The sequence below is a fragment of the Thrips palmi genome, unplaced genomic scaffold, assembly GCF_012932325.1.
Source record: "Thrips palmi isolate BJ-2018 unplaced genomic scaffold, TpBJ-2018v1 HiC_scaffold_18, whole genome shotgun sequence".
Lineage (NCBI taxonomy): Eukaryota > Metazoa > Arthropoda > Insecta > Thysanoptera > Thripidae > Thrips > Thrips palmi.
The window spans coordinates 9,709,796-9,778,105 of record NW_023144627.1 but is presented as its reverse complement, the minus strand read 5'-3'; the positions used below and the strand labels follow the sequence as shown (position 1 = coordinate 9,778,105).

Here is a 68,310-nt window from a genome sequence, read left to right as displayed (position 1 = left end):
CCGCTTCGCCGCTCGCTCTGCCGCTGCGTCGCCGCGTTGTTTCCAGCTCCTCGCGCTCTCCGTCCTCCGCGCCGGAGTTGACAAGTGCTTTCCAGAACGGTGTAGACGCTCTCCGCTCTCGCGGCGCGGTCATGTCGTCGCGCTGCCTCTCTCGCACGGCTACGCGGCCACGCCGCGACCCGCGAGCGGGAGAGAGACATCGTTCGGGGCACGCGGAGAGCGCGTCGAGGGTCACCCAGTCTGTAATTAAGAGATCTGCAGAGATTATTGGACCGGCAATGCCTGGCCTGGCTGTGGTCGGCTATGCCGGGAATGTGTTCGCGGGACCAGCCGCCTGGCTGTCTCTCTCGCACTCACGGTGCGCTCTGCGGCGTTCTGTGAGTGCAAGAGAGGCAGAGCGACGAAGCTATCCTGCGCTGTCAGACGGCTGACCCGCACGGCCGCGGCCCCGGAGGTGCCCAGCTTGGTCCAAACTCTGCTTTCGTCGCTCCGTCTCTCTCGCACTTCAGCCGGCTGTCCCGTCATGGCGGAGTGACAGCTACAAAGCACAGATGGAAGGCAGGCAGGCAGGCCCGGTTTTGACGCGAGTGAGTAAACCGCCGCCTAACCGCCGCCCAGTCTGAGCGCCTGTGAGGTAGGCCACCTTCGCGTCCCGCAACACTTTCGGTGTGGAGACGGCGGCCTACCTTGCCCCGTGCAGACGGCAGGGGCAGGGAGGGCAGGGTAGGTCTCTCTCTCTCTCTCTCTCTCTCTCTCTCTCTCTCTCTCTCTCTCTCTCTCTCTCTCTCTCGATCTCGGCAGGGGCAGGGTAGGCCGCCGTCTCCACACTCACAGGCGCTGAGGACTCCTCGGGGATGGCGACGTCTGCCTCAGAGGCTCCACGCGGCGAGGGCGGCCGCGGCCTCGACGGCCTCGACGGCGTGCAGCGAGAGCGACTGGCCTAGATTTGGTATGAACGCGGCAAAAAGTGGAAAGGCGATTCGCGCGGTTGTTTCGTTTTCGATGTTTTTTCTAGTGTAACGCGATCCGTTCGCGGGCGGGGCGCGGGCAACGCGTGGGGGCCCTGCATTGCCCTGCATGCGGCGGCCTCACACGTGAGAGAGGATAGACGGGCCTTGGCTGCCTCGGCTCTCGATAGACGCGGATAGAACTGCACTGCGGGGGATAGAAGGTCGGGCGCGAGCCACGAGGCTGGGCGGGCAGGGCAGGCTGGTCGCGGTGCCATAAGGCCCATAAGGCTTCTCCCGACGCAACAGCGGCGGCGCCCTTGACCAGCCATAAGTCCGGCCGCACAGTGGGCCAGAAGACCGGTGGAGGCGGAGACGTGTTTTGAGCTGCAGAGTCACTAAATGGGACTTGAACCGCACTTGTGACCCCACCAATGGATTGCTCTCCGAACGAGGAATCCATTGGTGGGGTCACACGTTCGGTTCGAGGCCTGTTTAGCGACTCTGGAGCACGAAACGCGTCTAGAGTTTTGTCCGCCTCCACCGGTCTTCTGGCCCACTGTGGGCCGCCCGGCGTGGGGCTCGAGGAGGCTGCGGGCCCACACTCGTCGCTCTGTCTCGCTCGCACTCATGACGCGGGCCGTCAGGTTGGAGGGCGACGGACATAGAGCAGCAAAGAAAACTGGAGCGGCTGCCCGGGCCATTCCCGAGCGCCTCGGTGGAGTATGTGCCCCGCGAGATGCGCACCTGCTGCAAGGATTCCCCCCTCCCTTTCCACTTTTAGATCCGCTGGGACACTATTTCTCACCGCGATGGCCGCGTTGGCTTGCAGCGCTTGCAGTGTCGTGACGCCCGATTTTCCGCAGACGAAGACTAAAACGCCGCAATATATAATCCGCCAGTGCGCGGCACTGGCACTGGCAAAAAAGGGAGGGGGGAGGGGGCACTTACACTGCAAGGGCACAGGCAGATGTCGCGACGCGTCTGCCTCTTCCCTCGGCCAGTCGGTGCCTCCGTCCCAGGCCGGCAGGCCTAGAGCGAATTGCTGTGGAGAATCGCTGGGAAAGATTTCCCGGCCGATGGGGAAACAAAAAAAAAAGTTGAGTAACAGCCGGTATTTGAACCCTGTACCCTGTCCGTTCACAGAGGTCGCTGAGCTGTGCGACGGCGGCGTGCACCCGCCCTGGCTGCTGTGGCTGTGCATCGCGCTGGCCGTGCTGTTCCTCATCATGCTCATCATCAACTGCTTCCTGTGCTCCGCCATGACCTGCTCGTGCGCGCGGACGGAGGTGATCGAGAAGGAGCCCTCCATCATCGAGGACTACGACCCCTACCGCTCGTGGCACGGCTCGCAGTACGGCTCCAGGTCAGCTAAAACTTTAAAACAATTTTTAAAAAACCATTTAAAAATAAAATAAGTTGAAATTGTGTTTTTAAAATTGTATCTGAGACCTGGTGGTGTTCCGGTACAGATCGCACAGCTCCCACAAAAAAAAGGGCGTTCTCCAACCGACCTGTCCCGTTCCTGTTTCAGGTACTCGCTGAACGGCAAGCCGGGCTACACGTCGGGCGGCTCCACCATGAACTCGACGCGCTCCGTGTCCACCAACAGCGACCACTACGCCATCGTGCACTCGCGGCCGGGCAGCCGCTATTCGCACAAGAACCACCGCGAGCGGGAGGGCCGGGACCACCGGGACCGGGGGCCGCCCAGCCACATCGGCAGCCACTACTCGGGCAAGATGTAGAGCCTGCAGTGTACTAGCCCTGGGCCGCCCAGCCACATCGGCAGCCACTACTCGGGCAAGATGTAGAGGCTCAACGCGGCGGCGGCACAGCGCGGCCATGGTGCAGCCACTCGACTGAATATATGTTTGTTTCCAGTGTACGTAGTTTGTGTCTGAACGGCGGCCGTCCGGCGCCCTTCTGGCCAATTGGCCACCGTCCGTGGGCCTTCCCTGAGCGGTTCGATCGGTCTCTCGAAAAGAGGACCGGCGTGTTAGCCACAGTCAGCGGTTGGAGTTCTCGAGCTTGCATTCACTGCTTGCGAGAGAGCAACGCAGACTTTTGCCATATGTGACCTCCTTTTTAGTTCTGTTTGTGGCGAGCCAAACTTACGAGTTTGTTTATTTCTCAGGGTCACTGTAATTTTCGCAAAAGATTAACTCAAACTGAGATCAGAGAGTGGCATTCTCTTCGTTTGGAGAAAAATCAAGTTACCAGAAAACACAGTTTTAAAAAATGAAACAAAACATAAATACTGTGTTTGTAAATCAAATATGGAAATCTTTTTTTCCCAAATTATCTTTTCCTTTTTGCACCTCCTGGTGCTGTAGTGAAGAGAAATGAAGAGAAACAGGTTGCAAAGTCATGAGTCCAAATTTCTGCTGGCATCACACATAGCAAAAATATGTAATTTTTTAAAAAAAATGAATGTTAAATGGTTTATACCCTTGTACGCTTAGGCCCCGACCAGTGGATCCAACAAAATATATTATTTTGTTTATTTTTTTCTGTTTCACCATGTGATCTTGAATAAACCACTGTTCAATGTACATATAGTTCATAAAGAATGCTCAAACGGTAGAATCTCTACCAGGAGCATCAACTTCTATTTACTGATTGTCAATAACAATATTTTTAGAAACGAGCAGGACTCGATAAAGTAAATTTTGCAGCTACTAGCTGCAGTGCATCAAATTTCAAATGATTGGGTGCTGCCTAAAAAGTGATGTTTAATAATTAATATAGTGTAAATGTTAATATATTTTTTAAAAAAGTTTCCAATGCTAAAAATATTTTTATGTTCAGTGTTTATTATGTTGAAAAAGCTGAGCTCACAATGAAACAAAATGAAATCTCAAAGGTACTGTGCATTCTGTCCTTTCCACTGTTGTGTTCCAAGATTGCATATCTCAATGTGATATATTCATGATAATTAGTTGGTTTCCCTTTTGATTTGTTTGTAACAATATCATCATAGGCATTAAAATATTCAATAAACATGCACCCTTGAAACAAAGAATATTTTTTAGGGATTGGGAACTCTTAAGTAATCGATATTTACTGTCGACTTTGCCATGTGTCATAATTTAAGAATCTATTTGTATACTTAAGATGGATGCTCCAGCTCCCAACAAGCTTTGTTGTAACTTATATTTTTATTAAAAAATCAATTTTTCTTATAGGTTGTTAATATTGTTTTTTGTTCAAAAGACATCAGCTAATCTGAATAGCATTGTTAACTATGATGACTCATTACATTGTATAGTCAGAACATTTATTAGGCCTGTTGGGAGCAGCAACCATGAAAGTCAGGTGTTTGTAATGAATGTTTTTAACTTCTGAGTGCTTGAGCTGTGATTGAATAAATTGTGTGTAAATACAAATGCCAATAAATGTACTTGGCCACTGAATACTCTCTTCAAGTTAATTTCAGAATGGAAAGGAAACTTTACACAAAATACATACAATATTTAGGACTGATATACATTTAATACCCAACTGATACAGTAGGCAGGGTCTCATAGTTTTATCAAAGTTTCAACAATCACAGAATACAAAAATAAAAACATCACTGGTTCTAAGCCTGAGCGGCCTTTGCCTTGGCCTTAGCCTTTTTCAGTTTGATTGCTGCAACTTTATGGTTCTTTATTTTCTTTCCTTGTTTACCTGTTACCTTGGGGGATTTCCCTTTAGGGGATTTTCCATTAGGAGACTTCCCATTAGATACTGCAGACACTGATATTTCTTTGTCTATCTTGGGTTTCTTAACTTTTTTTGCCTTTTTCTTTGGAGGTTGTCTACTTTCTTTGTCCAACGCCTCATTCTCTTCCTTTGACTGTTTTTCAACAATTTCCTGAGCTGTCTCAAATGCGTCACCAGCAAATATATCATCTAGTTCATTCAGGGCATATGTTTTTTCAGGCCTGTCAACTTCATTGTGTGTCTTCTGAGTTACCCGGCTCATATACTTGGACGCAGCAGCACTGTTTAGAAGTTTTCGGTGCTGCAACAATGTACAAAGGACAGTTAGAAAAAATTCACTCAAAAAGTTGGGAATCAGGACAGTTAGCAGCAGTGTTAGGGTCTTACCGCGCCAGGAGATACATAGTTAGGGTTTTCCCACAAAGTTGCACCACCAAAGCTCCCAGCAAATATTTTGATTGGATTGAGAACAAATCTAGGTCCTGTAAACAAACCAAACAAATTGAATCTTCTGCAAAACCAAACCATTTTGGCAATGAAAGGCACACTTAACAACATACCAATTTCAGCCAAAGCACCATCTTCTGACAAAATTTGGTAATTACGGAACCATATACGATCGTCAAATATGGAAAATGTCAACACATGGTCTATGAATGGTTGGCTTTTGGGATGACCATTTGGTACACCAAAAATCTGAAAATAGATAAGGAATATCATAGTGACATTATTTTTAAATTCAGCCCACAATATCTCACACTTCTAAACAATTTCATACCTGGATAAGAATTTCTTTCAGTATTTTGTAGTGCGGTTCTGTGTCAAAGGTGGGGTTAAACGACAAAAGTGGTCTACTATGCCTGAGGCAGTTACCAGTCAATTTCATTTCAGCCGTTGTGTAAACTGAAAACAGAAATAAAGAATGTAAATATGTTTAAAAATTACTTTCTTGAATCAGCGAAAGAATGGTTTGGGCAACATACTGTTTTCAACCAAAAATTTAGCAGATGGACCAGATGGAACGTTAGCCAACCACATGTATAGGTCTCTTTTAAGTCTCCCCTCCAATAGAACAGCTTTGTTACAATTTTTCATCTCACAGACCTAGAAACAAAAACAAAGTAAGAACCCTCAGAAGAAGCAAAGCAACAAGACCTTTCAATATACGCTTGAATCTCACAAGACGCAGAATAGACCTTTACCTCATTCACAGCAAACAATTTTTCTTTCTTATCAAACTTGTTCTCATCTCGACTATGTGGCATGAAATTCCGCAGGTCTTTCATGAGATGTCGGTCCCTGAATGAAATACCTCTTGCAGCAAATACGAGCACTCTCTGTTTGTTGATCCATTTTGACTGAAAACAACAATACTAATCGGTAAACAGAAAAGGGAAAGCTGAACAAATTATGCAGCGCAGAAGGCAAACTGACAGCATGTTGTAAAAGAAATGGTGCGCAACGTAAATCTACAAAATTTTGAAGGAAAATTTGACAACGAATCCTTTAGATACATAACCTAGCAGCTTGGCCCGGTCTTATAACGTAAATACCTTTCTTGGGATTGGGTCGTCAGAGGATCTAGTGGGAGGAGGTAATTCAACCGATTCGTCAGAGTCTGAAGATTCTTCTTGCTCAGCCAGCTTACGCTTCCTTGCTGCTTTCACTCCCATTTTCAGAAGCGAGTATTTTCTCACGTGTTTGTGTTGGAGCAAAGCACTGCCTGACTGACGGATGAAGCATGCATTAAGAGAGGTTAGGAGACCAATCCTCGACAACCGAAACCATATTCACGTACGTATTTGTTTAGCCAACCTTAGTCATCGATCCATCCGATCACAGGGATGAACTTATCACAACCTTTCCGATCAAACACGACAATCTTATTAAGTAATAAATAAGATTTACTTCTTAGACATCTCGTGACATTATGATGGCTTCTAGCTTCTAATTAATAAGACCTTCACAACATTAGCATTGGTACTTCTGAAAATTGGCGGACCAGTTCTTTCATGAAAAATCTTTGCGCCCTTATTCATGTGTTTTGCTTGTGTCTTCTGCGGACAGCCGGACAGCCGCAGTAAACGTGCAGTGAAATTTGTCATACAATAACATAGGTGACAATACCAATATGAAAGTAGAGCATTAGCAGAACGAAAACAAGAGAAAGTCGAACCAGTCTGCTGTGTTTGTGTGTGCGTGCGTAGTGGACCTACAAAACTGCATCATGACTAAGTGAAACTAATCAAGTGCGTTTTTTTTACACCTGTACCGTGCCTCAATGATTTTCTATACCTATTTTATTTTTGTATCATCACTGACAACCATCTAATTTTGAGGTGTCAATTTCTTACAAACGGCTTTAATGTTTACCCAGAACTACTGCTAAGGAGACATACCAGACTACTTTCTTAGCACACTCAATCTTCGAATTTCGCAACAGCTTAGAAGACAGCAACAATATGGATAGCTTACGGTTCGTACATACATCGAAACCATTGTATTTTTCTTCTGCATAGCGCTTGTTGTTCAATGGTCTGTTGAAACGAAGTTTCCAAAAATGTTTGATCACTCTTTCTTTGCACGGAATGCCTACATGTACACATGGGGCATCTGTTTTCGGAAATACGTTTGGAATGCCTAGACTTTTTTTAATAGCAATGACAGTGGTTTGCTACAAGTCAATTCAATGAAGTTTTAACTGTATAATGAGAAGGTGTTTTTGTCTGATCCCTACTGATCACCGTTTCAGTCTGTATTTGGTCACTTGGAATGTAGCGACCCAAGCACCAGAGGAGGATGTCACTGCACTTCTTGGTTTGAGCAATCGCTCACCTAAGGACAAGCTCCCCGATTTGTATTTTATCGGGTATGTCCTCAGCAGGCATTAAAATATGCATAAAGCTGGTGTCTTACTCCCGGTCTACAGCACACTATTGTTTTTATTTTTCACAGCCTCCAAGAGGTAAAATCTCAGCCTCAGAACATGCTTCTGGATGCCCTGTTTGATGATCCATGGTCAAACACCTTCAGGTTGGGTTTATTTTGTACCTCACTTAATATAATAAGGCCTGTATTTGTAACTGATTTTGTTATTACTTGTATTAGGACTGTTATGGCAAAACATAAATATATCAAGATAAAGACCATTCGACTACAGGGCTTAGTTCTCAGTGTCTTCAGTCTCAGCCACCATCTAACCCACTTGAGAGACATCCAGACACAGTTTACAAAAACTGGCCTCGGAGGAATGTGGGTAAGTTGCAGATTTTCTCTTTCATCCATCGCTGATTTAGAATCTCATTATATTTGTTACTTTGACTCACTCTGCCTTCCTTTTTTTCATTTTCAGGGAAATAAAGGAGCTGTAACTATTCGCTTTAATCTATACGGATGTTCAATTTGTGTTGTGAATTCTCACTTAACGCCCCATGACCATCTGTTAAAAGAACGTGTTGCTGATTACAACACTATTGTTGGCTCTCAATCATTCTCTGTTGGAGAGACGTCTCGAATATTCCTTCATGAGTATGTATGGCATTAATGCCAGGTATGCAAGTGTTCCTGCCTTTCAAAATGTAGTTTAACTTTAAAATTTTATGAAACAGCTATGTATTTTGGATTGGAGACTTGAATTTCCGTTTGGCTGATCCAAATGTTCTAACTGGTCCAGAAATAAAACGTCTGGTTGAATGTGGCGAGTTGAAATCACTGCTGGACAGGGATCAACTTCGACAAGCTATGGCTCTTGGCTCAGCTTTCAGTGAAATGACAGAGCAGCTTCCAAGCTTCCCTCCTACTTACAAACATCACTTGCATAGTTCTGCCTATGATTTGAAGTAAGTACCAAATATAAGAATTAACTCTATTTTTAGCCCTTATTCAAAATCAATTAATCTATTTTATTCAAATTTCTCAGACGTCGACCATCTTGGACAGACAGGGTACTGCATTTTGTGCATAAAAACGTCTATGAAAACATTACTTTGCATGCTGAACAACTGTCATACACCAGTGTCCCTCAATATGAGCAAAGTGACCATAAACCAGTTATATCTGAGTTTGCAATTAAGGTAAAACATAACAACTTCACAATTCTAATTGCTGTTACTTCAATTTGATCAGGCTTTCTAATTGTTATATTGTTTTCTAGGTTTTCAGTGACTATCATGATAGATTGGTTGAATTCATGCCTGTTGAAGACTGGTATTTGGATGAGATGAACAGTGTATTTTGTCACATTGGAGATGATGTGAAACATTCCCCATGGGACTGGGTTGGTCTCTACAAGGTAGTGAAATAATGCCTTTTGTAGGATTTCTTTGGGATGCTTGTTATAACGTTTAGATTATGCCTTAATGATATTCTTAATATTTTATTTAGGAGGACTTTTCAAGTTTGGATGACTATCTTTGCTATGTCTATGTAAGCACTACTCCATTTTGGGCTGAGCAAAGTATAAATCAATCCAGCCAGAATCGTAATACCTTAAAATTGACTTTCCCTGATACTGCTGCTCGGCTGCCTGGTAAATACCAGGTTGTCTATGTCACGAATAGCCCTGTTTCTGTTTTGGGAATCAGTGCCCCTTTCCAAGTAAGTTTCTGTCTGGCCGCTACATTCTGTGGTGACTCCTTATTTCTGATTTGTGACCTAACTGTTTGATGGTTTGTACAGGTCTATTCTCCACGGCAGCCAACTTTTGATTGGGGGCAATCATGACCGCCCTGCCGCCAGTGGCTGCTAATGCATCAAAGTCTTGCCTGTTCCTGAAAATATCTTCCTCATTTCTCTTTCTTTTCTGTGTGCAGATTCAAGGTATACCAGAGATTAATTTTTACCTCTAGTGTATGAAGTAAATGTTTTAAGAATTGGGTAAAATGACTTTTTACCCTGGAAAAACATATGTTGGTGTATGGTGTGGTTTGTGTTAATTGCCAGACTGAACATAGTACAATGTGTGGTGGTATCTGTGTAAAACCACGCAATTGCATACTGATTAGTGCTTAAGCAGCTAGCTGTGACAACTCAGTTTTATTTTTTTGACCCTCTGAATCATTCAGGTCCTGAGTTGTCAGTGCTTGATCTTTTACCTTTTATGATTTTATAGATGGTTTAAAGTTTGAGTCATTAATCAACATTTTTAGCACTCTGTGAAGGATTTTTTAAAAATCTTTACAATACTAAATACGGATTCTGTACAAAACCTTGTTTGAATTTAGCTTCCCAGTTACCTTTACCTTGCATTTACTGTATATGTTAAGTCACCATAGCTTATTTTAGTGAGAGTTCTATTTTCCTATGAGATTGTTTTCATATATCATTCCTCATTCTATTGTCTGTTGTACCCCTAGAAGTGAACAACATATGGCAAACAAGGGTGTTGTTTGAAAAACCACTTGTTTTCTTGTTGTTGTAGTTGTTGTTTTTGTGTTCTGGCAGCTCAGTGCAGCTTCATAGATGTGTGACATGACCTTGTACCTGTCAATCCATGAGTATACTGGTAATTTCAGTAAAAACTGCTATGTTAATATTATAAGATTTGTCATATTACATGCAATCATGTTTATTTTTTCCATTTTATTAAAATGGTGGCTGCATTATTTTTACTAAATTGTAAATTTTGAAGAGAAAACGTTGGTTTTTTTCTCTTATAGTTTGTAACCCAGAGAGCACAAATGACTGCTTTTGCTGTGAGGTTACACTGCTTACAAATGGAGTCTCTTCTATATCCGTCCTTAAAGTAAATTCATATGTTACTTTGTGTTGATTTGTGTTTTACATACTATGCATATAATCCGTTAAAGTCTGTTCAGAGACTAGATGAACTAGTCTTTGGTAATGAGTAATGAGTAACGAGTGACCTTTGCCTAAGGTATGTGGAATGTTTCATTGGCTGTTACTTTAAATGTGTTATGACTTACGGGTCATTATCCTGATAATGGTGATACTTAATATTGGGTCTTACATTGCATGATTATGCTGTACTTGCGATCAGTGAGCTCCACAATCTGTGATATGAGAAGTTTCTTAGAATGCATTAGAATGAAAAATCAATTGAAGTTTATGGCTTTTCCTTATTTTCATCTGTAGACTCTTATTTGAAGTGCAGCGTATTCTCTGTACTGAATTTATGCTTGTTTGTTTCATCCCGGCCCCCCTTTTTTTGGCCAGTATGAGTCGGTACTATTATCAATCTACTTAATCTCTTTGTGGTAAAGGGTAGAATTATTGAATCAGTCGTGCATCAGGCAAAAAAGGTCTCAAATTATTATTTTTTTTCATTTGAAAAAATTGGGTGTTTAGAAAACAACAATCGTTTCTCAGTATTCTTAGGACAAAATGCTACCATGTTCCTAATTTGCATATATAATTGGCTATTAAGTTTCTAATTATCATTTTTGCAAAGGGTCACCTGGCTTGAATTATTGACAATTTTACAGTATAATCCTAGAAATTGTTTATGGGGCCCTTTCTACTTATAGGTGCTTGCAATCAGAAGATAAGAACAATGCTACATTCAAAGTACCATAATTATGACATTGCTCAAATCAATCAGTCTTATGTTAAATTAAGACTAACCTGCTTACTCTAGTCCACTGTCAGTATCTTTTAAACTACACACTCCTTTGATAATTAATGGATTTTAAAAATTTGGCATCTTAGTTTTTGCATCAGTTAGCACGAATGCCTATCTACTTAATGCCCTATTGTTTATCTTGGTCATGTATCGCATGAACCTATCTTAATACCTCATTCAACCAAATGAACTAATACATCAGTCAGAATTGGAGGGAGCCAATACTATGCTGAAATGACCCAATGACATGTACTGCACAAAACTTTGCCTAAGGGATGTTCTCTTTAGAAATTTGTTACTGAACTGAAGAGAAGTTTATTGAGTTGTTATTTGACAATAGTCGTTGATTTAGATTGTTGTACTGTCTTCATTACACTTGTTTAGTGACACTGTCTGCCTGAATTTGTTTTGCATCAATATTATAAAGTGTATTGTTGAACTGTTGATAGTGTGTTTTAATGTGACCCTCACTACATTATCATATTGTCCAATGGACAGCAAAATTAAAATGCACACAGCTCTGAGATTCCAAACGCTATGAGTATAGCACGTACGGTGCAATGCACCTGAGATATCGCACCATACATGTAACACCACAGCCATATTGCACCTTACGTGCCATGCATCCCAAAAAGCCCTATGCTAATGCGTGGGAATGGGAAGGCATTGCAGCTTTTGCATTGCACCAACTGACGTCGGGATGAGCCACCTGACCTTGGCTGCCACAGGCGGGACCGCCAAACGCTGGAAGAAAGGCGTCGGCTGGCTGAGCGCCACTGCACCCAACCGTCCGCTCTGTCTCTCTCGCACCTACACGGGACGCCCCATGGGTGCGAGAGAGACAGAGCGACGAAGAAAACGGCTCTCTGCGATTGAGTCTGCTGGGCAAAGCCAGCAGAGCGACAGCGCAATGCATTGCAGCTACGCCGCTTTGGGGGAGGGGGAGCGTGGGTGGAGGCAGTGGCGCTCCCGGGTCCCGGCACCCGATCCGCCCGCGGCCGCGGGGGCTGGTCTGGTCACTTCGGTGCCGATGGGCGCATCGCCGTGCTTCGCCGAGCTTCGGGGGTTTTCGGGAAACGTGCCGGTGCCGGTGGCGACGGGGTATCATACTTCGGGCCGCGCTTTGCCAGGCTGTGCCTTGCCGCGTCCGCGTCCGCGGCTCCACGGTGTAGAGTGGCCCCGGGCCCGGGCACGCTATGTTTAGGTCCCGGTGTCCCACTGCAGGGCGAAGGGAGGAGGGGGTGTCCATGCTCCCGTTTGTTATTCGAGCGTTTCACGCCGGGCGACCGTCCTGCAGCACGCTGATTCCGAGGCTCGCCTGTCTCTCTCGCACCGATGCGTGACGCCCGAGGGATGCGAGTGAGACAGAGCGACGAAGACGGCTCTCGGGACGAGTCTGCTGCCGACTGTCCGGGAAGCACAACAAGACAGCAAACATTCCTCGTCGCGCTCCCCCTGCCGGCCCTTCTGCCCCCTGCCAATATAAACCGGGAGGGCGCAGCCCGGCGCAGCCGCCCAGCACACTGATGCCGAGGGTCGTTTTCGTCGCTCCGTCTCTCTCGCACCTGCACGGGACGCCCCACGAGTGCGAGAGAGACAGAGCGACGAAAACGACTCTCGGAATCAGTCTGCTGCCCCAGCACCCACCGTCCACCACCGATTGCCATCTCTTTCCGATCCACCCTCGAGCCGATTCGCACCGCCCCGCTTTCATTTCCACTCTTATTGTTTCTTTTAAAAGAGTAACGGGCGATGCATTGCTGGTCGCACCGCGGGTTTTTCTTTTTCTTTCCCAGCCACTCGATATAGGTCACCACGGCGGCCGGCGGCTCGGCGGCTCGGCGGCTCGGGGTGGGGGTGTGGGACCCAGAATGGCACCACATATCTGTGCTAAGCTGAGCTGTCGTTTGGTTTGGTGACAACTGGTAGCCACCGTGACCGGGGGCGGGGGCGGGGCGGGGGGAGGTGTCCGTACGCCCCCGGGGCGCCGAGGTGCCGCGGCCCGTGCGGGGGCGGCGTGCCCAGGCATGCCGGGGGCGGCGGACCGTCGGGTGCTGCCATCTGGCGGCGCGGCGGCGCGGCGGTCAACCCCGAAACTGTTTCAAACGAATCACGGTGCGGTGCGAGGCAGCAGCCTCATTCCGAGAGTCGTTTTCGTCGCTCTGTCTCTCTCGCACTCATGATCGTCCTCGATAGGTGCGAGAGAGACAGAGCGACGAAAACGACTCTCGGGATCAGTCTGCAGCCAGAGGCGTAGCGGCCGTTCGCCTCCTCGAAGACCACTGTCTCTGTCCGTCGCTCTGTGTCACTCTCTCCTTCTCTGTCCGTTTATTTTTCACAACTCGGCCGCTGCAGCTTGGCCAGTGCGGTGCGAATGACGTTCTGGGCGGGCGGCGGGCGCGGGCAGCCCCGAATAGTGTCAATGACTGGTCTTGCGACTTTTAGACTCTGTCCGCTCCGCCCGGCCAGGTGAGAAAACACCGCGACCGCTGGTATGCGAGGCAGCAGCGGTAGCAGCCCGCCGGTGGCGCGGTTGTCAATGGCCGCAGCCAGAGGTCTGCAATGGACAGTTCTGGCTCGAACCGATAGCTGCCGCGACCAAAGCCACTTGGAACCGATCCGAACCGTTGGCTTCATAGCCATTGGATCTACAAGAACTGTTGACCACTTTCGAGTCCCGGCACCGCCATCATATTTTTGAGGGAATTTTTTTTTTGCTGTGGCAGCCGCTAGATGTTCGGCCGTCTGTATGGAACAAGCGCTTGCTTTTGCGCGGTTACAAACAGTCATTTACACCGAAAAAAATGATTGCCTCTGCTGGGATTCTAAGCCGCCTTGCCAAGTCGACTCGTGAAGCTCAGCGACGGAACCGAGTCATGCCATCTCTCTCGCACCATAGGGAGCGCTGGAACTGGGTGGACTGTCCATTGCAGACCTCTGGCCGCAGCAGCCTGATTCCGCGAGAGTCGTTTTCGTCGCTCTGTCTCTCTCGCACTCACGGGGCGTCTGCCCTACGTGCGAGTGAGACAGAGCGACGAAAACGACTCTCAGCCTGCTGGGTAAAGCACGCACAGACAAAAAGTCACGACGTCGCGCCTGGGTATGCGGGTTTGCCTATCTCGCAAGCCTTCCAGGAGGAAAGCCAAACCTCCACAGCAGGCTGATTCCGAGAGTCGCTCTGTCTCTCTCACGCCTAGAGAAACAGAGCGACAACAACGACTTTCGGAACGAGTGCGCGCAGAGGGCGCGGCGCCCTGGCCAAGGTGCGATGGTGCGGTCCCGGACCAGTTGGCAGTTGGGTCCTTGTAGAGGCGGCCGGGCACGTTCCACTCCGGGCCACTGCGTCCCACTCCGCGCGATGTATGGGTCGTCATTATGGCACCTGCCAATGAGCTTGTTAGCGACCGGCAGCGACCGCCGGCACCGTCGCGCAGTGGGCCAGAAGTCCGGTGGAGGCGGCCAAAACTCTGGACGCGTTGTGAGCTCCAGAGTCGCTCAATGGGACTCGAACCGAACGTGTGACCCCACCAATTGATTGCTCTCCGAACGAGGAACCCATTGGTGTGGGGTCACACGCTCGGTTCGAGTCCAGCTCAGTGACTCTGGAGCACAAAACGCGTCTAGAGTTTTGTCCGCCTCCACCGGTCTTCTGGCCCACTGTGCGTCGTCCTTTCCCGGGGCGCGTTCGGAAACGCCGCCCTGGACGGCACGAGTGCGAGGGAGCGCGAGGCGTGACCGCTTCCGAAACGCGCGCCGCGCCGCGGCAGACCGATTCCGAGAGTCGTTTTCGTCGCTCCGTCTCCCTCGCCCCTAAGCTACCCTAAGCGGGACGCGACGTGAGTGCGACGGAGACAGAGCGACGAAAGCGGCTCTCGGAATCGGTCCGCAGGGCACGGCGTCACCGCGTCGCCGCGTCACTGGGCGACCTCCTAGGCCGCCAGGCGCACGGACGTGACTCTGGAACACGCCCAAGGAGCGTCGCGTTGCGTCGTACAGTCGTACAGTCACTCACCGGCCGAGGCGACCACAGCGGTCATATACGGCGTTAGGGCAGAGCCACGCTCTGCAGACTGATTCCGAGAGTCGCTTTCGTCGCTCTGCCTCTCTCGCACCTATGCGGGACGCCCCATGAGTGCGAGAGAGAAAGAGCGACGAAAGCGACTCTCGGAATCAGTCTACTGGGTCACTGGGAGGGGACGTGGCAGACAGTCGAACAGTGTGGCGCCAAACGCGTCCAGCGGCCCAATTGGTGAGGGCAGCAGATGCATGCCATGTCATTGGGGCCGTGCCGAACACACACACAAACACACACACAAACACACACACACGCGCGCGCGCGCGCGCGCGCACACGCGCACATGCATGCACACACACACACACACGCACGCACGTACGTACCAGGAGGTCCTCAGGGGAAGATGGACGCCGCCTCCGAGGTAGGCCGCCGCTCCGCTGCAGCACTCCGAAGTCTGACGGGACGGCCTAGGCGCTCCGCCCGATCCGTTTCCTTTTCGCGATGCATTTCTTCTCCACCGACTTTCGAGGTGAGGGAAGGGGTGGGGGGGATTCGCTGGCGGGACGGCTGTCGCGCCCAGAATCCACGTGACACTTGATTGACATGTTGGACAGCCGCCTACGATCATGTGTGGTCTAGCCCTTAATGGTAATGGTAACGGGAGGTAGGCTGCCCTGGTGCACCGCTGTCTGACGGGACGGCCCACCCCACAGGCGCTCCAACCCGCTCCCCCCGATCCGCTTCTTTCGCGGTCCAGTCACTGTCAAAGTGGAATCAGTCGGACTGCAAGTGTCGTAAACTGGAGTCAAGTGTAAAGTTACGTCGGAATATTGTCACTACGTTATGATTGAAACGAAGCATAGACATGGAATTTCCCATGTGGGGTGAAACCACGCGAATGAGCCTCAGAGGCTTGATTTCAAGCGAGACACTGACTTCGCTTGAAATCAGAGGGCAATGCTGCGCTCAGTTTTACCAGTGATCTTGGCGCTTCTTTGATGCTTTTTCTCGACGGCTCAGGGTTGGGGTTGGGCAGCAATTTGATGGTGCATTGGCCCTGCATTCCTTTGCCATAGACTCCCTCCGCAGCGTGTTTGGCGGCGTGGCGGCGCGAGGCGGTGCCGATGTCTGAATCACGCTCCCCCCCCCTCCCCCCTCTCTCCACCCGCTGGGCCAGGCAGGCCACCTTGGACGAGGGTTGTAAGGAGACGCCTTGGACCGAGCCGACGCCACCCTGACCGTGGTGGTTGCGGCCGCTGCGGCCGTTGCGGCGCACAGTGGTGGAGGGGGAGGGTTGGCCGCGGTGGAGGGGATGCAACCCGCCCTGGTGGGGGTGGCGCCCGCTCCGCCGTCGGCGCCGCACCCCGTGGAGGGGATGCCGCCCCCCGTGGTGGGGGGTTCGTCGGCGCGGTGCTGCGAGGTGCTGCGTCCCGGGGCGGCCGAGGGAAGCCGCCCCGTGACAGCCTCCCCCGCCCTGGCTTGGATTGGCCCGCTATGGCGCGGCGTAAGGTGATCCTACCCCCCACCCGGGGGCCGGAGCCCCCCCGCGGGCTGCCGCCCCTCGCCCCGCCCCCCACCCCACCCCCCGCCGGGCCGAAGACACGCCGAGCGCGGGCCGAGGCGGCGCGACGAGCTACCCGAGGTTGGCGGGCCCCGAGCGAGACTAGCGCAGCGAGCAGCGAAGAGCGCGACCGGTGTCTGGCGCCAGATCCGAACATCTCAAGGAACCCCACGGTTCTCTGGTAAGTACGCTGTGCGCTGTGCGTTGCGCGTTGCGTGTTGTGCGTTTCCCCGCCTCGCCCGACCGCGGGGCAGCCCCGCCGCGTTCTCCAGCGCCTCCAGGAAGTGCGTCCAGTGAGTGCAAAGTGCCTAGTGAGTGCCAGCGGTGCTGGCGAGTGCCCCGACAGTGCAGTGCCGCCAGGACGGCGACGACGCCGAGGACGCCGAGGAGTGTCAGTTTTTGCAAGAGGAGACGACAGTGACCTCGCTGTCCCGGCCGCCAGCGCCCCTGGAAGACCGCTGGAGGGCCAGGCCGGCTTGTCAGCAAGGCCTGACGTCGCGTCTGCCGCGGTGTCAGCACCGGGTGTCAGCCTCGGTGTCAGCTCCGGTGTCAGCTCCCGTGTCAGCTCCGGTGTCAGCCCTGGTGTCAGCGGTGCACACGCGACAAGCCCTCGGATACGACCCTGTTGCCTTTGGATTGAACAGTGTGCACTTTGACAGCTGGTGCGGTTGTGTGCGTGTGCGTTGAGTGAGTGAGTGTGAGTGAGGTTAATGATGGACTGTAAGTTAGCAACGGAGCGGCATCCTGTCTCAAAGGGGTGGCCGCGCCGGGACCGCGGAATGTCAAAGATAAAAATAGTTTCAGTTCAGACTCTCTCTCTCTTTGTTTCTGCGAGCAAGAAGAGGGTACTTAAACGCTTCTTTCTAGAACCCTCGAGTGCTGCCAATTTTTCGGGAAAATAGTTCAAGAAAAGGGGAAGTCCTGTTTGAAAGTATTTTGACGCTTCGCGGGCCCTGTCTTCGGGACTGTGTCACCTGAACCCCGATTGTGGGGCCAAGCTCAGACGCTCTTAAACAATGAGCGCGCGTTAGAGGCCTCCGACTCTCTAAAAATGAATCCGTTCTGCGTCGGGACGTCGGGCTGGCAGTGGCCGGCCTGGGCTGGGCTGGCCTGGGCTGGGCTGCCGCTCGCAAGACGCCGCCCTGTGGGCTTCCCTTCGCCACGTTAGGGGAGCGGGATAAAAATAGCAGGGGGCCCAGGGGCCGCGGGGAAGGGGCTCTGTTTTTTCTGCATGTGTGAGTGAGTGAGAAAGAGAGAGAGAGAGAGAGAGAGAGAGAGAGAGAGAGGGAGACGGCGAGTGGGTGCGTGTCTGAACGTCCTGCAGGCGAGGGGGTGGGGGGCGTTTCTGACATATGACGTCACTGTCGTTACCGGCTGCTGCGAAAACAAAGTTTGCTTTCATGCTGCGGTTGTTGTGGCTGCGAGAGCAGCGCAACCACTAAACTTAACAATAGCTTGCTGACTGAGGGGAATCCGAGTGGCATTCTTCGACTTTGCGATTTGGTCGTCATTTTTGCGTTCTAAACTACTTGGTCGCCGCCGCCGCTGCGCGGCTCCGCGGACCCCTCGGACGCTCGTCGGCAACGCCGCGTTGTCCGGCCGCAGTGCTGGAAGCGCTGCAGGCAGTTCTGGAGGCAGTTCTGGAGGCAAGCTCGCCACCGCGCACTTCGACAACTATTTCGTAATTCCCGTTCTTGACTGCGACCGGCGATGCAACGCGGTGGGGCTGGGCAGCGGGCGGAATCCGAACAGATGCTTTCGTCGCTCTGTCTCTCTCGCACCCCCACGGGCCGCCCCGCGAGTGCGAGAGAGACAGAGGCTGCAGGGCGGCCGGCCGCTTGTCATCAGGGGCGTACGTGCCGCGCCGTCGCGGCGCACCGATTCCGAACAGCGGTCTGTCTCTCTCGCACTCGTGGGGCGTCCCGCAGTACAGGGCCGCAGGGCCGCGAGAGAGACAGAGCGATGAAACACTGCCGACAGGTGGCGGCCGCGACGCGCCGCGGCGCCAGCACCACAGCTGTGGCGCTGCAGTGCGCGGACGCCGGTCGCCGGCCGGTCGCCTCCGGGCGTCCTCTAGGCTCCAGGCTGCTCCAGGCTGCTCCAGGCCTCTAGCTGGTCTCGTTCCCACAGCACCACCAACCCCCACTCGGCGGGCCGGTCCAGACACTCCCCCTTCCAGAGCACAGCGGGCCAGAAGGCCGGCGGAGGCGGCCAAAATTCTAGACGCGTTTTGAGCTCCAGAGTCGCTCAATGGGACTAGAACTGAACGTGTGACCCCACCAATGGATTGCTCTTCGAATGAGGAATCTATTGGTGGGGTCACACGTTCGGTTCGAGTCGCATTCAGCGACGCTGTAGCTCGAAACGCGTCCAGTGCTTTGGCCGCCTCCACCGGCCTTCTGGCCCGCTGTGCAGAGGCCACGTGTTCGCTCAAGGTTCAAAAGCCGTTTTTGCAGTGCGCTTCCCTTCAGAAAGTGTCCTTCCAACGTCAGTTCTTGCTTTTCGTGCGACGTGTTGTCGACCACGTGTCGCTCCACCCATCGGCGTGTAATCATGGTAATCCCTGCAATGGCGTCCACCACACTGCATTAAGTTGGTGACATTATTCCGGTGATTATTCGCGAGCGCTCGGGTTGCCGGCGTTGCCGGGGAAGTCGGGACGAGTCGGGAAGGGCAGTGGCGCGGAAGTGAGCATGCCGCCGCGGCGCCGGCCGGCCGTACTCCAGCCTTACTTGGAGGCGGCGAGGGCACGGAGGCATGCATGGCGCGGCGCCGCAGCACGCGCTGCACAGTGGGCCAGAAGACCCGTGGAGGCGGCCGAAACTCCAGACGCGTTTTGAGCTCCAGAGTCGCTAAATGGGACTCGAACCGAACGTGTGACCCCACCAATAGATTCCTCATTCGAAGAGCAATCCATTGGTGGGGTCACGCGTTCGGTTCGAGTCGCATTCAGCGACTCTGGAGCTCAAAACGCGTCCAGAATTTTGGACGCCTCCACCAGTCTTCTGGCCCACTGTGCGCTGGACGGCCAAACCAGAGCAGCCCTTAGGCTTTTGGCGCGGGGGGCGACGGCGGGTGGCGCAAGCCAGCGACGTCAAACTTCGTTTCGGGTGGCGAAGCGTCGCGAAGTGGGAAGCGAGCGTCGAAACCGAAAGGGGTAAGGCAAGGGCGAAATGTGTGCCAAATTTTCGCGGGGCGTAGCCTTTGGCGAAGCCACTGTACAGTAGGTTCGCGGTTGCGAGTCAGGTCATGTCGGCGACGCTATTTTACGGTGCGCTGGTTCGGTCCACGGCCCCGTCCGCCAGCTGGTCGAGACGGGCCGGGACTTCCCTGTACGGACAACGAGCAAATCGACACCCGGCGACCCTCGCTAATCCGCGCCGGCCTTCCTAAACGACCCGCCGCGCTGCAGACTCATTCCGAGAGTCGCTCTGTCTCTCTCGCACTCGTGGGGCGTGCCGTGCAGGTGCGAGAGAGACAGAGCGACGAGAACGACTCTCGGAATCAGTCTGCCGCGCGCACGTCGCGTCCGTGCAGGTCTCCTCGTTGACGTCTTGAGTCATCGGTGGCAACCCCCCCCCCCCTCCCCCCCCCCCCGCGACGTAACGCGCGAGGCCGTGCGGTCCGCGCGGTGGCGGTCAGATCCGCAGCCATATTCGGTCAAACACTCCGCTGCCCCCACCGCCTCCCCCTTCCCCCAAGTAGCGGCACCGCCAGGCAGCAGTCTGATTCCACACGCGGCGTTTCGCGACTGTCTCTCTCGCACCCCTTCGGGGGCCGCCGTGAGTGCGAGAGAGACAGAGCGACGAAAGCACTGTTCGGAATCATGCCGCGGGGTGGCGTCGCCTGCGTGTACTCGGGCACGGCTGCCGTCCGTCTGTCTGTCTGCCCGTCTGGAGGACGTCCCGGCGACTCGGCCTTGACATAGGTCCGGGGCGGGGCGGGGCGGGGCGGGGCGGGGCGGGGCAGGGCGGGGCAGGGCGTCGGATTTGCATGCAGTCTGCTTCCGGCGAGCGGCGTGCATTTCTCTCCGCTGCTGCAGGCGGGGATAGGCGGGCCTGGAGAACCGGCCATCGCAGTGGTCACGTGACGTGTGTGTCACGATCGCCACTCGTAACGTTACTCAAGGGAAAGAGACCGGCTGAGCGGGGATGCGTGCATACCTTTGCATATTTTAGCACACAAAACTGACTGAAAACTTCACGTGCACAAAATTGTGTGAGATTACCGGTACGTGGAAAATTGTTAAAATGCATTTACTGTACAGGCAAGGCAAGTCATTCGGGAAAACGTAGGTCCATCAAATAGAGAAACTTGCGACAGGGACGCCGGGTTGTGTGACTCAGGTGCTGTGCTGTCTGGATGGATTGGAAGGATTCCAGCGGATTCCAGGTTTCTGGTCCGGGGGTGTCGTGTCGGCGTTCGTTACACAAACAGGATGGGAGAAGACAGGAAAATGAAACTGAAATCATTCAACAACAACGGCGCTCGAGATCGGAGTGACAGAATCCCTTGACTGCTCCGCTGGACCCAGCAGCCCAGCATCTCGATCCCGCACAGTGCCGTATCGTCGCTCTGTCTCTCTCAGTCTCTCTCACTCTCTCTCACTCTCACGGGATGATGACCCTCGAGTGCGAGAAAGACAGAGCGATCAAAGCACTTACCGGAATGAGCCTGCTCGCGCTGCAGGGGCGGGCCTGTGGGGTCGGGAGTCATGCCGGTTGCAGTCGGAGAAAGCCCTCAGCTCGGCCACCGCCACCCACGCCCTCCGTGCGTCTCTGTCTTTCTCACGACGACCTCGTGGAGCCTCGTGCAGCATGGGGCGACGAGGCGTCATCGGCGTCATCTGTCCCCCATCTCGCTGCTGCTCTCCGCGGGGAGAAAACGGAACCATCTCGACAAAGACGATTAGATAAATAGTTTCTCGTTTCTTTTTTCTCGCCGACGCTAACCGATGAGAAAATCCGTTTTCCGTTTTTTTGCCCGGCTGTTCATGTTGCCTTCCCGAGGGTTCCGCGCCGCCGCCCCGCCTCTCCCGTCGCGAAACACTAATCAGACACTCGCTGCTGCAGTCCGCCGCGATTCCGAGAGGTCGTCGCTCTGTCTCTCTCGCACTCATGGGGCGTTCCGTACAGGTGCGAGAGAGACAGGGCGACGAAAACGACTCTCGGAATCAGTCTGCTGCATGAGTGGAGAGGTCCATCAGCTCGGAACGGCTTCCGTGAGGAATGAGTAATCTCCGCCCCCCCCCCCCTTTTCCCCGTGGGGGTCCCTCCAGCCTCCCTGGGCCGTTGCCCGGGTGATGCGGCGGTGTGCTCCGTGTCCGTGTCCCGGTGCAGCGTCGCCGTACGTCTAACGGGCCGGGGCTCCTCCTCTATCAGTCACCGGGGGACTGGAGGACACGCCAAGGACCACCAGGGCCCGGAGCAGGGACCTCCCCGGCGGGCCATCTCGGTGACCCCAAAACGCCCTGAAACTAAAGTCCCCCGAACTTGGGGCGCCGGTACGACGTGGTGGTCCACCAGGATTCGGCGGTTTGTCGCTCTGTCTCTCTCGCACCCTTACGGAGAGCCCCATGCGTGCGACAGAGACAGAGCGACGACTCTTCTGGTGCTCTCGAACCGGGCCGGGCCGGGCCGTGCCACACCTCACCTCGGTGGCTTGACGGCCCCACGGCGCTTTCGGGCGTAAGCGACGGTCCTTTTAGTCGTTTGAAGGGGGAGGGGGTCTCGCCCTGACCAAGGCCCTGACCCAGGCCAACAGCAGGCGACCGCAGCGGCACGACGCGCTGAGGCAACGCGCGGCAAGGCGCAGCCAGGGGCGGGGCCGGGCCGGCGGACTGGGCCAGGTGGCACCGCACTGCACCGCGTCGCCCTCGGACGCCTTTACGCCACGGCCGCCGCCCTTTCCCAGCCATTTTGGGGCATCGCTGTGCCGCCGTGTGTGTGTGTGTGTGTGTGTGTGTGAGAGAGAGAGAGAGAGAGAGAGAGAGAGAGAGAGAGAGAGAGAGAGAGAGAGAGAGCCTGTGTGCCTGGCTGTCGATGTGTACGCGTGTGTTGTTGGTGCGAGAGAGACAGAGAAGGCCGTTTCGCGGTCGTCGCACAATGCCAACGTAATTTCGGCCATTCTTTTCCGCCCGAGTGCTAATGGACGCCGTCTCTGTTTCTGTTGCAGTATTTCCTCCCCCGTGCTAGTCCCCCCACAACACAGTCACCATGGACGCGATCAAGAAGAAGATGCAAGCGATGAAGCTGGAGAAGGACAACGCCATGGACCGCTCCTTGGTGTGCGAGCAGCAGGCCCGCGACGCCAACGTCCGCGCCGAGAAGGTGAGGTCCTGGAGGAAGTCCTGGAAGGAGTAATCCTGGATGGAGTCCTGGAGGGAATCATCCTGGATGGAGTCCTGGAGGGAGTCATCCTGGATGTAGTCCTGGGAGGGAGTCATCCTGGATGTAGTCCTGGAGGGAGTCATCCTGTAGGGAGTCCTGGAAAGAGTTCTGGAGGGGTCATCCTGTAGGGAGTCCTGGAAAGAGTTCTGGAGGGAGTCAGCCTGGAGGGATAGTCATCCTGGACGGAGTCCTAGAGCGAGTCATCCGTGGGGAAGTCCTCTGGCGCTAGTCCTGGAGGGAGTCATCCTGGAGGGAGTCTTAGAGGGAGTCCTGGGGGAAGCGCGTCTTGCACGAGGTTTCCCCGGGCGTCCTGGAGACTGGGGTCCAGAACCACCCCCTCCATTCGCACCCCTAAAATGACACGTATTTCGCGAACGGCTGACAGAGCAACCCCTCAGTGGGGATTTGAACGCAGGGTGTGACATGACATAGTGTAGCCACCCTTGGGTAAAGCAACTTTAAAATTTTACAGTGCGCCGTTACTTTACATTATTTCATTTCGTTGCAAATGTTGTTGTTGTTGTTGTTGGCGTAGCAAAAAGCAAAATGCGGATTCTGAATCATGTTTGCGTCCACAGGCTGAGGAGGAGGCCCGCTCTCTCCAGAAGAAGATCCAGGCCATTGAGAACGACCTGGACCAGACCCAGGAGCAGCTCACGCTGGTCTCCGCCAAGCTCGACGAGAAGGACAAGGCCCTGCAGATCGTGAGTACCATCCCACTATCGACTTTCTACAGTGTAGCTGATAGGGTGGTTAGCGCGCCTGTTCTGACAGCGAAGGGGCCACGGGGTTCGAGTCCCGCCCCGGTGGACGTGCGAGAGAGACAGACTGCTGGGGGGGTTTGTCGGCGGCGCGGGAAACGGCCGAACCAATTCGCGAACCGATTCGAACCGCAAGGCCACCCCTTGCGCGTCAAACCGCCAGGCCAGCACGGCGCCGACCGGGCCAGCGAAGCCAGCGAAGCCAGCGAATGGCCGGCAGTGTTTACAAACAAGTCGCTCCGGCCAGCCCGCTCGCTGGGCAGCTAGGCCCGGCCTGGCCCCGTCCGGCCCCGCCCGGCCCTGGGGTGGCCGCGCCCAAAAACGCACCACGCGAGGCGCCGGCGTGGCGGGGCGGGGCGGGGCGGGGCGTGCGCAAAGGGCGGGGCGGCAATACTCGCTCGTCGAGCGTAATCGCGCGTCTGGCGTTCCGACGGCCGCATTCCTCCCCCTCCCCCTCTACTTCCGTCCGGAATGAGGCGGCCAGCGCGGCCAGGGGGAAGGCCCACACCGCCTTGGAGAGAGACTGACGATGCGCGACTGTACGGAAGGGTCTCTACCTTGGGGCGTCGCGCTTTTTGCCTACCTACCCTTCGCGGCGGCAGTGTGTACAACTCACCCTTCTCCTCTTTCTCCCTCTCCCTCCCCACCCCCTCTCTCTCTCTCTCTCTCTCTCTCTCTCTCTCTCTCTCTCTCTCTCTCTCTCTCCCTCTCCTTCCCTGCGCACCACATGAGTCACCCACCTCGTGGTTTCACCCGTGTCCCCCTCGGGTCCACGACGTCCCCGTCGCCACCGTCCCCGCCGCCCCGTTTGCCGTTTTCCGCGAACCAGTCCCCAGATAGCGCCAGCGGCGCTTTCGTGGTTCTGCCTCTCTCTCGCACCCATGCGGCACGCCGGGCACGCCCCGCGAGTGCGAGAGAGACGGACGGAATCGGCCGCCGCAGCGACTGCAATCTGCACATCGCCGCGGCAGGCGTTGACCTCAGAGACTCAGCCCGTCGCTTATCTATCTCTGGATAGTTTTCGGCAAACGCCGGAGAGCGCCCCAGGCACGTGCGTGTTGTGGCGGGGCGGGGCGGGGCGGGGTGGAGCGGGGCGGGCCCTTGGCGACGGGGCCGCGCGTGCATTGTGCATTGTTTGGCGCGACACGTCATCATCGCTGGTTTGATGTCTTTGTGCTGATCTGTCCGGCGTGGTGACGGTCTTCAGGGCACGCGTCATCGGCCTATTGAGCTGCGTCGTGTCCTAATCCGCTAAGCGTGTGTTGCACAGTGGGCAAGCAGAGCAGACTGGTGGAGGCGGTCAAAATCCCGGACGCGCTTTGAGGTCCAGAGTCGCTAGAACCGAACGAGTGAACCCACCAATGGATTGCTCTCCGAACGAGGAATCCATTGGTGGGGTCACACGGTCGGTTCGAGTCCAATTGAGCTGCTCTGGAGCTCCAAACGCGTCCAGAGTTTTGGGCAACGGCGCCGGTCTTCTGGCCCACTGTGCGTTGTCTAGTTAACGAGTCCTCAGGGGCCAATCCGTGTCACGACGTCTCAGGGTGCTTCACGCACAGGGTTGCTTGCTTCGTCGTGGTTCATGGCATCGCAAGGTTGAAGGTCAGTCACTCCATGGAATTGTCTCGTTTCCAGTGTCTTCTCCTTGTGTGTTCTTCGTGTCCTGTCATCGCTCTCGTTTCCAACGGTCTTGATGACGGCAGGGTGATTAGGACGAAGGTGTTGCGTCGCTCGGCGCGGGACTTCCCCGGCGGCCTAGACAACCTCCTGAAGCAGGTCGCCGTTTTTCAGGTGGACTCAATATGGATGCAACTCGTCGTACGGAAGTATGTGGGCGACGTTGGTGGGAGGGGGCCGAGGGGGGGGGGCGGTGCCGACGGAGGGCACGCGCGGTAACACAAGCCGGCTAAACTTAGCCCTCGGCCTCCCCCACCCCTGGGCCCCCTCGGGGGCACTCCAAGGGGTGCGCCAAAGCCGCTCGGGGCGCCAGCTCCGCCAGCTCGCGCCAGCTGCTGCGAAGCGCGAAGGCGGCGGCAGCGCGGGGCTGAGGCTGAAGCAGCGGCGGCAGCGGCGTGCTAGTCGCTCTCAAAATAGTGAGGAGGAGAGAGGAGGGCCGGCTGCCTACGTGCCTACACTCGTGGGCCGCACTGCCGACCGCGGCCCGCCAGGCCACCAGGCCACCAGCCCGCCAGCGCGCCCTGCCGGGCAAATATGGCACACCCCAGCCACCGCACTCTGCATTCCAGTCGCGGGCCTGGATGACAACCAAGCCCTCCCCGGGGCGCAAGGTGCAGCAGCACGTGGACGCCGCCACGCCGCCCTGGCCGTCGACGTCGACGTCGGCAAGGACAAGCAGCGCCTGCCCGAGCACCGCCGCAGCCGCGGCGCGACTGCCTCGCTTCGCCGCGCCGCCGCCAGGGGCGCCACGTCCGCCACGTCCGCGCGGCTGTTCTGCCTTCGCCGCGCCGTGCTGCCGAGTCGCCGCCTCGCGCCGCCAGAGCGCGCCCGCGTCGCCGTCTTCTTTTTTATTCCTCTTGTTCCTCCTCCGCGGCCGTCTGCCTCCGCCAGCGACTTGCCGAGCGGCGACTTGCTTTATTTGTGCCAGTGACCAAGTGATGTGAGGAGCATGGCAGGCAGGAAGACGACTGTGTTCGAGTAGTGCACCGTGCCGGGGAAACGCCGCGCTGCACCATGGACGTCAACAACAGCGGCAGGCTGGCCGCGCCTACACGTCAGGGCTCTGCGCCTGCGGAGCGAGCAGAGCCCTCGGCCGCCTCGGCCAGTGGCGGCGGCAGGAGGCACCGCCATCGCAGGCCGCCGCCGCAGCAACCACAGCAGCAACCGCCGCAGCAACCTCCAACGCAGCCGCCGCGGCCGCTGCTGCCGCCGCCGCACCCGCAGCAACACGTTGCAGACGACGCGACCGGCGCTTCCGCCCAGGCGACGTCCTCGGGGCGTCGCGGAGGCGAGCGTCGACGCCGTCACCGCGGCAAAGGCGGCGGCGGCTCTGGGGATGCCACCCCCGCCGCGGCGGCCGCCGCACCCCCCGCCGCCCCGCGGCCCCTCCCCGAGGGCATCAACGCGAGGCTCAACAGGTGGCGCAGCGGGCCCTCCGCGGCCGCGCCGCCCTCCCCGCCACCGTCGCCACCGCCGCAGCCCGCAAGCTCGCTGTCACCCTCGCCGTCGCCGTCACCGTCGCCGGCGCCCTCTTCACGTCATCGGCGGAGGCGGCCCGCCGGGGCTCGGCAGCCTAACCAGCCCGCGCAGGCTGCGGAGCCCCAGGCCGCCCCCGCCCCCTCGCCGCCCCCCAGCGTGGCCCACCTCAAGACTAGGAGTACCCCTTCCCCCGTCCCCCTGCCCCCGTCGCCGCCCCCGGAGCTGCTGCCCGAGCTGCTGCCGGAGCGGCCGCCGGCGGACGGCTCCGAGGACCCCGTCGTCGAGGACCCCGAGATGCAGGAGCTGGCGAGCCTGCGCTGCACCAGCGAGTCGGCGGAGATGGTGGCGGCCCGCGAGGCGCGGCGCCGGCAGCGCCGGTGCGCCGACTACCCGGGGCTGGCCTTCGGGACGTCCATGTTCAGCTCGGACACCATGATGAAGTTCAGCGTGATCCGCAACGAGCTGCAGAACATCATGAAGCAGCAGCTGAAAAGGGTTAGTAAGGACGCCGCCGGCTCGTCAGCTGATCCTTGTTTACAGCGACGGTGGCGACGCCTGGCGGCCGCGGCGGGCAGCCGCACCTGCCATTCCGCCGCGCCTCCGCCGGGCTCGTTCCCTTGTCTTCCACTCGACGTTCTCGGTTTTCCGCCACTGAAAACGCGCACTTTGGCGGTAAATTATTGTTGGTTCGCCCCGAATTCGCCTTCCCCTTCCTCTTCCCGTCGTGCTTGCCCCCCCCCCCTCCCCCGCGCGGCCCTGGCCCTGACCCCGCCGGCCTCACCGTGTGCTGATAGTGCGCGGTGACGTGGTCGACGTGGTGCCGGCGGCCTGGTGCCTCGCGGCCGCGGTGCACGCCGCCCAGGCCGCGCCAGACCGGGCTTGACCTGTCTGTCAAACAGCGCGCCCGGGCAGCACCAGAGAGGGCAGCACTCACTTCACCGCGGCGGGCAAGACAGCCCTAGCGGCGGCCCTGCGGCGAGCCCTGAGTGTTCGACGCTACGCTACGCTGGGTCGAGGCAGCGCTGTGCACTGCACTGCGTGGTGCGCATCGCTGCCGCCCGATGGCGCTCGCGGCGCTCAACCAAACTTGTATAGCTCGGGGCGGTGCCCACTGCACACTGATTCCCAGAGAGTCGTTTTCGTCGCTCTGTCTCTCTCGCACCTATACGGGACGCCCCGTGAGTGCGAGAGGGACGAAAATCGACTCTCGGAATCGGCCTGCTGCCGACGGGCGGGTGACGTGCCGGGCCGGGCCGCGTTGGTAAACGGTGCACTCGTCGTTCCCTTCCATTCCATTCATTCCGTTCTCCGCAGCCGAGTGCGGGCAGAGTGCTGGACGCGCCAGGGCCCTAGGCAGCGGGTCAAGAGTCTGGCTGGGTTGGGTTGAGTCAGGTTGGGTTCTAGAACGCGCAGGCTGAGGCTGTGCCGCGGCCTCGACGGTTGTTTGGGGGAGGTTTATCGTTTCCGTCGGTACCTCTCGGCCCGCCCCGCCCCGCCCCGCCCCGCCCCGCCCCGCCCCGGCCGCACAGTAGTGTCTGCGGCACGCCTTGGCACGCCCCGCCCCGCGTGAATACATTAGGACGTGACCTCGGCCGTCGCGCTGCCTCGGACGTGTCTCGGAGCCTGCACGCCGAGAGTCCTTTCCGTCGCTCTGTCTCTCTCGCACCGACACAGGACGTCCTACGAGTGCGAGGGAGACAGAGCGACGCAAAGGACTCTCGGAATCGGTCTGCTGCCCGCGCTGCCTGCCGCGGGGATCGTGTTGACAAATATTTCTCGCGACCCGCCGACGGACTGATTGGCTGACTGCCCCGACTGTCCGGCCGATGAGCGGCAAGCCCGGCGCGGCCAGCCTAAGGCCAGCCTGGCTGGGTAGGCAACCGCGCGGCGTGGCGGCGTGCGTGCGCACCGGGTTGCCTACCCCCGACTCGGCAGGCGCTCCATGGACCACGCAGCGTCCGGCTGGCGAAACGCGCCGCGTCACCGTCGCTCTGTCTCTCTCGCACTCGCGGGGTGTCTCCGTGGGGTGCGAGTGGGATAGCGAGAAGCACCGTTCGGAATCGCTGGCACAGGCTGCACAGTGGGCCAGAAGACCGGTGGAGGCAGCCAAAACGCTAGACGTGTTTTGATCTCCAGAGTAGCTAAATAGGACTCGAATCGAACGTGTGACCCCACCAATAGATTGCTCTCCGAAAGAGGAATCCATTGATGGGGTCACACGTTCGGTTCGAGTCCCATTTAGCGACTCTGGAGCTCAAAACGCGTCTAGAGTAGGCCGCCTCCACTGGTCTTCTGGCCCACTGTGGGCTGTCAACCAGGAAAGCAAACAGCGCCCCTCCCCGGCCGACCCAAGGGTCTCTTCATCGCTCTGTCTCTCTCGCACTCCCACGAGACGCCCTGTGAGTGCGAGAGAGACAGCGCGACGAACAGCCTCCGCAGCGCGGCAGTCTGCTCGTTTTCCAGCAGACGCTCCAGTAGAGTCGTCCGGACGCGCCCACTCGCGGGCGTGGCGTCTGGCCGCGTCCGTTCGTCGCCCCGTCTCTCTCGCACCTCCACGGGCCCACGGGCCGCCCCGCGAGTGCGACAGAGACAGAGCGACGCAACGACGTTCTAACCTACAGTGCGGGCGGCGCCGCCTCGGACGTGGCCTCCTGCATCTGTGTGGGCAACCTCACGCCGTCGCCGCGTTCGCTCGTTCGATGTATCGAAAAGTAGCTGTCATATCCTGGCGGCGGCAGCGGCGGGGCCGCGGACGTCCCCCGTGCGCGACGGGCGCCGAATTTACTGCCTCTACCCGCCGAGAAAAACACGAGGGCAGCGCTGAAGTTCAACGCAGCACAAAAGAAAAAGAACGGTATTGTGTCTTGAACCAAGATAACATGGCCCTTGCATCAAGCGAATTCACTTGAATGTTTCGAAACAAATTCACTTATTGCAGGTGAATTTTCTTAGTTCAAGAAATGGCTTTTTTGGGGGTGTGGGATATCCGATCTTTCCCGACGTGGATTGGTGATGAAAAGCACGTCTTCGAAATCGCGTTGTCTCGACGTGCACCTTAAACGTCACAGAGATGCAACGAGTGGCACGCCGCCATGGGTTACCTCGTCCACTTGTTATCCGCGTGTTCGGGCCGCTGCTGCACACTGATAACTCCGAGCATTGCGCCCTTTCGTCGCTCTGTCTCTCTCGCACTCATGGGGCGTTCGGCTGGGGTGCGAGAGAGACAGAGCGACGACACCACTGGGATTGCGTCGCTCTGAACGGTTCTGGCGGCGTTGCGGCGTTCGGCCATCGTCCGTCGTTTTAGAGCTTCCCTCGGCGCGTTACATTGTTGGCGGTTTACGGCCGGTCTCGCATGGCCACTGCCATTGGCCATTGCCACCGCGTTTCCCGCCGGAAAATAATAAAAGTAACGATGATCGAGTTAGCCGTGACACTGGCACCGTGAGAGAGGCTTATGCTGTTTCTGGCATACATTCCAGCGCGGTTGGCGTGTCTTGTGTGCTTTTTGGGCCAGGCCCGCGGCTGTGGACTGATTCCGAGAGACGCTTCGTCGCTCTGTCTCTCTCGCACCTGTACGGCACGGCCCGTGAGTGCGAGAGAGATGGCTTTCGGAGTCGATCCGATGTTGGTTTGCGCACTCCAAGTGTTTTGACGGTCTCTTCCGGCGCGAACCGCGAAAGACCGCGACACTGTGAAACGCGCGGCGCGTCGTCTGCTGCGTCGTCTGCTGCACTGGCACATTCCTGCGGGCTGGGCGTGGCGTGGCGTGGCGCGGCGTGGCGCGGCGTGGCGCGACACTGCAGCCTCACCATCAGCCAGCGCCACCTACCGACCTGGCAGAATGTGTGGTCTTACCGCCCCGCGACGTCTGCGGAATTTAAATTTAAAAGCTTTGCTGCTATTGCTGCTTGGCGTTGCCATGCCGTGAGCAGTGTGGTGCAGTTATCTATCAAAACCGCGACGTTTTACTATAAAGTCGGCGGGACAGCCTGCTTCCGAAAATGCACCGCTGAGCTGAACCACCTACACTGAAAATTTGAGTGTGTACCGAGTACATACATAGAGGGCTGAAGTGTGTTCTCTGTTTTCACGGTTTTCAGTGTGATTGCCACACTGTTAAAAGTTAATCGGAAATTCTCGAAAATTTCCTTTTCCAGCCAGTTCTCCGCGGTAATTTCCCCAAAATGATAATTAAGAGTGTGACTAATTACATGCCGCGCCTTCATTGCACTATCAGAGTGCGTCACTCTGCGACGCACCGCGTGCTCCAAGGATGCGCATTTTTCCTGGATGGGCGTTGTCGCCCTTTCCAGGAAACGATTGCCTTTATCTGATAGCGCGCGCCCTATCAGCTTGCTGTCTCTCTCGCACCGGTGCGGGGCGCCCCATGAGTGCGAGAGAGACAGAGCGCGACACTTTGGCGTCGCACAGTGGGCCAGAAGACCGGTGGAGGCGGACAAAACTCTAGACGCGTTTTGAGCTCCAGAGTCGCTGAATGGGACTCGAACCGAACGTGTGACCCCACCAATGCATTGCTCTCCGAACGAGGAGTCCATTGGTGGGGTCACACGTTCGGTTCGAGGTCTGTTTAGCGACTCTGGAGCTCAAAACGCGTCGGGGATTTTTGCCGTCTCCACCGGTCTTCTGGCCCACTGTGCCTCGGCAGGATCTGGCCGAGTGAAACAATGAGGCCCGACCGGGATTCGAACCCGCGACCTCGCGCCCGGCCGCTCTTTTGTTTTTTCTCGGCCAGTCCGGGCAGCACGCCATCGTGCCTAATGAGCCCGCCGTCGTGACGAAGGGACCCAAGTGAGCCGAAGTGAGCCGAAGGGACCCCAAGTGCCCCGTCGCTTTCTTCCGCCTTCTTTCCCCACTTGCTGTCCTTTCCAGTGGCGGGTCCAGGACCGGCCCGAGGGGGAGGCTCCACGCTGCGCAATGCAAGCATGACAGTGCACAGTGGGCCAGAAGACCGGTGGAGGCGGCCAAAACGCTAGACGCGTTTTGAGCTCCAGAGTCGCTCAACGGGACTCGAATCGAACGAGTGACCCCACCAATGGATTGCTCGTTCGGGGAGCAAACCGTTGGTGGGGTCACACGTCCGGTGAGCTCAAAACGCGTCCAGCGTTTTGGCCGTCTCCACCGGTCTTTCTAGCAAATCCACTGTGGTCTGGATCCGCGCTTGATCTTGTCCAGGTCTTGTCTTCCGCCGCGCACCCCTGCGCGGGCTGCCCACCCCCCCGGAGCCTCCGCCGCCGAGCGGGGGAGGGGAGGAGGGGCGGGGTGGGGGCAAATGGCCGTTGGTTTCGTTGTTGTTGATTTTCCCCGAGGCGTTTCGGCCGATTTGCCGTATCGGCTGAGGGTGGGCGTGGCGTGGCGCTAGCGGCCTCTGCCGTGCGATACCGGCGCGGCTCTCCGACTCGGCCGAGACTCGAGAGATTACGTCATTCGACTGCAGACTGAGAGTCGTCGCTCTGTCTCCCTCGCACCTGGACGGTACGCCCCATGAGTGCGAGAGAGACAGAGCGACGACTCTCGGAATCGGGGGGGTCCGCCTTTTCGGCCCGATGGGCGACAATCGGAATCGCTGCTCGCCGTCGCGACTTTTGTCAAGTTTCGTCCGGCTCCGCTATCTTGGGGAAGGGACTCGCAGTGTACTCGCTCGGGACCTTCACCAAAACGATTGATGAAAAATTAACCGCTACAATGCGAGCTGCGCTGGCTAACACACTGACGCCTCCTGGGCGGCCGGAACCGATTGGAATTCGTGCGCCCCCTCCTGCTTTGGAGTGACAGAGCGAGTGACAGCGCGGGGAGAAAAGGGGGGGGGAGGGGTCACCGGAAGTGACCGGAAACTCACCCGCGGAGCGGAGCGCGGGGACCGGCGGGGACCCGAGCGGAAGTCACGCTTGACTTGGGGAACCATTGTACAGTGTAGCGGTTTGCAGGGTTTGGAATCATCGTGCGTTCGGCGCTGTGTCCCTGCCGCACTTGCTGCTTCTTCTTCTCCTCCTTTATCTCCTGTTGTAATATTCCCGTGGCAAGCGAGCCACTCCAGCGCGCCCCTTCCCCCGGGGGTAGTTGGCCGCTCAAAAAGGGGGAGGGGGTTGTGTACAGTGTCTGTGCAGGCTGTGCAGTGCATGCGGACGGACGGACACGCAAACAGTGGAGCAGACGGACGGACGGTAAAACCCTCTGCGCCGCTCTGCGTGCAGCCGTAGTGTAACTAGCTAGCCATGCCATGTGCAGGAGATGACGACGACGGTCACAGCGATGGCCATGTATGGCGCTGGGCCGCCCCGCCCCGCCCCGCCCCGCCCCGCCCCGCCACCGGCGCCTCCATTTTCTCCAGGCCTGTTTCTGCGCCCATACTTGAAAGTGCCAGAGAGCATTTCGTCCTGCTGAAACAGGGTCAGTCGAGAGACAGGAGCCCCTGCTGGTGTACTCGCGATCCCACGGCCCGGACCCGGGTTCGAGTACCGGCGGCGGCGCGGTTTTTTTCGGCGCCGCGTTTGCTCTATTTCGGAAGCTGACTGGCCCTTCTTGGATGCGGTCTAAATCCCGGACGCGTTTTGAGCTCGAGAGTCGCTAAAAGGGAATCGAACCGAACGAGTGACTCCACCAATGGATTGCTCTCAGAACGAGGAATCCATTGGTGGGGTCACACACTCGGTTGCAGTCCTGTTTAGCGACTCTGGAGCTCAAAACGCATCTAGCGTTTTGGCCGCCGGCGCCGGCCCTCTGGCAAATCCACTGTGCGGCCCCAGCTGGGCAATGCCAGGCTGCCAGGCCCGACGTGACGGCATTGTCGACGTTGTCCGCCTCCGAGTCTCCGACAGTCTCCGAGTGGATGAGTGTCCAGAACGGGCGCCAATACTCGAGGGGCCGCGGGGCGCGGCGGGGCGGCGGAAAGTTCAATGAACAACATTTCACGACGGCGTCTCAGCCGCCCCGCCCGGCCACGCGGTTAGCACGTTTCAGCCATGTCACCTTCCCGCCCCGCCCCGCCCCGCCCGCCCCCGCCCCGCCCCGCCCCGCCCCGCCCCGCCCCCCTGCCCGCACACGTCCGGTGTGCCCCGCGCGGCAAAACGCGGACCGCGGCGCCGCGCTAACCTGACGCACGCCGTCGCTGTCGGCGGCTCTGGAAATGTTAATCAGCGCGGAAAAGTGTAAATCTGAAAAGAACAGCGCGGCGTGGAAAAGGTTCCCACGACGCCCTGCGCGCTTCGTCTCGCTTCTCTGCGCCCTTCGCCTTGCAGTGTGTGTTGCGGGAAGGGGGTGGGGCTAGGGCAGAACGCCACTTGTTTTTGGATGTGCGGATGGTTTTGCAAACGTATGAGGTGTGCGTAGTTAAGCCTGTTGTGGCGGTGCAACTGTACCGACCCCAAGGCAGGCGCCGCGGTAGCTCCGCCGCACAGTGGGCCAGAAGACCGGTGGAGGCGGACAAAACTCTGGACGCGTTTTGAGCTCACAGGCCTCGAACCGAAAGTGTGACCCCACCAATGGATTCCTCGTTCTAAGAGCAATCCATTGGTGGGGTCGGTTCGAGTCCCATTTAGCTCCGCCTCCGCCGGCTTCTGGCCCACTGTGCGCCGCTGGCCGCCGTGCGGGGTAGGCAACCCAGGCCACGCGGGTGCCGCTTAAGGTGGCGCCGGTGCGGAGGTTCCGGTTCCGGTCTCCGGTTCGCCGAGGTTCAAGACGCTCGGCACGTCCGCGTCGCCCAGCTTCCGGGAACCGCCGGGGCCACTTGGCTTTCTCTGTGCCCACAGCCATTCATTTCCACTTTAATTAATTTTTTTAAACGCTCGCTTTTCGTCCGGAATTGTGAAAGTGAACTCCGAGCGACGAATGGTCCCTCACCTCCTGTGTAGTAGTACTCCACTCCTGCCTCTTCTCGCCGCTTCACTTGACTATTCCGAGTCAAACATAATCGCTGGCTCGTCCTTTGCCACTGCCGTACCTCAGAGAGAAAGAGAGAGAAGGAAATATAGAGGGAGAGAGGGAGAAAGAGAGGGAGAGAGAGAGGACCAGCCTCTCTGTCCCTCCCCGGGCGACCGTCCGCCCCCCTCTTCCTGCCCTGCCCGACGCGGAGGGATACACCATTCAAACGACCTGTCAATCCTTCAACTTTCTCGGCCGTTTTCAGAACCTCTAGATCCGCAAAATCGACGAAGGACACTTTTTCCTCCCGGTTTGCCCTGGAAAGGCTCTAGTTTTGCGTCGGACGGACGAGGAGCGTCGCTCTTCCGTCGGGACTACTTCTCGCAACCACCTTGCGGCGCGCGGCGGGCCGGGCGGAGCGCTGCCCTGTGGCTGAGCTGGCGAGCGGAGCGGAGCGAGCGACCCGAACGAACGGGCGAGTGCCGAACCCAACCCAGTGCCACCATCTTGCGTCGAGTGGTTTTCGTGCGGATCTGTCGGTGTGCGGCCGTCCGGGTCGTTGTGCTTGTTTTTCTAGTTTATTTAGTAATTTCCAGTCCCTAAACCCGTGTACAAAATGACGACCAACGTGACGACGAACAGTGCGAACTTGTTAGATGTGTTGAAGAAGAAGATGCGGCAGACGAAGGAGGAGATGGAGAAATATAAGGACGAATGTGATGAATTCGTGAAAAGGTTACAACAGGAAGTTAAACGCCGGGAAGAAGTGAGTATTACTCGAGGGTTACTCTCGGCCTGTTCAGGCTTTTCCCCCCGAGCTGGGCTGCGTAAGGGTTTGGTGGAACTGTTGAATGGTACGCCGATCTGTAGCATTTTGAGGTTAGCTCAGCCACCCTGTTCCACAAAATGCCATCGACAGATCGGCTGTTCACCTTATTATCGATTTTTCAGCTTGTGTTGACTTTACACACATGATCATGCGAAACCGGCAGAAAACAACAGTTGCCTTGTGGCGAATTTCACCTCGATGTGGTCCTAGGAGGGGCGTTTTCTGGGCCTCAACCGGAATTTTCTGTGTACTTGTCATTTGTAGCCATCTTAGTGAGTATACATTCATTCAATAAAACTAACTTACGGATGTCAGGGCAAATGCGAGCGAGTCCGTGAAATGCCTTTACGAAGGACGATTCAGTTTCGAAATGATTGAGGAACTTTATTCATAAATTCAACTTCTGTCATTTTTTTATCTGATGACATAACCTGTACCTGGGCTGCCCTGTCACCCATTGGTTGGTGACTCATAAGATAAGAATTAGCTTGTGTTTTGCACTGCCTTGGACATCATACTGTATTTTTCCACTTAAAACTTGCCCCTTTCATTAAAATTCTAATATTGATCCTATTGTTCAGTCAATATACATACTTTTATTTTTGAGCTGTTAGTATTAATGTATGATGCGCTGAAGTGGTTGATTTAAATTTTTATTTTTGAATCACAGTAGCTTGTCTGTAGTGTGACAAATACATTTGTCTGATCTGCACTTATATTTCAGTTTTGGCCCTTCTGTAACTTTGTTTTTTAAATTGTCCTGAACATGTCTTGCTCGTTGCTTTATTTTATCTACATCTTGTTTGAATTGTTAACTCCTTGAATGGATGTTTGATAAATTAGTGTTGAGCACAGAGGTCTTGGCTCGAGTATTGATCCTATGAGGAAGAACTGTAATTAAATTTACTTGGTGGCTCCCCCACTGTCACTGCCTCTGGGGAGAAGGGGGAGGGATCAGGGGCTGTTGTTCTTGATCGCACTAAATGAGATGTCCTCCATTGCTGAGTGAGTCTCGGGAATCAATTTAAGAATGCAACTGTGGGACGTGGAGTTGGCAGCTGAAACGCTGCAAATTTATGGATGACATGATTCTTTCCGTAACTTTTCCCAAGGGTGCTGTCCAGATCTTGCACTAGTAAACCGCCAGTGGCCGTTCACTCTAGCCGATTGAAGTGCCTTTGGCAAAGCTGTCCGTGGGCGGGGGATGGGATGGGGTCGGGGATGGCATGGCTGTGTTTCCAGGATGCAGCCCAGCCCAGTGGTGGGGCGGGGCGGGGCGGGGCGGGGCGGGGGCGGTGCAGCCGGTTCCCATGACGCGTGAAAAGAGGAAAATAAAATAAAGCGGCAAAGCGACGCGAGCCTTGTTTTTGAGTGACAGGGCGGCGCGTAGGACTGGCCCGTCGGACCATCCGTCTGTCCCTCTGTGTCTGTCTGTCTGTCCGTCCGTCCGTCTGTCCGCCGCGCTGTGTACAGATGTGTGGCATTGTGGAGGCTGGGCGCAGGGCTACGCAGGGCAGGCCCTGCATTGATCACACGCCGTGAAGCTGCACATCCGCGCCAACGCCTCGGACCCCGGACCGGCGGGGACCCCTTCCCCGGGCAACGGCCAGCGCACAGTGGGCCAGAAGACCGGTGGAGGCGGCTAAAAGTCTTGACGCGTTTTGAGCTCCAGAGTCGCTAAACAGGACTCGAACCGAACTTGTGACCCCACCAATGTATTGCTCTACGAACGAGGAATCCATTGGTGGGGTCGCACGTTCGGTTCGAGTCCCATTTAGCGACTCTGGAGCTCAAAACGCGTCTAGAGTTTTGGCCGCCTCCACCGGTCTTCTGGCCCACTGTGCACCGGCCACGCCGCGCCGCCGCTGCTCCCAGCTGAAAATTTGATCCGTACACAGCGAGGCGACTCTGTGCGGTGTGGCGCTGGGGCCGGCGCCGCGGGGCGGGGCGGGGCGGGGTCGGCTCCTCTCGCCGCCACGGCGACGACTGCGCTGGTGCACGCGTTGCACTTGGCCTGCCGGCCACAGCGCGGCGCCTGTCGGCCTGCCGGCCTGTTGGTGGGCGATAGGGCGGCTAGGCCGTCGGCGGGGCGGGGCGTTGACCCGCAAACGCGGACTCGTGCTGCTTGGCACAGTTTTGTGGCAACTTGGGGGCCGTAAAAAAGTAACGCTGTGGGCGGCGCGGGGCGCAGCGCGCGCAGCGAGGGGCCGGCCGAGGAGCCCGAGCGAAATAGCAATGAAATCAATAATTGAAAGGGAAGGCGGCACGTAGTGGGCGTGTCTGTGTGTGTGAGTGCCTGTGTGAGTGTGTGTTTAGCTTCGCCCTCCGCCCCTCCCCCTCCCAGAGGGGCCCTGCTCGTGTCACCCTCCTGTGCCTGTTTTTCCGCTGACGCCGCCATGACCCGCTTTGGTGCTTTGGCGTGGACACGGAGGTCGTGCCAGTTCCATTCCGAGCGAGCCCTGCCCTGCCCTGCCCTGCCCTGCCCTGCCCTGCCCTGCCCTGCCCTGCCCTGCCCCGCCCTGCCCTGCCCTGCCCTGCCCTGCCCCGCCTTGCCCCGCCCTGCCCTGCCTTGGCGCACAGCCGCACAGCCGTGGACCAATCAATTGACCACGGCCGTGGCGTCCTTCGCGCCGTCCCCGCCTTCCCCTCCGCGGCACGCACTCACCTCCGCGTCGCTCCGCCGTCACATCCGCGTCACACCCGCGTCACACCCGCGTCACCCCGTGACAAGTGACGGGCGGACGGACCGGAGAGGGTCGCCCGCCGCTATTGTCTGTCCGAATTTTGGCGCCGGCGTCCCTCACTGGTCCCACGTAGTCCCTCGGGGCCCTTCGTGCGGGGCGTGAGGGAGGCCCTTCGCTGGCGCGCTGCCCTGCCACGACCCGCCTCGCCCCGCCCCGCCGCGCCCCGCCCCGCCCCGCCCCGCCCCACCCCGCCCCGCCGTACCTGTTGCCCACCTGCACGGCGGGGCGTCGCGGCGCCCGGCTGACGCGCACCCTGGCGCCCAGACAGGCGCCCCTGCGGCTTGGACGGCTTGGGGGTTCCCGATGCACGCGGCCCCACGGCCGTCGCCCGCGCTCATGCCGGATAGTTCTGTCTCTGTCGCACTCACGGGGCACGGGGCGTCCGTTCGCGTCAGACAGAGAGAGCGCTGTCGCCTCCACGTAATGCACGACGCGGTCCTCGTCATCCGCGGCGCTTCGCTAATCCCCCGGCCGTCGGATTTCTCATACTGGGCGTGGCACTGTGGCGGCGAGCCGGCCGGTGCGCCGGGCAGACCGAGCTGCCAGCCAGCGCGGCAGCGCGGCGGACTCATCCATCCTGCATCCCGGCTCGGCCCCGCCGAGCCCCGCCGCCCCGTGGCCCCGGCCGGACTCGACCTTGCCGTGCTCGGCTCGTCACGGTGCGGCTCGCGGGGTGTGGCGGGGTGTGGCGGGGTGTGGCGGGGCGTGGCGGGCGTGGCGGTGCGGTGGGGCCTAACCGGCCCGCGCTCCTCGCGCTGGCTGGGCCGCCATGCCGCCGCTTGCCGCCGCTTGCCGCCGCTTGCCGCCGCTTGCCGCCGCGGCCGCCGCTAGGGCTGACGATGACGTGATGTATCGGCGAAACAAGGCCGGGCGTGATCGCTCTTAATTTATTTGGGATCGCTCTGCCTCACTCGCTGCGTGCGTCGTGCGCCGCGCTGGAGGTTCCCCCGCCGCCGCTACACCCGCACGATGCGACCCGCGGGCTGCCAGCCCCGCCTGGCTGCCAGCTCGCCAGCCCGGCATGGCCCTGGCGCCTTGGACATGTTACAGCGCTACGCAGCGGTTTCGGTACCCGTCAAACGTGGTCGGGAAAGTGAGGAGGGGACGCGGTGCACACGTCTTCGTTGACCCTCCTCTTCTCTCACTCTCCCGCCCCTTTCTCCGCCACTGTCATCTCGACTGTGGTGAAGACCCTCTTCCTCTTGGTCCTGTTCGTGATCCTCTGCGCGCCCCCTCGCAGTGGGCCAGAAGACCGGTGGAGGCGGCCAAAACTCTAGACGCGTTTTGAGCTACATAGTCGCTGAATGGGACTCGAACCGAACGTGTGACCCCACCAATGGATTGCTCTCCGAACGAGGAATCCATTGATGGGGTCACACGTTCGGTTCGAGGCCCGTTTAGCGACTCTGGAGCTCAAAACGCGTCGAGAGTTTTGGCCGCCTCCACCGGTCTTCTGGCCCTCTGTGTCCCGTCCCCTTGGCCCTGTCACCTCCGCGTCGCTCCCTCTGCCCTCCGCGACGCCGCGGTGACGCGGCCCGGCCGCCGCAGACTGATTCCGAGACGCGTCTTCGTCGCTCTGTCTCTCTCGCACCTGCACGGGACGTGCCGTAAGTGCGAGAGAGACAGAGCGTCGGAGGCGACTCTCAGCCTGCTGGGCCATTGGCATTCTGCGGCCCTCCTCTGGTTGGCTCGGACGTCGTCTTGTTTTCGAGACTTGTATGAGCAAACGCAGCGCGGGCTCCGCCGCACTGGCCGGCCCGTGCTTCGGGTCCTCGGGGACGCGACGGTCTCGGGGACGAGCGGGGCCTTCTCCAAGGTCGCCGGCGCCCTGCCGCAGTCTGACGGACAAGTCCACTCGAATCCACCTCACAGTGGGCCAGAAGACCGGTGGGGGCGGCAAAAATTCTAGACACGTTTTGAGCTGCAGATTCGCTAAATGGGACTCGAATCTCTAACGTGTGACCCCCACCAATGGATTCCTCGTTCGGGGAGCAATCCATTGGTGGGGTCACCACACGTTCGGTTCGAGACCCATTTAGCGACTCTGGAGCTCAAAGCGCGTCTAGAATTTTTGCCGGCTCCAACGTTTTTCTGACCCACTGTGCGCCAGTTCGAGGAGCAAGCGGCCAGGGCTGTCAGTTGGTCCAGAACCTCCTCGGTGGTTTGCTAGGCTTCCTCAGGTGCCTGGAGGCGTCCTCCTGGCTCTGGGGCTCTGCCTCTCTCGCGCACTCGCGGGGCCTCCCGCATTGGTGCGAGAGAGGCAGAGCGACGAAAACGACTCTCGGAATCAGTCTGCTGAAAGGAGCTGCGACTTTCCTGCAGCCTTCCTGCTCAGAGGCCCGAAGGACCTCGCGGTTATCGGCGTTCGCCAATCGCGGGGCGTTTCTGCTTGCCGACGGCTTGATTGCATTTCCGTCGCGCTAATCTGCAGGCTGACTGGTGGTGCTTTCGGCACTCCGCCTCTCTCGCACTCATGGGGCGTCGCGTACGGGTGCGAGAGAGACAGCGAATAGGCCGCCTGGACGGCAGCGCCGCGGCCTTGGCGCGGTTCGAGTGGCTTTGGCGACTTTGTTGGCGGTGTGGGCCCTTCCGCTGCACCAGCTGGCCCAGCTGGCCGATGCCGTCGCTCTGTCTCTCTCACACCCACACTGGACGGCCGGGCGGCCCCTTGGGTGCGAGAGAGAGGGAGAGAAACCTCCCGCTTGGAATCTGCCTGCAGCTGGCGCCCTCGGGTCTGACAAGCCGGGGCGCTGCCTCCAGCCGTCCGATTCCGAGCACTGCTTTCGTCGCTCTGTCTCTCTCGCACTCATGGGGCGGTCCGTATGGGTGCGAGAGAGACAGAGCGACGAAGCAGTGTTCGGAATCAGACGGCAGCAGAGCGGTCGTCGGCCTCTCTCGCACTTCCACGGCACGCCCCATGAGTGCGAGAGAGACAGAGACCGTCGGCCCGCGCGAAATGATCCAGCAGCAGCCCTAGTCCCTTCTGCTTGAGTGGAGCTGCGGCGCTACCGGCGCTGCCCCTCAGTGTCTCCCTCTCTCTCTCGCACGCCTGCGCCCCCACGGGACGCCTCACGAGTGCGAGAGAGACAGAGCGACGAGAGCATTGCCCGGAATCAGCCTGCAGGGCAACGATGCCTAATTGCAGGCTCATTTCGTCAACCCTTGCTTCCACCCTGCCGGAATGGCCGCTGGGCCGCCGGGGCGCCCGGAGTCCCAGCCGTCTAATTCCGAACACTGCTTCGCCGCTCTGTCTCTCTCGCACCCCTACGGACCGCCCCATGAGTGCGAGAGAGACAGAGCGACGAAAGCAGTGCTCGGAATCAGACGGCAGACCGGAAGTAATGCCGGAAGCCTCTCTCTCTGCCCCGTGCTAGCAGCCGACCCATTCCGGGAGGCGTTTTATCGCTCTGTCTCTGTCGCACTCACTGGGCGTTCCGTACATGTGCGAGAGAGACAGAGCGAAGAAAACGACTCTCGGTCTGCAGGCAATCACTGCTCCACTGGCTGCGTGGCGGCCGTGGCCCACGTGGGCCTGCGTGGACTAGCGTGGACCGCCCTGCCGGCCAAAGGCAGCCGAATGGACCATGGGCGATGCCGCGTTTCTCACGCTCCGGATTGGGCGCGGTCTTTCGGGGGGGGGGGGGGGCACATCCATCTATCTATCTGGCAGGCCGTTACGCAGTCCTGGCTCGCTGATATGCCTTGCCCTGGCATGCCCCGGGCGCGGCAGGGTGGGCGTTAGAGAGGGAGGGGAGGGGGGGCCACAGTGTAAACTGTCAAGCGTTTTTGTCCGCGCGCCGCACCTGTCTCTCTCGCACTTTGTAATTACTGCGTCGTCCGCATTTGCCACCACTGCAGTGGCGGCGGACATGCGTGCTGCGCCGGGCTGCATTCGTCTCCGGAAGAGGGGGAGGGGGAGGGACCGGATCCGGGGGCTGCTCGCCCTCGCACGGTGATGGAGGCGGCCAAAATTCTCGACGCGGTTTGAGCGCCAGAATCACCTAACCGAACGCGTGACCCCACCAATGGATTCCTCGTTCGGAGAGCAATCACACGTTCGGTTCGAGTCCCGTTTAGCTTCTCTGGATCTCAAAACGCGTTTAGAAATATGGCTGCCGCCACGGGTCTTCTGGCCCACTGTGCTTCTTCTGACCGTTATCCGATTGATACACAAATTGTTTGAGAGACTCTTTTGCCACTGGCTGCACTGTGAGAAAAAAGTACGGAACATGTCTGGTCAATAATTTGCCTGGAACGTCCGTACTTGCCAACTACGGAACTTCCGTACTTTTTTTCCGTGCCCATTTACATGGGTTCATATGGAGCAAGTACGGAACGCTCCGTACTTTTCTCCGTACCTCCGTACTATATTTTTCTGTACCATTTCCGTACAAAAGTACGGATTTTTTACAGTGTGCCTGTGCCGTGTCTGACGAATCTCTCCTCCCTGTTCCAGGCCGAGAGCGAGGTCGCCGCCCTGAACCGTCGCATCCAGCTCTTGGAGGAGGACCTGGAGCGCTCTGAGGAGCGACTAGCCACCGCCACCTCCAAGCTGGCGGAGGCTTCCCAGGCCGCCGATGAGTCCGAACGGTGGGTGTCGAAGTTGAAGGGGGAACCGCAGATTGAAAGTTCATTCCTCAATTGTTAAGTATTTACGTACTTAAGGTTTAGGTGAATCGGCTGGGTTTGATAGTTTGCATCAACTGCAAACAGTCTGTGAGTTTCCTCTTTTTGTTTTTTTTTTCACCCAATAAAGTTTGAAACTGCCCTATTGAAATTGGCAGTTGGGTTGAGGCCTCCAGAATGAAAGTCTCTACCAGAGAATAGTTTGGGGCTAACGTAAACATTTTCTCCCTTGTTTGTTTGTCTTACTCGTCTTTCTATGGAACATATTAATCTGCTCATTAATACTGAACAGATTTTGACAGTTGTAATGTTGTAATGGAAGGAGCAGCGTCTCTGTGTTAGGATTGATCCAAGGATTGATTCATTGAATGACTGTGAGATTTGATTTTGCTCTAAATGAGTTGTATTGTGTTGGGTGGTGTTGTCTCCCCATTCGGTTTGGGCCGGGAATCTTTTCCTACTCGGCGCCTGCCTTTGGAACTTCAATTTGTTCCTAGCTGCTGTGCTAGTGGAGTCTTGAAGGTACTAAAATCGTGAATCATGGCGTAGTGTAAAGCCTGAACCCACTGGATTACCTGTGCAGTGCAGATCAGTTGTTCCTTCCGTGCGAATTAAAATTTGCCATCAATGGCTCATGTTTTCTCAAAGGGTGTTTTGACTTGTGACGCTTGCTTTATTGAAGTGTTTCGCCTTCATTCAGGGAGAGGAAAGAAATCAGTAAATTTGAGTCTAGCTCTATTGCATGAAAGGATTGTGACTTCATTGCCCAGGCTCCACTTGTATGAATGTGTTAGCTTTTCTAGGGAAAGTGGTTTCTCTTAAAGAATTTTCAGTCAGCTAAAATTTAACATATCCTAGCATGCCTCCTGTTAATTTGTTGTCTAAGCATATTTAAATTGGTTTTAGGTCCTAATTTTTGCTTAGAATTTCAAAACAGCCTTGGCTATATGGATTCCATTCAAGTCATAATTGGGTGTAATTAAGGATATATATACCAAGGATCTGATTTTGATTCCCTGACTTCTTCTAATATCTGTCCCAGTCAAAATAATTCAGTATAGTTCTAGTTCATGTTGTAGGGTGGGTTTTCTTTATTTCCAAATGTAAACCAAACACTTGTTTGTTTGTTTGTGTTCCCCTTTTTGTGCGACTAACATTTTGCATAGTCATTTTAACTTCATTTTGTTATCTGCTCTAACCCATTTACCGTGTGGTTTTTAGGATACGGAAGGCGCTCGAGAACAGGACAAACATGGAGGATGACCGAGTGGCTATCCTTGAGTCCCAGTTAGCACAGGCCAAGCAGATTGCCGAAGAGGCAGATAAAAAATACGAAGAGGTAAGGGAGGGTCATAATAACTGTGCATTGCATTTCAGATGGAGAAGTCGCTGTCCGAGTTGCCGCTGTCTTCATGGCTGCTATGGTGCCCATGTCGGTGGTTGGCTGTGGTGTGTTTTATTGTGGTGTGCATGACCAGAGGTTGAGAAATGGAACAGACCCTCTTATCCTTTCTAATTTCACATAAAATTGATCCACACTGTAATCAACTTATTTTTTTTTTTTTTAAATTATTTTTAAAGGGAGGGGGAAGGGCTGTTCCTTTTCCTGTCATGTACATCCTGTTTTGTATGGCAGTCATGAAGTAAACAGACAAATGCTCTTTTTGAATAATGTTGTGAAGTACAACATGTGATTGATAATATTTTGTACTGGTTCTCATGACTATCAAAACCACGCCAACCTACCACATGGTGTGTCTTCCTGATGATTTCTTGATTCTAATGGTAGTAGCAACAATGGTCTCCCACAGTGCACGCAAGATCCTGGAAAACCGCAGCTTGGCAGATGAAGAGCGAATGGATGCCCTGGAAAATCAGCTGAAGGAAGCCAGGTTCATGGCTGAGGAGGCTGATAAGAAATATGATGAGGTGATTTCTCATTAGCTTTTGGTCTGGCATGTGTGTACGCCTTATGCCAAACTTATCAGTGTTCTTTCCCACCTCCAACTTCAATTTTATTTTCATAAGTTGTATGGACATGTAAAGCAGATAACATTGCATTCTTTTGCTCTTTGACTGATAATTTTGTTTTTGGTTTTTTTCTGTTTGTTTTGTATTTTAACAGACCGAACACCATGGAAAACTTATTCTCTCTACGTCATCGTCCCTTTTCAAAAGTGATTAGTGCGTGATTTGTGTGTTAAAGTCAAAGCATGGCTAACATGCTCAGTGCCATTTCCCAGCACTTCATGAGTGCTTTTTGTGCCAAATGTGCCTATTTGCACAAGTGTTATAAAATCAGTGTGCAGAAATGTGTAGTGCTCCACTACTAGGAAGTGATAAATTTCAGTGTTGTGAAGAAAAGTGATATCTTGCGAGTGCTCTCCAAAAAAAGTGAAAGCGTTAGAAAGTGATGAATTTCCAGTGTTCCAAGTGTTAGTTTTCAACAATGTGTTCAGTGAAGAGTGAGGAGTTTTCAAAAATATTGGGAAAATGTGGGAGGGTATTTTGTTGTGACTGGAAGATAGTCCATCAATTTACTTGATGTTGATGCAATGGAACAGTAACTTTAAAAAAGTATTTAAAAACATAGACCTTTAGCATGCTTTTACTTCGTGGTGGCTCCTTTATCAGTGGCAACGTCACTGTTGAGTACGTAACCAATTTTGTCATTGAGTATGGCAGCTTGATACTGATTAATTTGATTGTGCTATAATCTCCCAAGCAATTTCCAACACTTCGTTCCATGGTGATCGGGCATCATCCCACTGTTTTGAATGAGGAATCCTTTGAGCATTGATTTCTATTTTGCCTTCAGCTCTTACATAAAGTAGCTGGCATCCAACCCCATGTAGCTCTGTGCATGGCCAGATTAAACTGTTGGTCCATCAGTATATTTCTGAATCTATTTTTAATAATAGGTACTTTTATTTTGTCTAGAAACTTTGGGATTCTGTGTAAGTGCATGTTTTGAGTTACTAACACTTACAATTGGCTCCCCCTTTGGAGCAGACTGTAAACTGTCCTTGGCTGGAGGGAGTATGGTTCTGCAGCCAAGTTCATGATTGATTAAATATAAGCAAAGCTTTAGTGGGTACTTCAAAATTCAAGAACAGGGTTGAAGGTTAGCAAGTGTATTATGTTACTAGAAAATGACTAGCATTTTCATTGAGCTTTGCTGCTTCAGAATTACTTTGTAGGAGGCGTGAAGCTCTTAACTTTACCATTTCTATCCTCTTACATAAATTTGTATTTAGTACATGACACGCCTCTAGTAAGAAGCCCTAGTCAATTTGTTTTGTAGAGATAATTACGAAGTTATGTGGGGTTTTTACCTGTGGTGTCTTCCTTAAAGTTCTAAAGACTTTTTTTCCCCACAATTCATGAACTAGGTTAAGTGAAACCAAATAACAGGGCTTGCCTGGATTTTGTGTGTTTTTTATCCACATTTAACAATGACCTACCCCATTTATGTCTTGTCATGTGAATCTTAGCTTGTGCAGCTGGATGCTTGGTATACATCCCACAGCTGTCTGTTGAAGGTTTTGTGTCTGAGTGTGGTGCTTTATTCAATAATGTTTTGCAATTTGTTAAGAATGTAAGAAATTTTTTATTTTAAGTAGCAAAGTAACACTTATGTCCAATTTTTATCCATTGTTGTATGGAATAACATTATTACTCTTTATGGATTCAATAAATTAAGAAAGGGAGTTAAAAGAATTATTTTTGGGTGAATATTGGTCTCATATCTGACCATCCGTCCTTTAAGGCTTTCAAAGCAAATGATTTCAAAAGATCATACAGTTAAACAGGTGACGTGTCTATATTCCCCAACAATTTCCTAGTGGTTTTAATAGTTGGTCATTTCCAAAGAATGAAAGCACATCTAAAGGTCAGAAATGAAGAGAAACTTGTTCTGCAGGTTGCCCGTAAGCTGGCCATGGTTGAGGCTGACCTGGAGCGTGCGGAAGAGCGTGCTGAGGCAGGAGAGGCGTAAGAGTCTTGTTGTGTTGTTGTTTGTTTGCATGCCCTCAGCGGAGTGTCAACCCCTAGCACCTCGCCTGTTTTTTTGGATAACCGCAGCCTATCTTTATTAAATGCCACCATGTGCATGGGAGTATGTGCTGCTCACATATTGCCATCACTTCAGTTTGTTGTTGTCACATACTTTCAAGTAGTTAGTAAGAGCTGCTGTACATTTACTTGTAACTACCGGTATATCAACTAGTAGCAATATTACAAACAATTGCCATCAGTGTTGTTTTCTTCAGTAAAATGATTGTGCTTCTGAAAGATGTCACTGGTTTATTCCAATATTTATTTAAGGACTTGATGATTTGTGACTTATGTGCAGTTCTTGCTTTCTACAAACTTATGTGAGTGAAAAATAACAGTGTGTCAGTGGAGATGTTTCTAACAATTAACGCAGGTTTCCATTTGCAGCACTGTTGGGCAAATGCAGCTGCACAGTGACCTGTACCTCACTTTTCTAATTGTGTCTGTCTTTAGTGCTGAACTTTTTCAGTCAAGTTTTTCTCTAAAGACATTTTAATTCAAAGATGAAAATGAGGCAATAAATATGGGTCGAGCTTGCTTTGCACCGCTCATTGTAGTGCATGTATGTCTGTCTTGCACGGCGTGAATCACATGTGTGTCGCTTCTTCAGGTTGCTCGTAAACTCGTGATGATGGAGCAGGACCTGGAAAGAGCTGAGGAACGAGCAGAGCTCGGAGACTCGTAAGTCACACACAGTTAATGCATGATCACAATAAAAATCAAAGCGATGATAAGATAGAAGTACTGGTCATTCAATTGACTGTGCTTGGCTATGCGTGCTGAGTAGTTTTGTGTGCTAATTTTGTTATAATCCAACTTATGTTGGAAGCTTTCTTTAAAATCTTCTCTTAGTTAGCAGCTACACAATAATTGGCATTGTTCATTTACTTTTTTATGAAAAATTTTTATTTCTTATTAAATTTTTTAAACTTAAGATTTATCTACATGTATTTGCCATTTTTTTATAATAAATTCAACTTTTACTAACTTTCTAACATCCTTGAGGATGCTGCTAATGTAAACATGTTTGTGTTTGCAGGAAAATTGTGGAGCTTGAAGAGGAGCTGCGTGTTGTCGGCAACAACCTGAAGTCCCTGGAAGTTTCAGAGGAGAAGGTAAGATACTCTACTTTCCATTTAATTCATTCAAAGTAATATCTCTCCGTTATTTATTGAAAACTTTGGATTGATTAAGTGCAATTGTGCTCAATCTACATGACTGCTTTTAAGGTGAAGCCATGTAATTCCAGTGTACTGTGTATGTTTTCTGTTTTTTTTCCCCCCTATTTATTTACTTTATTTTACAATAATTGGCTTTCTTAGCGTCATCCTGGTCCCTTTCTTCAAGATTACGTTGTATATTAAGTGTATTGAATGAATTGACAGGCCAACCAGCGGGAGGAGGAGTACAAGCAGCAAATTAAGACCCTGACCACCCGGCTAAAGGAGGTACCGTCTTGTGTGCTCCTTGCCCCTTGTTCCCTCCCTTGTTTGTTTCCCATCCCTTCCCCAAGTGGTACCCCTTTCCAAGTCACTGAGGACCTAACCTGACCTGCATGGGTTTTGCGTGTTTCAGTGTCTTGGCAGCTTCACATTTGCAGGTTGCTGTGATTGCCCACTTTTAACACATTTTGTTTCAGTGCCATGCGGTTTAGCTGTTCCAACAATGCTTCCTGTTTTGATTTTGTGCCCGCTCTTCTGCATGGCCCTGTTCAACCCGGCTACTGCTTTTTTCTCTTTTTGTTTGACACTAAAACTCGTGTTTGTATTTTGTTCCATGATTGTTGTCACATAATAGGCCACTGCCACCAATGAGATTTGCGAGGACAAAATTCAATTGATATCCGATAAATTGAAGGAAGTAAGTACAGGTCTTATTGGTACAAATATAGAAAAGTTATCATATAAAGTTCAGGCTTGCCTCTGTATACAGCAAAAAGGAGGTGGAATTTACTCTTTTTATCCATTCTATACTCTTAAGTGGGGAGGAGCTTGGTAAACTGATCGAAAATTGATCCTCCTTGCACACAAATTTTGATTGCCTTCCTGTATAGGACATACCAATTTCATTAAAAAGGTGTCAACCTTTATCTGTTTTCAGTTGAAATGTTATGAAGTCACTCAAATTAATCAGTGTTGTTTAGCTGGCCCTGTCTACCATCTCAAAGCTGTTTCTCTGACTACTTGTTTGAAGTAGCTTGTTCTTACCCACATGCATGTAAAAGCCTTGGTCACACTGCTAAAATTGCTTTTTTTCCCCTTTTTTAAAAATTTATGTATGCACGGAAGCTGTTGCATTCTTTTTTCCTGGACATTTGTTCATCAAAAAATTGTTATCAGATGTAGTCATTATTCCATCCAACCAATTTCAATGATTCCTCCCAATGAAAGTTTATCATTTGCTCAATCAGATTTCATTGTTGTTTTGAAATGCTTTGGCTCTGGATCGGTTACTCATGATTTGAGAACACTGTGCAATCTATTAAGGTGCTTGCAACTGTGAAGCTGCCCTCCCCTCCTTTCCAATCCCCTTATCCCATAAACCACCTTTATGCATGCTTATTAAACTACTAGCTAGCTACAGTTTAATTGATTATTAATGTTGTGAAATTAAGAAAAAGAAAGACTGGCTTAAGGTCTAACTGCTTGTTGGCTGTTTGTATCCTTTGGATGAAACACTCAACATTATTCTTGTATAATGAGCAGCAGCATAAAAGTTTAGCCAGTTCTTCTGTTTCTTTCACATATTTGAATACATTAACTTAACATGGTGTCTGTACAGGACCTTGCCTAACGTGATTTTGTCTTGCAGGCTGAGGCAAGGGCTGAGTTTGCTGAGCGGTCTGTGCAGAAGCTGCAGAAGGAGGTTGACAGGCTTGAAGGTATGTATCGCTCTCTCAAAGGAGTTAGTTTTAATCAATCAAAACATTTATTTATTTATTGTCATTATGTTTTATTCATGATAATTTATTTTATTATCAATGTTACGATACAAAATGATTATGCATATTTGGGTCATGTGAGATAAACTAGGTTAGGTATAGGAACTTCTACATTTGGTTAATAGACCAGCACCTGAGTACTGACAGGGTATTTCTCCGGTTCCTTTTTTTATATTGTGTGGCAAAGCAATAACAATGTGCTGCTCTGACAAACAGTGCCCTTTGTTTTAACAATGAACCCAACCTCAGTACTGTGCTTTATTATTGCTCCTATACCTTTTACGTGTAAAGATGTAGCCGTCGACACAGATAAATATCATTCCAATAAGCACCAACATTGAATTCTAACATTAGCTTAAAAAAACCCTACCATAAGTTTGGCCCCGTTGCATGTTGAAGTGCTGTTTACAAACAAACAAAATATGAACAAAATTTTGCATGTACTTTGCAATATATATTGAGCAAGCAGTCTTTGAGTTTTGCTATATTTTGTGTTTGCTGTTTACTAGTTTTGTTTTCTTTGCTATTTTCCTCACTTATTTGCAACTTTTTTTTTCTTTTCAATTAAAATGAAAAGAGTGTGTGTGTGTGTACAATACATGTGTGGTTTTGCTAGTGGTGTTGTGTGAGCTTTGTGCTGATGACAATGTGTTTTCAGATGACCTGGTTTCCGAGAAAGAGAAGAACAAACTGCTTCAAGAAGAGATGGAAGCCACCCTGCATGACATTCAAAACATGTAACCTGCTCCTGCCGCACCCCCCTTGTGCACCCGCATGCACATTGTGTTGTAGGTTTGATTTTTTTAACTTTTTTTTTTAATATATATTTTTAAAATTTACATGTGTACATAATGCCATTGCCTTTGTGGAATGCAAATATTTTGCAGATAAGGCATATCAAAATAAAGTTGGAGATTTGGGATTTTTCTTTTTCTCCTCAGTTTGATCTTTGGAATTTAAAGAAAAAAAGTCATCTGCCAGTGGGTTAAATTATGAGGTCATCCCTCTCCTGCTTGTTGTGAAGATTTTGTCACATGCTACTCTTGATATGTAGTATTGAGCTTTAAGCATCTAATTTCAGGCTGTTGCCACAGTTTGCATTATGAAATTTGTGAAACAGACTATTTTGAATGATATGATGGTTACTTAATTATTAACTTTAGGTCACAAGTTTGTGATTGATTTGGACTTCCCTATTGCTTGGCATCCCAGTATTAACTTTCTGTTGCTACACATACGTATTCCCTAGAACTTAATAAGGCTGGCATACTGAATTTACCATCGGCAGCACCGTATATTAAGTCTGACATTAATTGGACCATTGCGTTAGTGAAAGGTGCAATTAAATGCCTGTAGGTGGTTATAATAGATGATTCCTTTGCCACATTTTGTGATAAAATAACAAATGCCACATCAAAATTGTTAGCAATTGAAGTGTTTCAGCTTGTGTGTGGTGGCTTTTTATGGCTGGCTATAGTCATAAGATTAACACATTATAAAAATTTATTGATGGCCTATTTGTGTTCAGTTCATAAATCAGATAATTGTTTGTATTGTTACTATGCACTAAGTTGTAAATTGATATTCGTTTAGTTATCTCATCTTGAAGATGTAAAATTTGTTTTTAGGGCTGTGTGTTCAGTATGTTATTAAAGGGGAAAAAAACAATCATTCTTTGTTTTTCTTGATCCACTTTTAAAAAGGCTCTCTTGCCTAGTCATAGTTTTAAATCAGCCAGAGACTTTTTTTTTTCATTTAAGTGAAACTGCAATACCGGGGCTTCTGTTATTATTTGGGTTGATTTCTTTAGACTTTTACCAAATTTACAAATGTACTGAATCTTTTTAGAACCCATGACCGTTTACTTTCATTTTCTTAGTTAAACAGTACACAAGCAGGCCTTATCCTTCTATGCGACTTGCTTTCCTCTGTACCATCAATTTTTCTAAGATTTCTATTCATATGTGAAGTAAAGAATGGTTCAGTGAAATTTCCTTGCTTCTTGTAATCTGTTTTTAAACATGATTTTAGGAACAATGCCACATTAGACCGGCATTGTTGGCTTTTGATTTAATCATGCAGGCAACTGTTATGAATGGAAATCTTAGACATCTCCTAAAACCCTACATTAGCTAACAGCGCTTTATATTTGGCTTTCAGATGAAATTGTTGCTGAAAAGGAGAAATACAAGGAAATTGGAGATGGTTTGGACCTAGCCTTCGTAGAATTGTATGATTTCTAACGTTAGGCTACGAGCGTGCGTGCCATCACAACTCGCCCTTTCATCCTCACCATACACTGCTGTTAATTCTGAGAGCCTCTCTCCAGAGTAACAGATGGACTTGTCATAGTTGTGTACAGTGCAATCACCACTTCGTTCTTTTCTTTCTTTTTTTGTTTTGTTATGAAATTGCTTGTTTTTTCTTTGTCTTATTGATTGTTAGCTTAATCTAACTTTCTGCCATCACAGCTTTTGTTTGCTAGGTATTTACTTTGTGTTATCTGATTCTCAAAATTTATGCTCTTCCAACCTGTGTGGCTTCCAGAGGAAGCTGATACACCTATTTCTTAAGAAAAAGATTTTATTTTATGAGTATCAGAAATATCACCTCATTTCTGTTATGAATGTTGAATATCAAATGAAATCTAAAGTTAATTCTGCGTTTTGCCTCTTGCTAAGGTTTCAAGGATAATATCCCTTGAAGGAGTTCTTAGGTCGCTCAAGTTGCCTCTACTTTTAGGGTTAGACTTTGGGAAATTTTTTGATTGGATGTACGCTTATCATGATCAGAGAAATGAAGTAACTTGAGTCAATTCACTTTGTTTGCGAAAGAGACTAAGCAGAGCAGTTTCCGCAAGATCGCTGCAGACTTTGCTATTTTAAGAATAGTAATTAATGAGTGATATGCTTATTCATGCTTCTGCTTACTTTTAACTTTTAACATTGGAAGATAGAATCAGGAATCGGATGGGAGATTAGTCAGCTGGACAGTTTTTAACATGTATCTGGAGAGGAAAAAAACAGAAGTAATTCATCATGCAGATCAATTGTTTCACAAGTATCTGGAGGAGAACTGATTTGCTAGCTTGTTATTGTACAGTTATAAACTCATTCCTCTCATGAATTGTTATCGTTTTGAAAATATTGATTCATTAATTGAAGTTTTAGCCAGTTCCTTCTGTACATTTTCCCTGTATTTATACATAATTTATCTTACGGATTCATAACCTTTAAAGTTTAGTCCGTATGTGGGAACTTTTCAACTGTAACTGAACAACCTTAATGACAATTCTTTTTTATATATATTTTGAAATTAAATTTTATTTTTTGTTTATTTATTGATTGTCATGCGTTATTGGTCTAATGTATGTGTTGCCTGCGCCCTGCAGATGAGCTGGTCCACGAGAAGGAGAAGTACAAGTACATTTGTGATGACCTGGACCAGACCTTCTCTGAATTGGTTGGCTAAGTGCATCCACCTTTCAAAAGTCATCTTGAAATCTGCCCCAATCACTGACTTATCGATTACAAAAAAAATGGGATCTATTTAATCTGTCTTCATTATACTGTGTAAAATATTTTTGTTAAAGTTATTTAGTACTTCCACTCATCTCAAGAAACTTTATGTACACTTAATGTAAGTCAAGCTTTGTACCATGTGAAAAAAGAAGTATTTTAAAAATTGGTGCAGTATATACTTCCAAAACATCCTCAGTTTTATTTATTATTGTTTTTTTTCATTTAATCCTTTTTATTAACCATTATCATTTATTTAATTTCCTTTCTGCTGCCCAGCACTGTGCACAATGTAATTTAAACTTTTTTTTTCTTTAAGATTATACAAATTGTATTTCTTTCAGTTTCCCGACAAGGAAGCAAAGGTAAAGAAGTGTCAGGCAAATTTAATTTGCAGAATTTCAGGTCTATTGTATTGACAATAATGTTGTGAAGAGCTGTAGCTAGCTAACGGATGGGGAATTAAATAAATGGAGTGGTCAGTAACTCTCTTCCTTTCCTACGTTGCCTCCTAATCCGTGCTCCCAGAAGACTAGGACATCGCTCGAGTCCAGCAGGGCTGCCGACGCCACCTGATCAGAATGACTTGGGTAGCGGTGATGAACATCCTGCTTCACTTGACACCAGGACCACACACACACATTCGCTTTATATTGCCACATTCTTTTCAAAATCAGTAGACTCAAAGTTGCAGTTGTTCCTGTATCTCCAGTGAAAATGTCATCTCTAGCTGAGGTAAAAGCCCAGTTGTGCACCCCGTTGCTTATGCATCCGAAACATCAATTCCAAGCATGCTCTTTGCTTTAGTAGTTCATGTAAAGTAGTTCAATTGTGTTTCTGTATCTTTTTTCGTAGTTTTGACTGCTTTTGTAGAGACACAAACCCATACACCTTTATTAACGATGAAAAGTTTTGTCACTGGGGCTTGGAGAATTAACATTTCCTATTTTAGAGGTTTATCAAGTAGAGAGTCTAGAAAATTGATTTGGACATTGTGAAAGTTCTACAGGGTAGCTTCTTACCCTTGGATCCCCAACCAATAGGTCGGAGAAATCAGATCAACAACTAGACATCCTTTTCTAAACTCACTCCCACTAACCAAAATGCTAATATTTTAACTGTCTTATCTTCTAAATTTTTTAACATTGTACTAATTGGACAAATCCATCCCTAGCTAACAACACTAACAACTGTGTAACTGTTACAGAGGAGCTGATGAAAGAACGTGCCCGATACAAGGCCATGGCAGATGAAATCGAGATGGCAGCCTATTGAAAATCCCATCCAACTTCCTTTTCACCCTGCTTCTGTTTGAATCCCCACACAGTGAAGCTCGCAGTGAAGTCTTCATGGATTAGCATAACATTCACTGCCTAAATATGCCAAATGAAGTCAGGGTACCTTGTTGGAGAACTGGCTTGTGGTTTGTGAACGTGAACAATGCTCAACACAGATGCTTGGGGGGAAATCTTTCATTTTAATTTGGAAATTCACAAGAGAAGATTCCAGATTCTTGCAGACTTGTCACCAAACTTTTCTGTTCCTTTAATGTTCTGAAATTGCTGTTAGCTTTTAACTCAAAGCTGCATTTGAGTGGTAGCTCTCCATCAATTTAAAAAACTTTCCAAATAAAGCCAAAAGTAGACAAATTTACTGAGAATAGGAATATTTACAGTTAAGATAAAGTCACATTAAAAGCAGATTTCTGTAGAAGGAATTTGTAAGAAAGCCCTACCTCATTTGCTTATTTCTGCTTGAAAGATTTTTGTGTAGTGGCTTAATTTAAATGTCTCTAGATAACTTGGTGCATACCAAAGTCACTATAGGTGTCGTGCGTCTGCATATTGCATGCCAGATTGCATGTATCCTGACTGCTGACTGACAAGGTTATAAATTGCTTTAGCATTCCCTTCAATTTTATGATTAATTTTAGTCTTATGGTGAAATGTAAGCATCAGTAGTAACCAAAACAGGTTTTCTAAAGAAAAATATTCAAACAATTTATTTGAGTCAATTTCCCTTCATCTCAGTTTTATCCTCTAGTCAACATGAAGCTCGAACCTCTATGTATCTGCTTATCACTGGATTCTAAGAAAATTAAGTTGGGATGGGTTTTTACAGTATTCACATACTGACGCTCTTTGTACTTCACGTCGTCAGGCCAATCCTTCTTTGCTACCAGTGCCTTAGAACTGGGAGTCAATCATTTTTCTTGTCAGCGTGAAAAAGAGGAATAGCTTTTGACATTTTTGTAAGTGTTTTCTATTAAAATAGGCTGTAAAATTGAAGCAATGCGCCCATTTTAAAACTTCTTTCTCTTCTGCATCTTTGTAGTCTTGGTCTCCTTCATTTCAGGAGTAGAAAGTTGCCTGTTTCTCATTAAAGGGTGAATTGATCTTTCCCAATGACGACTTGTTTTTTGAAAAAAGACTCTGAAATGTGTTATATGTGGTCTATGTATGATAAGAGTTACTATCATAAAAAAAAATTGCACAGACATTTTAATATATAAAAACATATTTTTCTTCACTATCAATTATTGGCATTCTTGATACTCGTGAGAAGGCACACAGGTTGTCTCTCTGGGGGGTCCTGGTCGAAACTGTCGAAACCCCACAGCTTGGTTGCTGCAAATCTACAATAAGGATCTAAAGAGGACGTGTCCAATTGTTCCTCATCTGCCGCAGTGTTTGCCTTGAGATGAAAAATAAAATATATGAAAGTTCGAAATGCCTCTTGTCGTTTTTTTCCTGGCCCTCCCAATTACAACCTTACACAAGCCGCGAAACAAAAGGCAAAATGAAACAATAGGCTGAAAGAAAGAAAGAAACGATACAAAGGACCAAGGAGGAGGACGCCTGATAGGTAGGCAACACTGCCACAACCTGCGGGGAAGTCAGACCACACGTGATCGGAGTTGGCAACGCGGTTCTCGCCAGGAGGCAGCGCCCAGGCAGCGCCACGCCGTTTACAGGAGTGTAACGGGAGACTCACAACAATTCAGGATGTTGAATGACTCTAGGGAGAGAATTCAAAGCGAGAGCGGGAGGGCCATGGCGATGCGTGGCCTCGCCGAAGTTTACACGGTCACAGTGTACACGCGCGTGGCGTGGCCACACTATGACGTCACGGCGGCTATTTCAGCTGCCGCCTCTCCGTGGGCTTGCCCGGCCTGGGCTGTGGCTGTCTGGCCCCTCTGGCCCGTCTCGCGATCACCGCGGCGAGGGCGAGGGGCCCGCGGAGACCAGCGCGGGGTGTGGGTCTAGCAGTGTGTAGCGTGTAGCGCTGCAGGCGGGGGCACGGTGCGAGTCTCTCTCTCTCTCTCTCTCTCTCTCTCTCTCTCTCTCTCTCTCTCTCTCTCTCTCTCTCTCTCTCTCTCTCTCTCTCTCGGCCTCAGCAAGTCCTCTTGGGCCTTTGTCGTCCTGCCCCTTACCCCCCTCTCTTCCCGCCCTTTTTGTCCCCCACCCACCCCCTGACTGGGTTCCCGAAAACACTCGCTCTATCGATATTTCCTGGGAAACACAAAGGGCTGGTCCTAAGGGCGCGGCAGGCCAATGGGCCAGGCCAATGGGCCAGGCCGCGACAAGACAGTGATGGCCCTTGTGGCGCGACCCCGCGACGCGCCACGCCACTGCCACGCCACGTTCAAGCCGTACAACGCATTGTACCAGACGAGTACAAAAGAAAGGCCTGCAGATACGCCCCGCGGGCCGTCGCACAGCAGCCTGATTCCGAGAGTCGTTTTCGTCGCTCCGTCTCTCTCGCACTCATGGGGCGTTCCGTGCAGGTGCGAGAGAGGCAGAGCGGCGAAAACGACTCTCGGAATCAGTGTGCAGGGATTCCATTCAGCGCGGATCCTTTACAGCGTCGCGTATTCCCTCCCTTGTCTTCAATGCTTCCAACCCTCCCCCTCTGTTCTCTTCCAGCCTTCCTTTTTTCTGATTCCCTCTTAGCAAAAGAATAAAGGTCCCACAAAAAAAAATTAGCACGTGGAAATTCATTAAATTTTTCGATTGGACTCTCTACGGATTTAAGGGACCAACTGGAAACGAAAATGGTTCATAGAAATTGAATGCTTACAGTCAAATGCCTCCAATGAACACTTTTGAAATTTCATCGAAATGCTAATGAAATTCACACACTTTCCGCTCTAGACTAACAAATGTTTTATCGCCATCCGCGATGACATCCGAACAATAGAGAAGGGAAGGCGTTGAAATATGGAACTTTGCGTCCGGGTACGTTCCAGAAAAGGAAAAAACCCGAGGTGTGACCCACTGTAAAATTTTGTGTACAATGGTTGTGTGAATGAGCAAGAATGTGCAAGATTTCTGTCGTTTTCGCCACACATGTTGCCTACTTACAGGCGTTTTTGCTACCTGAATGAGGAATGTGGTCAAATTTGGTACAATGAATGTGGGAAGCTGTCCCCCCACCCTCTCAGAAAAGCCTGCGCTCCGCTCGCGGCTCCGCTGCGTGCAGTTGTCGCTCTGTCTCTCTTACTCTCCTTCGGCGCACTCCCAGAGTGCAAGGGACACAGAGCGAGGAGTCCGGCAGTGGGACGGACTGCCGCCCGGGACGGCCTGCCGCTCTTCATGGGCACAGCGGGATGGTGCGACGCAACGACGCCCTGAACCCAACGTAAATCGTAAATCAGCAGTCGGATTGAAACGAAGTAAAAAGATCGTAAAAGTGGGCGGGTGTGTCGGTGTGTCACCGCTGCAGAATGATCCCGAGCGGTGAGAGGGAGAGAGAGCGAGAGAGAGAGAGAGAGAGAGAGAGAGAGAGAGAGAGAGAGAGAGAGAGAGAGAGAGAGAGAGAGAGAGAGAGAGAGAGAGAGAGAGAGAGAGAGAGAGAGAGAGAGAGAGAGAGATGGCCGGCCGTTCTGCTGGCCGGCCGAGCAACAGCCTGGGCAGCGGGCCGTCCCGTAGCGCTTGCGTGTGCGGCGGGCTGGCCCATGCTGCAGGCGATTGCGATTGCGATTAATGGCTGGACCACAAATGATCGTCTGCCTGAAGCCGCGCGCGAAGCACGTGGAGAAGAAACACAGAGGCACTTCCACAGCGGTGTCCCGCGTAAATCTTGTGACCGCGTGACCGTCGGCACGGTCGACACGGAGGAACGGCCGTTGCAGGCACTCGACCTCTTCAGGGAACAGCCGTGTATGTGCTCGCCGCGGTCATACAGTACCTCAGCGAAACTGCCGGTGCAAGCGCTCGGATCGGGAGGTACGAACCACTCTAACAAAGACAACACCTCAAACTCAACGGAGTGACGACGGGGAATTGCTTACAAACTAGTTACAACACTAACCTAGGTCGCCACCGCGAGCGTGCGGCGGCTCGGCGCGCGCAGCGCCATCTCGCGGCGACTCGCGGAACCTCGTCCGCGCGCGAGGCCAGTTTGAGCAGTGACAAACTTGCTCGGCCGGGCGTTCCGAATGCACACAAGGCTTTCGCTTCGGGGAGCTCCTCCAGGGCCTTCCAGGGTACAGGACTCCCAGGAGGCCCTCGGGGTTCGAATCCCCGCGAGGAAGCCTGACGCCGACCTTGGAGGGCGAGGACGTGCTTCGCCGTGCTCGTGGCGCACAGTGGGCCAGAAGCCAGTGGAGGCGGCCAAAACTCTAAACGCGTTTTGAGCTCTAGAGTCGCTAAACACGCCTCGAAACGAACATGTGACCCCACCAATGGGTTCCTCGTCGGGAGAGCAATCCATTGGTGGAGTCACACGCTCGGTTCGAGCTGAGTGGCGCGACGGATCCAAACCGGGTCGGAAAGTCACTCCCAAAATGTAAAGAATTGCCGGGAGTCGAACCCTAGCTAGCGATGCAAGCTTGGTCAAAATATTTGCTATGGTATTGGGTATCGAACCCCCGACCCCGCCAGGAGTGACGCCTCTGTGCTCTCGGCCACCACGACCCCTGAGTGACATTGTGCGAAGGGGAGCCTTTAAAGCCGCTGGTCCGAACCGTATAGTCTGACAAAGAGAGTGGAATGCTGGTATACGATCGCTCGGTCCGCGTGTAGGATTGAAACATGTCTACCATTCGGCCACCGCGGCTCACCGGGGAAGCGGAGTGGCGCAACGGGTCCAAACAGCATCGGAAAAGCTACTCCTATAATGTAAAGAATTGCTGGGAGTCGAACCCTAGCCCCTGCGCGTGAGCACAGTGAGGAGCCAGGAGTGGGACCCTATATGACCTCCCTTCTAAAATCAGTGGCGGCTGAGCGCACAAAGGCGTCGACCCGCACCTGCAGGGGCTTGGGTACGACTCCCGGCAATTCTTTACATTTTGGGAGTGACTTTCCGATCCGGTTTGGATCCGTCGCGCCACTCAGCTCCTCCGGTGAGCCGCGGTGGCTGAACGTGTAGAGAAGTTTCAATCCTACACGCGGATCGAGCGATCGAATACCCGCGTCTCGCTCTTTTTGTCTGACTATACGGTACGGACCAGCGGCTTCAAAGGCTCCCCTTCGCACAGCGTCACACATGGGCCTTGGTGGCCGAGAGCGCAGTGGCGTCGGTTCCCGACTGCGGGGTCCGGGGTTCGGTACCCAGAACGGAATCGAATATTTTGACCAAGCTTGCATCGCAAGAAGGCGGTTCAAGTATACAAAATCGGCCGGCGTCCAGTGTGCCTCTCATAGCCCAGTGGTTCCGCTGCTGGGCAGGGTGACGCAGACTCCTGAGTACCAGTAGCATGGCCCCTGAGTGGGAAGGGGGCCGGGAACGAAACCCGACTACTGGGAAAGGTGGCAGCCTGGCCTACTATGAGAGGACTCCTCCACATCACAGATGACGTGACCAATGACGGGGCCACTGCGGTTTAACTCTGAGGTTGCTCCTGTGATGAGATGGGGGAACCACTGGTCCACCAAGCCAGCGGGGAAGAGGGCCGGTTCGCCGGGGTGCCCTCTTTCGCTGAAATTTTCTTTATAGTGTTGATTTTACTTCTGTTACTCTGAATACATTTTGTGTTAAAATGCCTTTGGATTGTCCTGCATCCGTCTTGATTGACATGAGAGTGAGCCGCGGGTGTTTAGATCAATTGAGCGCCGCGAGTTGCTCTCAGCTGCCCCCCGGGTGGAAGGATCTTTAGTTAAACTGTAGTTTAAACTACAGTCCCAAAAACTGCAGTTCCCAAACTAAAGTTAGTTTTAAAAAGAAACTGAAGACTAAATACAATTCCACTTTGCAGTTGAAATTGTAGTTTTCTGTCGTTCACATGTATTTTAGTGTTGATTTGAAGTTCAGTTGGAGGTTCAGTTTAAGTTTCAGTTACAATTTACTTAAAATCCATTTCTGGAAGTAAAACGACTGCTGAAAAAAAATATTCAAAAACTGTCTCTCATCTAGAAATTTTTCCGTACTTAGTATGTATTTTAAACAATTCTCTTATCGACATACTAACGTTATAGTTATGTCTCAAAACTAGTACGTTTCCATACTTCTTATGCAATTTCTAGTTGTATCAAGTAAAATTTACATACCACTAGGGGAACTCAGAATTACAGTGGCTGCTTCATTGCTTTTAAAGCATTTTGAGGTTTACGATGAATTTTTTGTCGTCCCCTTTAAAAAAAGTATCAGGTTAAAACCAAACGTTTAAGTTTATACCTAATACAGTTGGCTTTACTTTAAATGGTATAGTTGTTCGCTGTTTAAAAATTTATGCAAGTTTCCTTTTTTTTTAAGTTAGCCTCCCTAAAGAGACAAAGTAACCCAAGTCTGCGACAAGTTTACGTAAACTGACTTGTCGCAAAGGTCCAAAATTTTGCGCTTACATTTTTATACTGACATTAAACTTTAAAAATTTGGTCATAAAATGCAATTTTGTCATGAAGAGGACTACAACTTTACATAGGTTACTCTAAAATTGCTTGTATTTTAAAAAGATGTAGAAAAATTCTTAGTTTGAATTTTTTTTTTTTTAAATCTAAATCAAAGTAATTCTGTTAGTCCTTCATATATCCTTTTAAAAAAATAATATTCATGCTAGTAGTATTAAATAACTTTCGTTAGTGCAGTTGGAGCAAAAAATTGACTACCGCAAAAATGGACACTTGTGCATCATCCGCTAGGGGGCGCTAGTGTCGCATCATTTACGTCTTCGAGTTAAAAGTGTTCTTGCAGCCGATCAGAGGAATATTTTTGGATCAAACTCTGTGCAGGGCAAATATTTGAGATGCTAGACTCTACCAAAAAAGGATTGACCTCGATAGGTGGAATATTAGGGAAATAACATTGAGTACAACTTTCCTCTCGCGTACGGCTACGGGTCGTCTTTTGGGTTGGCTCCGATCGCTGTCCCCAAGTGCATCAGTCCTCGATGCGTAGTGTGTATATTTTATACGAGTGATCATCTCCGAAAGGACGGACTCCCCCACTAACACCTAAGGTTGAAAACCTAAGGTGGCAACTTGATTACAGGGCTGAGGCTCGATTTTGAATTTTCACTCTCTTTTCGGAAACTAACCCTCACTACTTTTTTTCTAGTTATTTCAAATGGGTTTTAAGTTGTTCGAAAATAAAGGGTTTAACTGCAGTTTGACTGCAGTTTAACTAGCACGAGAATGAGGGAGAAACTTAGTTGTTCCAAATAACTGGTAGTTTTTTCATATTAAATGCAGTTTTACTGCATTGACTACAGTTTTAAATACAATTTTTTTTTTCTTAAAAATTACTTTTAACTTCTTTATTTTTAAATTTTTTTTACTTAAAAAAATACATTTTACAAAAAAAAAAATCCTGTTTTTTCTTTTAAATTTTAACTGCAGATCCTTCCCCCGGGGAGCCTGACCGCGTGGCGGTGTAAGTGGGGCGGACAAAAAGGAGGTCGGACAAAATTTTCAGCCGATTCACGGGCAAGTGAAATTTGGACAGGGTGGGTTGGACGTCGGACAAACGATTGTGCACCGTGGCCGCCCCCTTTGTCCATCCTGACGACCAATCTGTCACTGACGTCGTGGAATATTTCTACTCTTCCCCTCCCTCTTTCCTGAAAAGTGATCGGACAAACGTCGGTCGGACAAACGTCGGTCGGAAAAACGTCGGTCGGACAAAAATTTAAGGGAAAAGGAGGTCGGACAAATTTCGGCAGGTCGGACAAACGTCGGTCAGACAAACGATGTAGACCCCGACTCTCGGAATAGGGTACTTTCGTAGAATCCTGAACCGGAAGCAAGCAGACCAGCAGACGCCGAATTGGCCGGAAACTAACCTCTCTTCGGATCCAAAACTATAGCCGAGCTGTACAAATATTGCTCGCGAAACACATATGCACTGCAAACAAGTATCAAACGACTGTTTATGTTCAAGTGTGGCCGATACCTTTGACGAACGTCTCTTTCCCATGTCAAGTTTGGATCTACTTCCGCCAACATGGCGTCTGTGTGCTTCCGGTTCAGGGATCTACGAAAGTACCCTATCAGTGTGCCGGCTTCGCCAGGCCTTGCCGGGCTTGGCACTCCGAGAGGCGAGCGCTTCCGGCCTCGAGTCGCGCAAAGAGTGGCAAAGAGCCGCTGTCTGTCAGGGGGGCGTAAAAGCACACGGCCGAACCGACAGTGTCACGAGGCCTTGAGGGGTTCTACGCGAAGACAGTGCCACCGTAAACTTACTTTCTGGGGAGGAGCAGCAGACTGATTCCGAGAGTCGTTTTCACCGCTGTGTCTCTCTCGCACATATGGGGCGTCCTGTGTAGGTACAAGAGAGACAGAGTGACGAAAGCGACTCTCGGAATCAGTCTGCGGTGCACGGCTGAACTGCGCCAACAAAAAGACCGATATTCGTAAAACACCTTCTGCCTCAACCTGCCTCTGTTGTTGTCCATCGGTTTTCAGTGCGTCGCCAAACGACGCGCCACGCTCCACTACGGATCGGCGCCCAACCGCCTTGCCAGTGGAGTCACCCCTTGCGGGGCCGTGCGGGTGTCGAGAACTGTCCAGGGAAGTTGTGACAAGATCCCAGACCCGAGCGAGCCACCCCACCGGCTTTCCTGCCTGCCTGCCTGCCTGCCTGCCTGCCTGCCTGGCCCGAGTCGTACTTGAAAAGTCAACAAGTGAAAGTGCCGGGGCATGCCGCGACCCGCGAGCCATGTTGTCTCAAACCGGGTCACCCCGCGAGAGCGCGAGAGCCAAGGGCGCTGGCAACCGCAGCCCCCCCCCCCCCCCCGGTGGATTCCTTCCCCGCCACCCCCGGCTATCCCGGCCCGCGCTGAGAAGAGAGAGACAAAGATAGAGAGAGACAGAGCGACGGCACAGGATGTTGACGGCACGCCGCGGTGTTGGCTATTTCTGCAAGTCTCGCTCTCGCGCCTCGCGCCCTTAGGGATCCGAACATCCGAAGCGAACCGCCACTGTCGAAGTGGCCGAAGTGGACCGCCGGCAGAGGCCAGCACCGTCCGGCCCGCCCCTGCACAGTGGGCCAGAAGACCGGCGTGGCGGCGGTCAAAATGCCGGACCCGTTTTGAGCTCCAGAGTCCCTAACTGGGACTCGAACCGAACGTGGTGACCCCAACAATGCATTGGCCGGATTGCAATGGATTGCTCTACGAAAGAGGAATCCATTGGTGGGGTCACACGTTCGGTTCGAGTCCGGTTTAGCGACTGTGTCCAGCCGTGTTGTCCGCCGTCAAGGCCGTCCCGATCGTCTTCCTCAAGGCGCCGCACCTTGCCGCCTGGCCGCCTCGGCTGCTCCCCCTGCACAGCCGATGTTTTGACGGATTGTCACCCTCTCTATCTCTGTCTCTGTCTGTCTGTCTGTCTGTCTGTCTGTCTGTCTGTCTGTCTGTCTGTCTGTCTGTCTGTCTCAGTCTCTGTCTGTCTGTCTCTGTCTCTGTCTCTCTCTCTCTCTCTATCTCTCTCTCTCTCTCTCTCTCTCTCTCTCTCTCTCTCTCTCACACACACACCCTCTCTCTCTCTCTGTCTCCCCCCGGCCTGCCCAGCAGACTGATTCCGAAGAGTCACTTCGCCGCTCTGTCTCTCTCGCACTCATGGGGCGTCCGCTGGGGTGTGAGGGAGACAGAGCGACGACCCGGCCCCTCGGAATGGGTCAGCTGCCCGCCCCTGCCCAGGCGACGCTACGGCGGCGTCCCCGATGACGGCGGCCCCAGAGGACGGCGTCGACGGCGCCGCGGCTCGAGGCGCGGCCGCGGCGCCCGAAGGGAGGCCGCCGACGACGCCCTCCCTCCCCTCCGCCGGGGTCCTGGCCGTCCCGGTGGCCGCGGGACGCAGGGCGACGCAGGGCGACGCAGGGCGACGCAGGGCGACGCAGGGCGACGCAGGGCGCGGCGCCCCTCGCCTGTTGCGGCGGGCCATTTTTGGATCCGCCTCCCTCTCCCGGTGCTCTCGTCGGCGCGGCGTCGGAGGGGCCCCTCTTGGCCTGCTGCTCGCGCTGCAGCCGCATCGGCCGCGGCTGCGTCTCGGCTGCTACTGCTGCAGCAGCCGCCACTCCCCGAGGCGAACAGCAGCCGAGGGGGTTCATGGGGCCCAACATGTGGGCGGGTCCCACGTTAACCCTAGGATCCCCTTACCCCCCTCGAGCCCTGCCCCGCCCCCCGCGGCCCCCCCGGCCCCCGCAAGCCCCCCGCGAGCCGGGAGCCGCGAGCCTGGCCGCCGACGTCCGCGCTGAGTCGAGAGCTTGCCGTCGCGGTTAAGCATACCCCCGTCGACTCCGTCAAGCATCCGCAGGTAGGGCTGAAGCGGCTGAAGCGCCCGAGCCCAGCCAGCGACCGCGCTGTGTGTGTGTGCGTGAGTGCGCGGCGTGTCTGTGTGCGCCAAGTGAAGTGCCCGTAAGTGAATCAAGCCCATCTTCTCCTCCTCCGGCGAGTGCCGGAGCCGCGGCGCGCCGGCAAGGCCGCCCCGCCCCGCCGCACCCCGCGCCGCCCCGCCCCGCCCCGCCCCGCGCCAAGTGCAGCCAAGCGGCCAGCAGGCCCCGCGTCGACGACCACTGGAGCGACGGCACGGACACCACCGAGTCTGACGGCCCGACGACCAGACAGCCAGACGACTATTGACGGCACCAGGACGCTTTGACAGCAGTGACAAGTCGAAGTCGAAGAGCAGCAACAGCCCCCCGACGGCCAGCTGGCCCCGCCCCACCCTCAGTACAGTGCAGTGCACCTCAGTGGATTAAGTGGTTCGAGTGGATTAACCGGATTAAGTGGATTAAGTGCCTCTGCCTGGAGGTAAGTCCTCGACGAGCAGTGCAGCCACAGGGCCGCCGCGGCTCCAGTGACAGTGGAGGGGTCGCGAGGGACGCGTCCGGGACGTCACCTTGCCGTCGTCGGCGTCGTCCGCGTCACTCGGCGGGGCGCGGCCGAGGCGGCCCTTCGCCTATTTTGAGGTTAGGCGGTGACGCAACGCATCGGCAGTGCGGCGGCAGTGTGGTGGCAGGGCCTTTGGCCGTCCTTTGGGCCGTTGGGCCTTTAGCCGGGCGCATCGTCTCGACTCGCATTTAGAACGGCTGCGTCCGAGGGTGCGCGCGCCGCCCCGCTGCCGCCCTGCCGCCACGCCGGCTGCGTTCGAACGGCCAGCCCGGCCGCGACCGGGGCGCCACCTAGCGGTGGGTGGCGGCCGCCAGGCGCCAGCAGACTGATTCCGAGAGTCGTCTTCGTCGCTCTGTCTCTCTCGCACCTGCACGGGACGCCCCTCGAGTGCGAGAGAGGCAGAGCGACGACTCTCGGAATCGGTCTGCAGGGCTGCGGCCGCCGTCCCCTGCGCCGAGTCGACCCCGCGGGAAACTTGATCCATTTATTGGCCGCGCTCGCGGAAGACTGGTCTCGCTCTGGGGGGCCACTGCCGCCACTGCAGACTGATTCCGAGAGTCGTTCAGTCGCTCTGTCTCTCTCGCACTCATGGGGCGCCCCGTATGGGTGCGAGAGAGACAGAGCGGCGAAAACGACTCTCGGAATGAGTCTGCCGGCTGCGCTGAAAAGACGGCCGGCCGGGCGATGGCGAAGGACCGTCTCGACGCTCTGTCTCTCTCGCACCCCTACGGTCCCCCGGCGCACCCCATGAGTGCGACAGAGACAGAGCGACAGAACGATCCTTCGGAGGCGCTCGACTGCTTTCGCCGCGGCCAGCTGTGCGTGGCTTTCCCGCGGCTTTCCCGGTTTTCTGGCCCGGCCGCCCCGTTATTCAAACGGAAACAATGCGGTTCGCGCCCCGCCGAGCACCGAAAGGGGAAGGGGGAGGGGGATGGCATCAAATTCATCATTATAATTTACATTTTGCAACTGTGGCCAAAAGCTAGAAACGAGCGCTGCAACTGGGAAAGAATGCGATGTGCCATCAAAGTTTAAATGACAAAATAACAACAACCAGAATTTTTAGGTGTACACTTAAAGGGAATGCATCGAATGTACCGGAGCGGATGCATGAGAGGGAGAGGGGGTGGGGAGCAAGCTGCCGCAGCAGCTGTAAGTTTACTCGAAGCAGAATGTTTGGGGGAAGAGTCACTTGGAAACCCAACCACCCGGCTGCCTGCCCACTGAGGAGTTTTGACTGCTGAAAAGTGGGTGTGGGTGGCAGCCATCGGGAAGGGGCGGGGAGGGGTTGGGGGCGTTTGAGAATAGAGGGCGGTGGGAGCCCCCCCCCTCCTCCCCCTGTCAGCGGGCGACACAAAGTAGGTGGGAGGGTGAACGGAACGGTTGCCCCCTTTTTATCTTTTTTTCTCGCGAGGGCAGTCGGCGATTTTGCAAGGTGACCCTCCAAGTCCCCTCATACGCGAGGAGACCGAAACTTTACCCCAGTCGCGGTTCCGAGCATTCCGGTAACATGAAAGTGATTCCAGTCTAGCCGTAAAGTGTGCAACTAAATTCACGTTTATTTGTTGAAAGAACTGCTCTTAAAAAAAACACACAATACAAACAAAACACGCCAATTGATTGGACTAGACTAGTCCTTCCCTATTCATTCCTCGGTCCAGCGCGCTGCCGGCTCTATTACTGATATGATGGATTATGGTAGTCAGATTGGAGGAATGGCCGAAAATAAATGGGGTGCACAATGCAGCCGAAAATGAATGGATTGCACTACGCGGCCGAAAATGAAAGGAATGCACGATGCAGCCGAAAATGAAAGGAATGCACGATGCAGCCGAAAATCAAAGGAATGCATGATGTAGCTGAAAATCAAAGGAATGCATCATGCAGCCGAAAATGGAAGGAATGCACGATGCAGGCGAAAATGGAGTCAGAATGCATCTGGAAATGAATGCAATACACGGGATGATGTCGAAAATGAATGGGAAGCACGATGATGTCGAAAATGAAAGAAATGACGCAGCCGAAAATGAAATGAATGCACGATGCAGCCGAAAATCATTAATGAACGGGATGTACTATGCAGTCGAAATGCAGTCAACAAGGGATGGAATGAATGATGCAGCCGATAATGAATAGAATGCACGATGCAGCGTAACGAAGCGCGTTGTCGTCCTTCCGACAAACGCGCCTCGTAATTCTCCCGTAATGGCCGAGTAAATTGATAAACCGCGAGGCGAGCAATAAATAAGTAATAAGAAAGTGATTCCGCGGCCGTCCAGGCGTTGCGGCGCCGCGCCATGCAAAGCCCCTGGAAGTAAGGAGGCGAATATAAA

The 68,310-nt window shown here is 53.0% G+C and overlaps 5 protein-coding genes across 19 annotated transcripts in view; 4 read left to right on the top strand and 1 right to left on the bottom strand.

Moving 5' to 3' along the window:
- Positions 1–4,365, top strand: part of LOC117644368 — a 70,827-nt gene extending 66,462 nt beyond the window's left edge. The window contains exons 9-10 of the mRNA XM_034383762.1: positions 2,094–2,313; positions 2,482–4,365. Coding sequence (XP_034239653.1) covers positions 2,094–2,313; positions 2,482–2,695 — 434 coding nt within the window. The 3' untranslated portion in view covers positions 2,696–4,365. The remainder of the gene's footprint in view (positions 1–2,093; positions 2,314–2,481) is intronic.
- Positions 4,366–4,420: 55 nt separating this feature from the next.
- On the bottom strand, positions 4,421–6,417 carry LOC117644371 (ribosome biogenesis protein BRX1 homolog). Its single transcript, XM_034383765.1, has 7 exons — positions 6,209–6,417; positions 5,858–6,013; positions 5,639–5,759; positions 5,434–5,558; positions 5,216–5,351; positions 5,043–5,137; positions 4,421–4,956 (listed from the first exon to the last, which is right to left on the bottom strand). The coding sequence occupies exons 1-7, from the start codon at positions 6,326–6,328 to the stop codon at positions 4,531–4,533; spliced, it is 1,179 nt and encodes a 392-aa protein (XP_034239656.1). The 5' UTR covers positions 6,329–6,417; the 3' UTR covers positions 4,421–4,530.
- Positions 6,418–6,758: 341 nt separating this feature from the next.
- On the top strand, positions 6,759–11,679 carry LOC117644369 (inositol polyphosphate 5-phosphatase K-like). Of its 2 annotated transcripts, XM_034383763.1 has the most exons (11): positions 6,759–6,904; positions 7,033–7,131; positions 7,408–7,524; positions 7,611–7,688; positions 7,764–7,911; positions 8,008–8,183; positions 8,264–8,494; positions 8,575–8,728; positions 8,809–8,946; positions 9,039–9,251; positions 9,333–11,679. In XM_034383763.1, the coding sequence occupies exons 2-11, from the start codon at positions 7,118–7,120 to the stop codon at positions 9,375–9,377; spliced, it is 1,314 nt and encodes a 437-aa protein (XP_034239654.1). In that variant the 5' UTR covers positions 6,759–6,904; positions 7,033–7,117; the 3' UTR covers positions 9,378–11,679. The 2 variants fall into 2 exon arrangements, with proteins under 2 accessions (XP_034239654.1, XP_034239655.1); XM_034383764.1 differs by lacking the exon at positions 6,759–6,904 and having other exon boundaries at positions 6,911–7,131.
- Positions 11,680–16,854: 5,175 nt separating this feature from the next.
- On the top strand, positions 16,855–54,198 carry LOC117645388 (tropomyosin Per a 7.0102). Of its 13 annotated transcripts, none has more exons than XM_034385547.1 (11): positions 16,855–16,992; positions 22,986–23,140; positions 23,779–23,904; positions 43,028–43,161; positions 45,009–45,126; positions 47,120–47,190; positions 48,293–48,368; positions 49,051–49,113; positions 50,065–50,134; positions 50,853–50,982; positions 52,355–53,534. In XM_034385547.1, the coding sequence occupies exons 2-10, from the start codon at positions 23,027–23,029 to the stop codon at positions 50,933–50,935; spliced, it is 855 nt and encodes a 284-aa protein (XP_034241438.1). In that variant the 5' UTR covers positions 16,855–16,992; positions 22,986–23,026; the 3' UTR covers positions 50,936–50,982; positions 52,355–53,534. The 13 variants fall into 13 exon arrangements, with proteins under 13 accessions (XP_034241438.1, XP_034241433.1, XP_034241442.1 ...); XM_034385542.1 differs by lacking the exon at positions 49,051–49,113 and adding an exon at positions 48,639–48,701; XM_034385551.1 differs by lacking the exons at positions 45,009–45,126; positions 47,120–47,190 and adding exons at positions 44,419–44,536; positions 47,864–47,934.
- An 11,091-nt stretch (positions 54,199–65,289) lies between these two features.
- LOC117644560 (tropomyosin-1) overlaps positions 65,290–68,310 on the top strand; it is a 14,942-nt gene continuing 11,921 nt past the window's right edge. For both annotated transcript variants that reach the window (XM_034384118.1, XM_034384119.1), the window contains exon 1: positions 65,290–65,399. The gene's annotated coding sequence lies outside the window, so the exon portion shown is untranslated. The remainder of the gene's footprint in view (positions 65,400–68,310) is intronic.

What these genes read in the sequence shown, in the direction of transcription:
- LOC117644371 (XM_034383765.1), bottom strand. Translation starts at nt 6,328, where the DNA reads ATGGGAGTGAAAGCAGCAAGGAAGCGTAAGCTGGCTGAGCAAGAAGAA. An exon ending in TGAAAGAAATTCTTATCCAG is followed by an intron (nt 5,352 to 5,433) that starts GTATGAAATTGT and finishes ATCTATTTTCAG; the next exon opens with ATTTTTGGTGTACCAAATGG. An exon ending in ACTATGTATCTCCTGGCGCG is followed by an intron (nt 4,957 to 5,042) that starts GTAAGACCCTAA and finishes ACATTGTTGCAG; the next exon opens with CACCGAAAACTTCTAAACAG.
- LOC117644369 (XM_034383763.1), top strand. An exon ending in CCATGGTCAAACACCTTCAG is followed by an intron (nt 7,689 to 7,763) that starts GTTGGGTTTATT and finishes TACTTGTATTAG; the next exon opens with GACTGTTATGGCAAAACATA. An exon ending in GAATCAGTGCCCCTTTCCAA is followed by an intron (nt 9,252 to 9,332) that starts GTAAGTTTCTGT and finishes TGGTTTGTACAG; the next exon opens with GTCTATTCTCCACGGCAGCC.
- LOC117645388 (XM_034385547.1), top strand. Translation starts at nt 23,027, where the DNA reads ATGGACGCGATCAAGAAGAAGATGCAAGCGATGAAGCTGGAGAAGGAC. An exon ending in CCAACGTCCGCGCCGAGAAG is followed by an intron (nt 23,141 to 23,778) that starts GTGAGGTCCTGG and finishes TTGCGTCCACAG; the next exon opens with GCTGAGGAGGAGGCCCGCTC. An exon ending in TGGAAGTTTCAGAGGAGAAG is followed by an intron (nt 48,369 to 49,050) that starts GTAAGATACTCT and finishes GTCACATAATAG; the next exon opens with GCCACTGCCACCAATGAGAT.